The sequence below is a fragment of the Delphinus delphis genome, chromosome 5, assembly GCF_949987515.2.
Source record: "Delphinus delphis chromosome 5, mDelDel1.2, whole genome shotgun sequence".
Taxonomy (NCBI): Eukaryota; Metazoa; Chordata; class Mammalia; order Artiodactyla; family Delphinidae; genus Delphinus; species Delphinus delphis.
The window spans coordinates 48,621,037-48,693,125 of NC_082687.1; the positions used below are offsets into that span (position 1 = coordinate 48,621,037).

The 72,089-nt window shown below is 37.9% G+C and overlaps 1 protein-coding gene across 1 annotated transcript; it reads right to left on the reverse strand.

Moving 5' to 3' along the window:
- Positions 1-18,011: 18,011 nt before the first annotated feature.
- On the reverse strand, positions 18,012-21,146 carry CXCL8 (C-X-C motif chemokine ligand 8). The gene is made up of 4 exons (XM_060011713.1): positions 21,008-21,146; positions 19,920-20,055; positions 19,549-19,632; positions 18,012-19,105 (listed from the first exon to the last, which is right to left on the reverse strand). The coding sequence occupies exons 1-4, from the start codon at positions 21,069-21,071 to the stop codon at positions 19,084-19,086; spliced, it is 306 nt and encodes a 101-aa protein (XP_059867696.1). The 5' UTR covers positions 21,072-21,146; the 3' UTR covers positions 18,012-19,083.
- Between the last annotated feature and the right edge of the window lie 50,943 nt (positions 21,147-72,089).

A 72,089-nucleotide genomic window follows, 5' to 3' on the forward strand; every position in this document is an offset into this window, starting at 1 on the left:
TTAGCTCACACAGTCTTTTCAAAGAATAAAAGTCTTCAGTGCCATCTTATTGTTCTCAAAGGCAACAATCCTTAGCATGGCCTGAAAGATCCTACCTGGTGTTGGCCACCTGTCTCTCCATGTCATCAGGCACCAGTCCCCTACCTCCCACCCCCTTGCTCACTGCACTGCAACCAAACTCTGGCTTTCCTCAGTCCCAAGGATACATCTTCCTCCTCTTGTCCCCAGGTTTTGCACTTGCTGTATCCTCTGATGACTCTTTTCTCCCTTCTTTAACCTAATTAACTGTTACTCATCATTTGACCTCAGCTCAATCATCATTTCCTTAGGGAAGACTTCTCTGACTTTTCTGACTGAGCCAAATCCCCCCATGGTAGTAGGTTATGAAATAAATTTAGGTAGTTATGACCAGCATTTTTTTTAAAAAAGGAAGTAGAATACTATTAAAAATGTCAGAGTGGGTTGCCCATAGTAAGGATAAGTATTATCTAATAAGCTTTTGTTTCTGTGTGCACTCAGAAGAAGATGTATTCTGCTTATAATACTTTTACAGTTGCAATATTTTGCATGTTTTATTACTAGCTTACTGACTGACTCTCTTACTAAACTGTAAGTACCATAAGGGCAACGGACGGTGTCTGCTTGCATTTCATTGTATCCGTAGTCCTTGATCAAATGGATAGCCCTTATCTAAGCAATTAAAGCATATTTGTGGGAAGGAGGAAGGAAAGAAGACAGATGTGGGAATTTATACTGGGAGCAGGGTAAGCCTGTACCATCACACTTTATAGCACGGCCATAACTAACTCCGCCAATGCAGATTCTGTGGGATCGATCTCATAAGTGAAAACCACAAATCTTTCCATAATGTTTGTTTATTTTTGATGATGTTTAAATAAACAGTGAAACACCTTCACTTACAAGATGAACACCTTCATTTACAAGATTAATGGTAAGCTCAGGAAATCTGAAATTGCTGTAGTTGCATTGTTTCTTGAGAGAAGATTTAGAAACTCAAGTCTTTCTGAGAACTGCAGTGAAAATCTTCACTTTTTTAATTCTGGAAATTTATGGAAAATTTAGAGATGACATCAGACCTAATGAATGGGTGCCTTATTTCTGCCTGGGACTACTTTTTTCTTCCCCTTGGCAGCTCTTTTACTCACTCCTATAATCATTGTTTCCAACCTTTCCAACTCTGTCAGTTGTAATTTTCCTGTTTCAAGTGCTAAAAAATTCAACCAAACTAGGCTCCCGAGAAAAGGGAATTAATTGGCTATTTAACTGAATATTTCAGTTGAGAATTAGTTTCAAGTCTGGCTGAACCCAGGACTCAACCACTGTCAGTCACCTAGCCTGTTTTCTTGGCCCCATCCTCCTGGTGCTGGCTCCATTCTTGGGTTCCATGTAGTTGCAAGTTGGTGGCAGGTGATCTCAGTCCCTCTACCCTGCTAAGTTCATCCAGTGTATTTCTTAGCAGAATTTCCCTTTTTGTTCCATTAAGGTTCACATCTGTCCCTGAGCCTATCATTTTGTGCAGGGGAATGTGATAATCTGATTGACCAGACCTGAGTCACATGCCTAGAGCGGATTCAATTTTTGTAAAGTACATGGACTGAGAATGGGGAGGTGATGGTTTCTCAGAGGGAAATCAAGGTCTGGGAACCAGAAAGAAAGTGAACTAATAGCAACCATTAAGCACCCCACCTGCTGTGAACCCTCCCTCTCATTTTCAGCAAATGATCTTCATTTCTACCTCAAGAGACCATAAAGTTAACTGTTGTTCCCTCATCTCTATATCTAGCTATGCCAGCCCCTACCCTTACTTTAGTTCCTGTCAGAGCAGGGCTTTGGTGTCAGAGACACCATCCGTGTGGGTGATTATTAGCTTGGATCCTGTTCTTTCTTAACTTCTCTGGGACTTTACTTCATCAGTTATCTTATTTCTCCAGTTTATTTACTCTTTCCTTTTTCACACATAAACCTGTTCAAAGTTTTCCAGCTTTACTAAAACGTTTGCCTCTTGACCCTACAACTCCTTTAGGTTACCAGCTAATCTTGCTCCTTCCCTTATAACCAGGTTTCTCAACAGTTTTTTTCTCTATTAATTTCTCTTTCATTTGCTCCTAATTTTATGACAATATGGCTTCGATCTTTATTAAAATTTCTATGGCTAACATTACCAATAGCCTTAAAAGGGCCCCAAAATACCTCCTTTTAGTCCCTCTCATTTATTTTCTATTGACCTCTCAAAAGAAACAAGGCCCAACATATGTTTTTCAAATTTCCTCTCCTATATAATTCCACTACCACCGCCATTCAGGATTCCATCATCCCTCCCCAAATATTTCAACAGTTTTCTATGCGATTTTCTTGCAATCAGCCTCTCCTCCCTTGAGTACAGCTGACCACTGTCACCAGTTAAATTTAAAGAATTAAATGTGATCACCTTACTCTCTGTTTAAAACCTGTATTGAAACCCACAAGATTAAACAGTTTCTACCCTACCATTAGAGCAGGCTGTGAATCATGATCAGTGGTAAGATGTGGCAAAGTAATTTGTTACCAATAAAATATCTACAGTTTTCTCTCTTTTTTTTGCATTTTTATTTTTGACTTAAAAAATTGATCTCAAGATGATAACTTTATTTAAAAAAAAACCTCACTCATTTGCATCCTAACATACTACCTTAACTGTAAGAGAAGTAGAAGAATGTATAGGCAAAATACTAGGGCTTATAGGTAACTTTCCTTATATCCATGAGTGTGTGTCATACATATGAACATCATCTATCACTAAAAAAATGGCTGAAAACCACAGCTTAGCACACAAAGTCCCTCATAATCTGAACTTCTTCTCCTAGTTTTCTCTACTGTCCCTGTTAAGTCCATTATATTCTAGCCACACCAGATTCTTTTTACAGTTCATAAAATGTACTATATTCTCTCATGGCTCTGTTGATCTCTTCTATCATCAATGTACTCACATCACAAACTCCTACTTACCCCTTAAGATTCAGTTTAAATGTCACTTCCTCCATGATGCTTTCTCAGCCTCTCAGGAGGCATCTCTTTTCTGCTAGGAAGGGAGGAATCTGTGAGCCACAGGACAGGAGAAGTTAGAGAGGGAGTAGTACATTGTCAGTTTCCATATACTTGGCCTAACCAAATTGAAAACACAGCTTAGCAGTGGACCAGCTGATATGGGAAAGACTAGGAGCTGAACCCTCTTAGGAGGTTGACAAGCTGTAAACCTAGCCCGCTGCAGTGACCTGTTACTGGGATGTTGCTAAAGGCTTTAAACCCATAACACATAATTTAAGAAGACGGCTCAGGTGCACTTTGGGGGCTACCTGAAAAACCAATTTATGCTAATGAGTTATGCCCCTTAATTTGTCATCTTCTTTCCAGACTCTTCCAAAATGTAAGTGCAATGAATCAATACCAGGTGAATGGGTGGAAGCCCCAGTCATCTGTAAATTGCATAATCAGGATAACTATCTGTCACATTCATAGATAACATCAGTCCATGCCCTTTATGTGTGTTATTCAATGGCTTAGAAGCTTTGGAGCCTGGTTCTTTCTAGTTGAAAAATGAGTTTTCTCACTCTGTTGGTGTATACTATAGTGTACTTTCTATTCTTCCTGAAACCATGCCTAACTTTCTTATGAAGTTGGGAATTTCCTCAAGGGCTTCTAAGAATTCAACAGCAGAGATGTGACCCTATGTGTTATTGTGGCCATTATGGTAACCATCAGCATAAACAAAAACCACCACCACAACCTCCATTCTCAATCTATTCTCAAAAACACAAAAGATATATTAGGGGCATAGCCATATCTAATGTGAGATTAAATATATTTGGGGCTGGGAGTTCTAATAAGGATCTTTACTGCCTCTTTGTGATATGGTAAATGCAGAACTGACTCTTCTCTGTAACGAATTGATAATCCTACTACAGGAGTTTGCAGAGGAATGGTCCTGAAATTGTGCAGATATACATATATCTGTTTGCTTAAAAAAAATCCTATTTTTTTAAAACAATAGAAAACTCTAAAGTGGGAAATAAATAAAGGAACACGCAAAAATGAGAGTTTCTAGAGCAATTCTGGCATCCCGGGGCACAAAGATCTTTTCCTACTGTCTGGCTCACACCTCATCATTTTCCTCAGTTTTTCATAGTCATTTTGTTATCTTGATCATGCAACAAAACTGTCTTGACTTCAAAGAAAATATGCTGTTTGGTGTTTTCTTTAAAAACACAGATGATGGGCTTCCCTCGTGGCTCAGTGGTTGAGAGTCCTCCTGCCGATGCAGGGGACACGGGTTCGTGCCCCGGTCCGGGAAGATCCCACATGCTGCGGAGCGGCTAGGCCCGTGAGCCATGGCTGCTGAGCCTGCGCGTCCGGAGCCTGTGCTCTGCAACGGGAGAGGCCACAACAGTAAGAGACCCGTGTACAGCAAAAAAAAAAAAAGAGAAAGAATTAACGCTTTAAAAATTATGTAGTTCTTTCCTTAAATAGAATTCAGCAGGTAAAGCACCTAGCGTACTGCCTGGCATAAGGTGGACCTTAATAAATGATTAAGCTGCATGATTATGGCTATCTATCATGTGGAGTTTTTGACTTATGTTTTTGCTGTAATAATGATCATATGGAGTTCAGTTGCTGTATGAAGTGAGTCTGTGTAAAGCTCCAATCTCTATTGGTACCTGTTGTGTCCACCCATTTCTCAGACAACTGTAAATGAGTGGGAAATAATTTTGGGAACTCCTCACCAGAAATCTATCTCTTTGGTTTAACAGTGAAAGTTCAAAATGCCTCAGAAGGAACTTGTCGAGGTTAGGTCACAGGCGATACCTAGCCTTCACCTAGAGATAGATCTAACTTAGAAAGTAAGAGATTCAAGCAAGGTGTCTACAGATGTATGTAAGACTTTGTGAACTAAAGTGTTTCTAGAACATTATTTCCTAGGTGTATTTTTTTCTCTTCTTTTTATTTGATAACTTTTAAAAATGTGTCATTAGGTCTCAATTATATTAAGGAAAACCTAAAGCAAGGGGTTTGTCCATGTATGAATAGGGAGCTCCATGAACTGATAGAGCCAGTATGACAATAATGGTGGGAATCACCATGAGAAGGACCCAATAAGGGAAACTCAGGAAGATAAAGTCATGGACTTAGAATCAGATAACCACCTCTTCACATTTTCATTCCTAACCTCTGGCCAGAGAGGTCCTGTGTTTTATTCTAAGTGAGGCATTTTTTCCTTACATAATACTTTATCTTTGAAAGAGGAAAGCTTTCAAAGTGCTCTGGCCTGATGTTTAAATTTTTGGACTCATATATTTTAAACAGATGCAGATACTTCAAATGAAACAAATTTTATGCTGTGGCCTCTTACATACTTTACCAGACCAAATCTGATCTTCTACAAAGGTGTCAAGGTAATTCCATGGGGAAAATACAGTCTTTTCAATAAATGGTGCTGGAACAATTGAATATACACATGGAATAAAACAAATCTTGGTCTTTGCTTTACACCAGACACAAAAATTAACATAAAATGTATCATATACGTAAACATAAAAACTAAAATGATCAAATTTCTAGAAGAAAACACAGAAGAAAAAATTTTCAGACCTTGGGGTAGGCAAAGGGTTTTTAGACAAGATTGCAAAAGTACTAATAAGTACTTTTGAAAAAATTGCTCACTTTGACCCCATCAAAATTTGAATCTTCTGCTTTTCAAACACTTCCAAGAAAATGAAAAGTCAAGTCACAAAAAGGGAAAAAACATTTGTGATGCATGTATCTGATAAAATTTATAATTGAAATGTATAACAACTCACACAGCTCTATAATAAGACAAACCATTTAGTAATAAATAGGGACAATTTTTGAACACGTACTTCATAGAAGAAAATATGTAATTGGCCAATAAGTACGTGAAAAGGTGCTCAAGATCATTAGTGCCTAGATAGGTCAATATCTTTGGTAAAACTCATCAAAAACTATAGTTTAAAAGGATGCTTTTTACAGTGTGTAAGATAATCTGGATTTTCTGCTTTTTCATATCCTTATTCAAATGGAACATCAGTATGGCAACTCCCAGGATTTGTCCCAAACGGGAAATTGTGTCATCTTCACCTCAAAATTACAGGTCTTAAGTATGGGGAAGAAGCCAACACCCTTTTGGAGCCATAAATGTTGTTCAGACCATCTGTTGCTCTGATTGGAATCTCAGCAGATTTACAGACAGACTCTTGCACGGAGTATCTTTAGTTGATTCATTCATTCAGTCATCCGTAAACTGTGGGGCAATTTCCACCACTTTGCTTCATCATTTGCTGTTTCTGAGGCCCGGATGATATCAAGTCTATTTGAAATTTTCATTTCAACAAGGGAGGCTTAACAAATGCTATGAAAATTTCAAAGATGACTAATACAGAGCCCTCTCTTCTGAAAACCATAATCTGAATAAAATAATTTTTAAGGGTTCTTGAACTTGTCATGTTTTAAAGATAAATGACATGATATACAGGCAGGAAGCAAAAAACAGAAAAGAAAGACTAATTTTTCTAAAGTACTTCTTGACTGTGTATCATTATTAAAATAAAATTTTATAAATACAAAACATAGAAAAATGAAAACATGTCATCATTTATGATTTTTCCCCCTTAAATTTAAAATACTATTCAGAAGCAAAAGTTTTATTTGTTTTGGCTCAACATGTATTACTTAAAATTAAGTATATCCAAAAAGCAAAAGTAGTATGCTTTTAATGTTTCTCTAGTGATTTAAAACAAATTGTCAAGCACTGCTCTATTTCTAATCTTTTATTTTTCAATGATTTACTATAGTAGTTAACAAAATCAACTACATCCAATTTCTCGAGACTTTATGCAAAAATATATCAAACTGAAAAATACTTTTCAAGAAGTTTTTCTTTGGATTACAAGTACTTCAAATAATACAGATTAGATGTCATTTTTTATATCTGCAAAATCAGACTTCTTATGTTTGTTTAATAAAACTCTCATGATAAGTACAGATGTGCCTTTATTCAATCTCATTAAAGTCATGAGACATTGTATGGAATATAGGATTTCATAGATGGAGAAAAAGACTTTGTTTCCCACCTCAAAGTGCACACTTGGACACCCTTATACCTTTAAGAAAATACCCATTTTATAAAATACAACTTTATCACATAAGCCGAAAAAAATAAGCTAGCATGCACTGTACCATCAGCAATCTCAGCTGGCTGACTTCCTTTGTCATGTAAACGGTGAGACAGCCACTCAAAGTAAAAGTTTGAAAACAATTTTGAAAAATCTGGAAACAAGTAAAAGCAGTGTATTAAAGAAGAATGAATCCCAGGAAAGCATCATGCATGTCCTCAGAATGTTTCCATTCTGCTCCAAGTGATGGCTGGGGCAGGGCTAGTTTCTAGGCCCACATTGTGGATCCCATGAAGGATCACAGACTTGGTGACCTTTATGGCATTTCACCAGAAGTTGTGTCAACATCAAAATGTTTTGGCTTTTCTCTTTAGCTCTGCCATAGAAAACAATTTCCCCTGAGAACCTCTAGCTTAGAATCTAGGTTCACAAAAGACTTTTTCTAAATGAATCAAATCTTTTTCAGAGTGAAACCACAGAAGTAAATATGGTTTGAGGTTACTAAACCTCATAACAAGGAAGAAGGAAGTCTGGCGATTAAAAGCTCAAAGGGATTTTTAATGAAGGAAATGTTTAAATTCCCTTCTATTTCCCCATTAAGAAAAAAAATTCCACAACGATTCAGCCTTTTCACATTCAATTATAAAACCCTTTAAGCATGAAAGTAAAATATATGTACATATAACAATTACCTATTTACCCACTTCTGAAATTAAGCAGTATTAGCATTTCATTATATTTGCTTCAGGTCTTTTTTAATGTAAAAAATGATATATATATACTAAAGCCCCACTGGCCAATCCTTTTCCCCCTTTACTGCCAAATTCCTACGATAGTGGCATTCTCATTATTGTTCTGAACTGATGAAATAAAATTCATATTTTAAGGCAGGACAAGAAAAACTTAACATAAACTTTTTCTCTGCCCGTTTTGGCTTCCTCCCTCTCCTCTAGTGTGATTTGTGTATCTGCAGTGTGCATTAACAAGACCGCCCCAATGACAGAAACACCTGCTCAGTCATAAAGATCAATTTTTCTTCTTCTGGTGCCAGCTGTGTAACTCCTTAGAAGATAAGATTTCTTTCTCAATACTGCCAGGGGTCACAATGACCCACCACTTGCCCTTTATATGCAGATATCTTTGGTGAACTTTGGTGAACAGTCAATTTATCGTTTCCTTTAAAGATAGCGATTGGTGAACAGGCTGGTCAGACGGCCTGGGGAGATACTGGGTCGCACATAATGGAAGTTCGTAGCTTAAATACTTACTTATGACCTTATTAATGTTACTAGCTATATTATTAGTATCGTGCCTGTTTTTTAAGATTATTGTTTCTTGCATTACCAAATGTGTGACTAAGCCTCAGATAAAATTAATGATGATTAGGTGACTTGAAATGATTGATCAAATATATATGCTAAAACATCAATGATTATAATAGTGAAACTCTAGATATGGGAAGAAGAAACAAGAGGGAACCATTTCCTGGACCACATCAGACCGGTAAGACAGGCAGTCCAGAGGCTTTTGGTTACGGTTAAAAAGTCTTCGTCCAGGGCTTCCCTGGTGGCACAGTGGTTGAGAGTCCGCGTGCCGATGCGGGGGACACGGGCTCGTGCCCCGGTCCGGGAAGATCCCACATGCCGCGGAGCGGCTGGGCCCGTGAGCCGTGGCCGCTGAGCCTGCGCGTCCGGAGCCTGTGCTCCGCAACGGGAGAGGCCACAGCAGTGAGAGGCCCGTGTACCGCAAAAAAAAAAAAAAAAAAGTCTTCGTCCAGTAATAACACGTCGAGTGGCCTATCAGTGAAATCCTCGCCCGACCCGGGAATGAGCATTCCTAGCACCGTGGGGCAAATTGGTCACAAAATGCCTCCCAAACCTTGGTTGAAATTAAGATCAAAAGGGAGGGGATTGTAAAATAAAGAATGTTGCCCACCATCGAGTTCTACAAGAATCAAGTCACTGGCCACCGTGGTGGCTGACCTACAGTAACCCTGAAAGGGATTCATGGTGAAGATCAGTATGGGGCACTTTGTGTTCTAGGAAAACTGGCAGAACTGGCCCTCAAATAGTTAGATATTTTCAGGAGAAAATTTTATGAAACCAATTTCTTGCATCTTCCCATACTTAGAGAAACACTAAAACCATTAACTAAGATATCTGTTCCTCACAAACAGCACTGAAACAGCAGCAACCTTCTACCAAGTCGTGTGCTTGTTTGCACGTATACCTTCATCAAAATCAATACATACTGGCCACCCCTCTTACCTCTTCAGAACAGTCCTCAGAGTTTTCTGAAAGACTGTCTCCTGGATGAAAATCCTCAGGTTGGCTTGAATAAAATCTTCCGTTTCTTTCTTAGATTGACTACACATTAAATTTTCATCTACAGAAACTTTACTGAAATGCATGTTTCCAAATGATAGATACAATACCATTATTTGGGACCTTAACATTTACATGAATGGCATTGTACTGAACTACAATTTTTTTAATTCAAAAGTGTGTTTTTAAAGACTTCCCTGAGTTAATGCAAGCAAATGGAGTTGTTACATTTTAACTCTGTGTCATGGCATTGTTTATCAATTTAACTATTGAGGGACAGTAGTTGTTTCCACATTTTGCTATTACGAACAGTTTTTCATAAGCATTCTCATACATCATTTCTTATGTACATGGTTGAGAATTTCCCTAGGGAAGACAGAAATGATAATGGATATCTTCAACTTCACCCAAGTATTGCCAAAGTGCTTTTCAGGGTGATTCCATGCATTTATACTTTCTCCAGCCATGTCCGAGTTCCCATGTCCCTACGTCCTCACCAGAAGTCAGTGTTTCCAGATTTACAAATTGTGGACCACCTGATAGATATGAAATGCTATCTCATTGTAGTTTAAATTTGTTTTTCCTTGATAAGTAATGAAAATGATTATCTGTTTAGTTTCTTGTGCATTGCCTATTCCTATTCTTGTTCATTTTTCTATTGGATTGTTTGCCTTTATCTTATTGATATATAGCATTTGTAATATATTCCAGATAGCAATTGCAGAAGATTGAGACTTTTATTGGGACCATTTAGATGTGCCAATTTACTTCACTTCTTAGAAAAGTTTTACAACTTATTCCGCTTCTGTCTTGATTCTCAAGACTTAATCCTCAATATTATACACATTTGCTTACCTATTGTAATATATCTTGATCTCTATATATCTCTACCTATCTATTTATCTCATAGAGCATCATGATTCAGAGAACAAGGCAGGTTCTGGGCCAGACTGACATTTCCTAGCTTTGAATCCCAGCTCCGTAGCTTCCTAGCCATATGACAATGGGCACATCATATAACTTCTCTTTGCCTCAGCATTTTCATCTGTTAAATGTAGAAAATAATAGTACGTACCTCACAGAGTTATAATAAAGAGGAACACTTAGCGCAGCTCCTGGCACAGAGTAAGCACTCTATGTTAGCTATGATCAGTATTCTATAAAATACAATATTATTTAGAACTTTTAAAACAGTAGTTTTAATATAAATTATATTTAATAAGGATATCAAAAGTAAATGCCCATGGACTTCCCTGGTGGCGCAGTGGTTGAGAGTCCACCTGCCAATGCAGGGGACATGGGTTCTTCCCCCGGTCCGGGAAGATCCCACATGCCGCAGAGCGGCTGGGTCCGTGAACCATGGCCACTGAGCCTGCGCGTCCGGAGCCTGTGCTCTGCAACGGGAGAGGCCACAACAGTGAGAGGCCCGCGTACCGCAAAAAAAAAAGTAAATTCCCATAACCTCAAAGTATTTCCCTCAAATATTTAATTACTGTGCCGGCTTGAACATATGACCACAAAATATTTTATACTCTTGCCCCCAGGCGGTAGGTTTTAGTTTCCATCCCCTTAAATATGAGATGAACCCAGGACTCTGTTCTAACAAATAGGGTATGCAAAGGAAAATAATCACTTTTCAGTGGAGCAACCTGGCTGATACCACCTTAACCAGATGATCAAGGTTAACATCCTCAGAAATAAATAATGTTGATATCATGTGCCCCAATATTGTGCAATAAGCAGGGCACTTCTGTGACAGTTTTCCCTAAAGTTTGTAACCTCAGTCTATTTATGAGAAAACATCAAACAAACCCAAACTGAGAGACCCCCTACAAAATACCTGACCGATACCCATCAGAAGTGTCTAGGTCATCAAAAACTGAGAAACAATCACAGATTGAAGAGCCTACAGAGACATGACAACTAAATAAAGTATGGTATTGGGTTGGACCGTGGAACAGAAGAAGGGCAACAGTGGAAAAATATAGTATAGTTTAGTTCATAGTATTGTGCTAATGTTAATTTCTTAGTTTTGATAAATGTACCATGGTTACAAAAAATGTTACCATTAGAGGAAGCTGACTGAAGGGTAAATGGGAACACTGTACAATCTTTGCAACTCTTCCATAAATCTAAAGTTATTTTAAAATAATAGTCTAAAAAGTGAATACCCATAATATATTATTTTACTATCGCTATGATGAACCAAGACCGCTTATAATTAGACAAAAATATACAGATAGCACACAAGTGAGGAGGTTATATATGTTTATTTTCTTTAAGTTTGGGGGCCCATGTATTTGGACTTAAATTTACTGGGTATATGTTGCTGTGATCTTTAACACAACATGAATTATCTAGAAAGATGTACCCCTTGGAGGATATTTAACATTTCGTTAGGTTTATTCTAAGTGATAAGAGAGCAAATATAGACAAATGAAAATTGATTTTAAAAAATTTTTTCTATATTCTGCTTAAGTATTACCTGTGATCCAAAATGACTCACGCACATTAAAATTACTTAATTACTTTAATTCTCTTTTATTCCTGGCTTTTAAGGGGCTGAAACTTTTATGTCTCCAAAAATGTTTATAAGAATACATGTATTACTGTTACTTTGGGATTGTATTAGTCCAAACTGACAAAAAATTCAATTAGGAGAACAGAAAATCTAAGTTAACAACAAAGTACAATACAGTCAACATCAGTACTAGAATGTGTCAGAGAAAAAAAAAATTAAATCTACCTATAAAATTCAAATGGAATAATTTTATAGGATCACGTAATTAGCAATATTGTCTGAGATTCAGAGAAACCAAATTCAAAAGATTTTTAGTTATTTACAAACAAATAATTTAGTTACAAACCTGTGCTTAGATTTATATACTTTCAAGTATCAGTTTGGATAATGATGTTACATAAGGAAATATAAGAAATTTAGAAAATGTTACCACTTTAAATATTTGTACAAAATCCAAAATTTTTCACTAATTAAAATTTCATACTTGTAACCTGATTTTGAATAGTTGTAATTCACTATCACCAAAGGAATAAAAACATATATATTCAAATGTGGTCTTAGTTGAAAGCAGGAGAGAAAAAAATCAGCCACACTTTATTTTTCTTTAGTCTAAAAGTTCCAGTGATAAAAGATTCCCAAATGGAAAGGACTTTCAATTTGTAATCTTAAGCTTGTGGTTAATTTTTCTTAAAATTGCGGCAACTTGAGCAGGCTTCTTTCAGTCTCTCTTACCTGTAGCTAGAAATGTCTTCAAGCAAAAGGAAAAATCTTTTTAGTTTTGATATATAAAACTTTAAGCCTACTGATGACTACTTTTTTTGTCATGATGTTAGTTTTAACAAATTTGTTTCCTATCTCTAACTAAGCTTACACTAAACCGGCTACTGTTTCTAAGTCAGATTCTTTCCTACTTTTCCTCATCAGAACACTGCTATAGACAAGAAAAGACGTTATGCTGAAAAACAGGATCACGTAGAGTTTAAAATAGAGCTCACATTCGTAATAACATTTCTGGTTTGTTTTCCATAATTGTATTTAGGTGCATTTATTTTTCTTCACTAAATGTCATGTGTTTTAGAAAACAAAAATGTAATAACTGTATAGAATATTTAACTTCCACCTCAGAGTAAATCTTTTCTAATAGAAAATCATTTTATGATCCAGTTCTCTGAACACTAATTTCTTCAACTCAAGTAGTGCAGTCACACAGATCACATTTCTCAAAGCTCAGCTTTCTCAGAAGTCTTCATCTTACATCTAAGAACAAAATCAGTTAACATCTGCTCTGGGACTTCCCTGGCGGTCCAGTGGCTAAGACTCCACACTCCCAATGCAGGGGGCCCAAGTTTGATCCCTGGACAGGGAACTAGATCCCACATGCCGCAACTAAAGATCCCGCATGTCACAACTAACGCGGCAACGAAGATCCCGTGTATTGCAACTAAGACCCAATGCAGCCAAATAAATAAATAAATATTTAAGAAAAAAAATCTGCTCTGACAGAGGACCCAAAGGAGACTGGGGGGCTTCCCTGGTGGCGCAGTGGTTGAGAGTCCGCCTGCCGATGCAGGGGACACAGGTTCGTGCCCCGGTCCGGGAAGATCTCACATGCCGCGGAGCGGCTGGGCCCGTGAGCCATGGCCGCTGAGTCTGCACGTCCGGAGTCTGTGCTCCACAACGGGAGAGGCCACAACAGTGAGAAAGAGGACTTTTACCTCGGCTGTGAATTTACATGTTACAGTTTGTGAGCTGTAGTTTATCCCTCACTATGGCTCAAATAAAAAATTAAATAGCTCAAGTTTTAAAGGCCCAATTGACCAGCATAGTTTGTTGATTAAATTACGGTCAACTATATACTGGCTATCCAAGTGGAGTCTGTGCAATAATGAATACATATATATTGTATCTGGATCAACCCTTCAGGGAGAATAGAACAATCTATCAATTAAAAGAAAAGATACCTAATTAGCTAAGCTTAGCTTAATTGATCCATAAGACATTTTTTAAATTAAACTTTTAACAATATTTGCTATTTGTGATTGCCTTCATTGTTCTTGCCCTCCTCTGCTCTCTGATATCTGAGTATTTAAAAGTTATTACACAGCCATGATCCTGAGCCAACATCCAGGTGAGCAAACTGTGTCAGAAGAGGGAGAGAAAGAAATCATGAGGGAAACGATGCAGATCTTGTTTCACTAGGGTGGACATGCCAACATAAGGCCATAGAGATACAAATCTCATGCACATGCTGCAAATAACAAGGTTTCCCAGAAAACGCAAAAGAAGTAAAACTGTCCTCTCTACTTAGCCTACCTAGGGGAGCATCCTCTCTTTGATAGCTTTTAGCCAATCAACTTACTTTAGGCAGAAGAAAATACAAGACTCTCTATTTGGAAAACTGTCTGAGGTTTTTGCTCTTATAAACTTTGTCTTATAAGTTTATAAGAGACCTCTTAGACCTGAGGAGACCTCTGAGACCTGAGAAGAAACAAGTCACTTTAATAAAACATGTCTCTACGTGGGCTTCCTGTAAAGGGTCATGGTGAATACCTGTGGAAGCATAAAGAAGTAAATCTAGGCAGAGGTATCTACATTTAGAATGCTTTCCCATAAACGTTTTATTCAGAGGAACACTGAAAATATAAATGTGAAGGCATTTTGAAAAGCATGGGAAGAATGGCAGAAGATTAATTTAGGATGCAGACAGTGGAAACGATCACATCAAAACATGATTAAAACATGAGCTAAACCATGCCCTATGAAATAGAATCACTAGACACATTAAAAGCTTATCTTCAGCCCCAGCACCATGATCTTTTACAAAGCTATTAGAATATTCCTCTAGATAAAGTCTGAAGCAAACTTTGAGTGGAAATATCTATGAATGTTTCCCCATCTTACTTTTTCAGCATGCTATGATTGTAAGTCCATCTGTCATTTAACCAAATAATGTTTAAAAGTCTTGTAACAATGATATTTATCCAAATTGATTTTTATCTATGAGAATGCAAAGAGCATAGAAAGCCCTCTTTCTCTATTCATTAAGCGTTAGGTTCCTTGACCCTTAAGTAATCTTTTGGAGAATTTCTGATTGTCCCATCTGTAAATCTTGTGGGAAGTAATAAGCCTGCTATTTACTCTGTTACATGGAAAAATTCCCTGTTTGTTGTCTGTGATCCTTGCAAACTCAGCAGATGTTACCACACTTGAGACAATTGTTCTCTGACTATCTTTTTAAGTGGGTAATGGAGAAATCGTTATCTAAGCTTTCTTTTGTTATTGCAGAGTTAATACAATCTTAAGCAATTTTTTTTTAGCTATATTACTACCACAAGCAAAAATCAAAATAGTTTTTCTTCTGAAGAAGAAAATGGCAAAATAGATCTATTACAGTAAAAATAATTATCTATTGATACTTATTTACTAAAATCTTGAGAATAAAAGATTTTGCTTAGGTAACTTCAACCTATGAATCTATTTTCTGATGCTTATCTAGCAAAAAAAGGGCAATTATAAAAATTACTTGATTTGTATGTTGTATGTACAATGTATGTGTTATAGTATTTTACACTTAATTCAATTTTAACGTGAACATTTTATTGTCTCTCCATACTTTTTTATTGTGTGTACCTCTATATTTATATTCATGTTTCTACTTGGAAAAATTTGGTTTGTATTTTGTAATCCACACAAATGGATTAAATGTATAGGGTAATAAATTGCACGCTCAATTTTGTGTTTAAGTCTGTGTCTATACAAATAAAACTTGTGTCTATATACATATTTTACTAATATCATTGAAGCAAAATAAAACAAAATTGTCAATTCCGCAAATTTACTGGCTTTTCCTTCTCTCTCACTCTTGTTCTCACATCGTCTCTCTTTTACTCTTTTTCATTTTTCCTTTTTGGCTTGTTTACATGATGCCTAATCTTCAATTTGATCCACTTAATTGTCTTTTCAGTGGAATGCTTTGTTGTCTTATAGACAGTGCTAATATAGATGAGAGTGAGGAAAAGCGTCTGGCATATTTTAAAAGTGACAAAAATGGAATTAAGAGGTAGATTTTTTAAAGTATCATTATTAAGATTCACCAAATTGGTGCAGATGTCTTTACTTTGCCTTCAGGGTTGGACATTGGTCATATTAAGGATGTGCACTTAACACATTAAGAGGTTTTGTATAAGGTTGGGAGTTTCCTGATGATTCAACCCCCAAATGACATTAAAATTCCCCCAAGATCAGACTTTTGGGTTGCTTTGTATGGCTCCCCATTGCTTTATGGAAGGAAACCCAGGAAGAAGAATCGCTTATAATGCTCACCATTTAAAATGAAGGTAATCGGAATCCAGTAGAACTTTTCAATTCCAAATCTAAGCCCTTTAGAGCTTTCCACAGTCCATTTAGCATAGCTTCATCTGTTAGTACTTGTTCTGTTTCAAGCCAAACTCCTGTCACACTAATATTCTTTCACTTCTCAAATCACACAAATTACTTCTCCCTTGCCTTCTAGACCGCTCTTCCCCACATGTCCTTCTTCCCTTTGTGTGGCTAACTCGTACTCATCCTTCAGACTCTAGTTTATATTTTCTCAGGGAAGCCTAGGCTACCTAGATTAGATAACTCCTTGCTATCTGCTTCTGAAGAGGCCTGTATCTCTCCCATCATCATTTTTTAAAAAATTGTTTGTTTGTTATCTTTTTTATTCACTGTGTATGAGATCCACAAGATGATTACAAAAGCGGGTAGGACAAGAGAACCTGAATATGAAAAAAGAATATGGAAAAGAATATGGAAATGAAATTTAGGCAGAACTCTGACAAAGAAGAGGCCCCACAGCAGGACCAGAGAAGATCTATAAGCAGGGAGAAATTAACTCTAGAGGGAAGCAATGTTTCTAGGAACAGAAACTACAGGCGTTGAATTTTCAGTTGGTTCCTGTTTGTACATAACTCTCAAATCTTTTATTAATTCTATTATGCTGCACACCTTTGTGTTAACGTGCACTGGGAATTAGAAGAGAACGGACTTTGCTCCACACCGCTGATAAAGTTGACTCAGAGAGAAAACGGCAGTTGCAGGTACCCAGAGCGATTGTAAGGAGATAAATGGCATAGGAAAAGTAGGTTGCAATGCGAACGAACAAATGAGAAAATAAGAGCGCACTCTCTTCCTCACCCCAAATTGTGGAGCTCTAAAAGAAAACCATGGACTTAAAATACCCAACAGCAATAGTAAATGAGCTGGGATCTGCTTGTAAAAATCCAGTTGGACATCCTCTATGTCTTTCTTTCTATTTTTCTTTCCAATTTACTGACTCTTTATCTCTCTGATTTAAATTTCAGATAAAGTTCTTTGGGTTTATTTTCTAATCTCCAGTTTTCTTTTCAGCTGTGTCAAATCTGTTAGAAAACTCAGCCACCGAGTTTTTTGTTAGACTGTGTTTTTACTTTTAAGAGTTTTGTTTGATTTGTTTTCAAATATGCTCTGTCTTTAATCATATTTAAAATTTCTTTGTCTCAGATGTACAGTTTTCCTCAATTAGCTGAGAAGTGCCTTATAATGTGTACCTTCTTCCCGCTTTCACTGAGTGCCCAGATGTGTTAAGCTGTACAGACACCTAGGCTATCTGTTGAAAATCTGAAGTCACCCTTATTAGCAAAATGGTATACAGTAGGGAGTTGAGAATATTTTCATGATTCTATGGAAGAAACTACTGATTGTAATCCATCTCTGGAAAGGAGTTATGCTTTTCTACAAACAAAGGTTGGTAATTTTCCACATGATATATAAAATACTAAGGGAAAGCACTTATGTTTTCTAAATCAAAGTATGATTTTTAATATAAATGAATAATACAATAAACCTTTACCAAAGGAAAACAGACAAACCCCTGATGACTTTGACAATTAATTTTATTTTAAATGTCTTATAGATACATTCATATTTTCATACTATCAAAAACAGTAGAAAGAGTCTCTTTGGGAACACATAAAACCATCTTAAAGTAAAAAATAAAGTTGATGTTAAAATACACAATAATTTAAATAAAATTATAAGAATCTAATTGTTCAGAATAAATAAATAAGAAATAACAAAAAATTACTTTATTCATATTCCCTGGTGAATTTTTGCTGTTTTGAGAAAGATAGTCATAACTCAGGATTCAGGTGATTTAACACAGCACTGCATAATAAGGCTTGCAGTGACAAGACCAGACCAGGCATATTAAAAGTAGGGTTGCCAACACAATTAAAATTTCAGATAAATAATGATGTATTTATACTAAAATATTATTTATTGTTTATCTGAAAGAAAAATCAACTGGATGTGTTTTTTGTTTATTTTCTATTAATTCGCTAAATCTGGCCACTATGATCATAATATAACAGCCTTGATCAAAGTAGTTCTGTAATACATCACTTAGTATAAAAAATAAATATAAATTCACTACCATCATTATACTTATCAACAACGTTTCTTTTCCATTTCTCCAAATTCATGCGCAAACATTATTATATTTGAGGCTTAAATAAATATATAAATAATAAATAGGTGAATAAGTTACACTTCAAACTAATTTACATAACTGAATAAAATTTAAAGTGCTTCCACATGCCCTCACATCTCTGTGAGGTAGGTTAGTGGCTGAGATGTTTTCCTCCAGTTTGGGAGTGAAGAAGAAACTGAGGCTCAGTTGAACAAGGACTCGTGAATCCTGGCCAGCAGACTAGGGTTGCAAGATTTAACAAAAAACAAAAACGACTAACAGGATTTCCAGCTAAATTTGAATTTACCGTACACAATGAATAATTTCTAAAATATAAGTGTGTCCTACATGGAACAATGTATGTGGGACATTGAAAAAAATCTTCATTGTTTTACTTAATATTCAAATATAACTGGGCATCCTGTATTTTATCTGGCAACCCTACACCAGACCTACACAGTACATGAGGCATTGAAGTAGATTTGTTTGAAGTTTCTTTGGTATCTTTACTGAGGAATTCTTGGAAACCAAGGACAAATGGATTTTTGGTTGTTGTTGTTGTTTTCATGGATCTTTCTTCTCAGCTCTGAAAAGAAATAAAATAAAATAAAAAGTTTTAAAATTAGCAATGTTCTAAATAAGAAGGAATGTATGGTTCTTGAAAATATATTTAATATAGAAATTAAGAGAGTCTTAGATATTTATGTGTTAGAACTACTCTATACTTTCAGCTATAAATAGAGAGATCAGATAAGTTATGTAAACCAGAACACTTCTGAGATTGAGAGAGAGTCATACTAATGACACAGGACACAGGCATATACCCACACTTCCCTGGACAAGCTGAGATATATGATCTCCCAGTCATGAGTACAACAAACTCACTATTGCTGCTATTTTTTTTTAAATCAAAGAGGCAGATACTTAAAAGAAAATTTTCAGCAGCAGCAGGAAATTTATAGGTTGACTTCTGAACTGTACGTCCCAGGATAAATGAAGAATCTAAATTTAAAAAAAAAAACAACTTACCTCTTCAAAAATATCTGCACAACCTTCTGCACCCACTTTTCCTTGGGGTTTAAGCAGACCTCTTTTCCATTGACAAGCTTAACACTGAAATAAGAGCGATATGATTAAAATAGTATTTAATGGGTTTCCAACATCCCTTTGGCATTCAAGTCATGGTTCCTTAAGTACAGGCATAAAATGTAAGTCCAAACTAATTTTTAGCTATGAGTCATGGAGGGTACAATATTTAAATGCCATGGAAACAAAGAATTTTCCCTTTCTGTTTTGCTTACTATGTATTCCTAGTACCTAGAACTTTGCTGGATTCTTCCACCTTCCTCAATTCTAGGTTTACTAAAGTAAAGTATCTAATCACTTTTGAAATTACTTACATGATTTCTGAATTTTCACAGTGTGGTCCACTCTCAATCACTCGCAATTCTCTGATAAATTTGGGGTGGAAAGGTGTGGAGTGTATATTTATGCATTGGCATCGAAGTTCTGAGGTCATTCTTGATAGAACTGCAGCTGTGAAAAAAGAAAAAAGCAATTAAGAATTGATTTCATTAACAGGCATAGCTCAGCTAGCTTCGCCCTTGCTAATTCCAGTGTGATCATTTGGTGACTGTGTGTTTGGGAAACAACACATCTTTAGCAAACTTATTCGTGAAATTGATGGTTGGATATTCTCCTAGCCCCTGACCTCAGTTTTTCTCTTTGTTTTAAAAACAGTCGTTCCTGACAACATGGAATGACATAAACACTTGGAGTTGTCTTTGGGCAATGTTGACATCCTCATGGTACTTTTTCTCCTACTCGACATTGCATAATCTTCTGTGATACCACAATGTTATTCATGGTAGGCAAGATCCAACAACAGGAAAATTGCCTTCAGGAAGAACTAATAGAAATATATGTGAGTTGCACAGAGATTGTCCTATATTTTAGCAAAATCTTTGATGTTTAAAAGTATATATATATATATATATATATACATATATATCATATAAAATGTTTATATATACAATAAACATTCTAAACTGTATTTATTTCATAAGAGGGATCCCAATAAGGTTTATAATCTGTCTTTAAGCCAAAGAGCAATTGATGGTTGTTTGAAGCTCGTCAATTAAATAGTACATCGAGTAAAATTACCAGAGTTTTTACTCAGTATTAAAAGATAAAATGGGTATATGTGGCCTCCAATAAAACATACTCTAAATTACAGATTTATGTTAAATATATGTATACTACAGAGTATGAATGATAGGAATAGAACTCTATATAAATCAAACTTTACAATTTTCTAAATATTATATTTATATAACCTAAAAAATTAAAGACTTCAATTTAACATTAAATGACTGCAAAGATGGTTTTCTCTTGCTGAATAAAAGGATGTCTGTTACCGAGGCATTAAGGATAATCTTTCTATCTGAGGATCACATTTAGACACAGCAAACTTCAAGGATGTGCTTACCTTTACACAGAGCTGCAGAAAGCAGGAAGGCTGCCAAGAGAGCAATAGCCAGCTTGGAAGTCATGCTTACACAAGGCGCTGTCTTTCTGGTTTCTTCCTGGCTCTTGTCCTAGACGGTTGTGAGCTCTGCTGTCCCAGAGGACCTGTGTCAGATGGGGAGCTCCCGTGGCTTTTTATATTATAGTAAGAGTAGGGAACAAGTGCACCCTCATGCTTGCATCATGTCAGAGGAAATTCCACAATATGCAACCATCTGCCCGCCCTTTGAGAGCAGACCTGAGTCATCTGACTCCCCTAATGATTTGTTTCTTACTAAGTTTTCAGCGTGATTGAAATTTTATTTGATCTTTCAAATAATTTTATTGATTTTTTTGAAAACATGTTTCTTTTAAAATGTTTTAAAATATTTTTTTAAATATTCAAACTTCTCAGTTTGATACATTATTGTCAGTGGTAGTTCTTTTTATTTATAAATAACTTTATCATAGTCCTATCTTGCAGTAGTCAGAGTAAGGTCATTTGTTATTGTTCTTTTATGACACAGTCATTTCTTTAGGTAACTTATATATGCTGTAATGATAGAGAAGGTAATCTAGTCAACCACTTTTACGAGAAGTCCATTTCTAAGCACTTTGGAAAGTTTCCAGGAACCATTACCGCTTTCAGGGAGCATGTCACAACTTTTCAAAAGATTTGGTTTTCTAATGCATGCTTGACAGAGTGAAAGGGGATAGCTTTCAGTTCAGTATCGTAAATATTATCAAGTAACTTCTGAGTAATGTGGGAATCTATAGATGGATAAGACTAAGTACTTGTTTTTAAAGAGTTTGGTCTGTCAGAATAAGAAAGCAATATAAGGACCAGGCTATGTTACAGAACAGACGAGTGGTATCAAGATATTTATTCCAACAAGGACACAAGGGCAGAATCTTCCATAAGCATTTTGAGCAGGGTATTGAAGTGCAGAGGACTCTAATAAAGGAGGGTGAAGGGAAACAGCATGTTCTAGATAGAGATGCTGTTCAAAGACACTCAAGTGGTAAAAGGGGAAGAATTGTTTATGTTCCAGGATGTGGTTCCCTGGGCTTGGTTGGAGTGGGATGAGGTGGTGTGTAATGGAAAAGTAAGCAGTATATACTTGGTGGAAAGAGCATCTGGGTTTAAACCCTTGTTCAACCACTAATTTTTGTGTGGCTTTTAAGCTTTCTGAATTCCAGTTTCCATATCTATAAAATGGTTTTAATAACATCCACCTGTCTCATAAAGTTCATATACATAAACTTCCTGGCTTAACTTTTAAGCTGGTGAATTTCTATCTACCCCAAGAGCCATGGCTTGTATTTCTCATTTTTGTCAGATGGTTGACTTCCAAACTGCAAAGATATTCCACCAAAAATTATTTCTTAAAAATCTCATTTGCCTTAGAGGATTCTTGATAAAAGATTGGTTTCTGAAATACGAAGTTGAGCCAGATTTCAGCATGTAATGCAATAATATAATAAAATAGAAACAACATCAGTGTAAATTATGATTTGCTAGAATTTAAAGCTCCAGATCAAACTCTGGTTGCATTAGGGTTCGTTACCATTTTGGATAGAAAATCTAGAGTACAGAGTCTTAAAATCTATGGAATTCTAGAATGCTTGAGAAAGCACCTAGTTTAAATACTGATATAGGATTTAAATTAAATTCTTGACAAAAACATTATTGAAAATTAGGCCAAGAGTAATGATGTTTCAGAATGTGAACACTTGTGGTTTGGGGAGAGAACGTCCTTTGCTGAAAGATTTGTATAGTGACCCCAACTAACTTCTTAAATATAACTTCAATTTACTTGATATCAGGGACTGTGTGTGTGTTTTTTAATCCTCACAACAATGGGATAAGTAATAATGCCCTCATTTTACAGTTGAGGAAACTCAATAACGTCTCCAAGTTCATATATCTAAGTAATGATGGAGCTGAGAGCTTTAGTCCTGGTCTAAAAGCACATTTACAAAGGGGAGATGAAAAGACTTTTCTTCAGGACACTGGAACACAAAACCACCTTTGTATGACTCAATGAAGTTTCTTTCTCTGTCCCTCGTGGGTCCTCAGAGATGAGTCTGGACTTCCTTGGAAAGGGAAGGGAACTTACAGTAGACTCTTACGTCAACTTCTGTAGCAAAGTAAATGTTTATTATGTACAATGCAGTTCTTACTCTTTTAAAATCTATTTTAGGAACTTGATTGTTCACTTATTTATTTAATATATGTTGATTATCTGCTAATGCCAGGTCTTGGAGTAGGAGATGTGAATACTCTTTAAATCAGATATAGTCTCTGACTTCGAGGAGTTTGCAGTCTAATGTAGAATATGGACAATTAGTTACACAAGTAAGTACAATACAGTGGATGAGTATTATAATATGTATAATTATAGGAAGCTTACGGAGCAAACAAATGGGACCTCTGATGCAGTTTTGATGAATGGGGTTGTCTGAAGAAACAAGTTTAAGACTGTGACGTAGTGCCTTAGTCTTGGTGATGAGTAGGACTAAGACCAGTGGAGAGGAGAGAAGGCGGTACTGCTTTGCTAGTGTGGGGGAAAGCAAGTACAAGGTGGTAAGATGTAAGAGAATATGGCCCAACTGGGTTCCTGAAATTGTTGAGCATTGTATGGAAAATATGAGTGGAGTGAAGAGATAAAAGTAGGGACCAGATATGTAAGCAAGACCTGAGTCTTTAAGAAAATTCTCAGTCTCTTTGCTCTAGTAATGCTGGTTTGTTCAGCAAAGACATATTTTCATATGGAAAGACCCTGAGATGACTGGTTCAGGGCATCATCACTAGGACCCAATTATACTAGTGGTACCACTAAGACACTCAGAGTTCTGAGGAATTGCAAACATTCCTCTACTTTTAACTCAGGGTTGCCTTAGTAATTTTGCAACTTACCTAAGCACCTTTTTTCCCTATCCCATCTCCTTATCTCTTCCCTTCCTCTTCTCTGCATCCTGACATCATCCTTAGAGGTTGAGCTAATGAGTTCCATTTAACCTAGATGCTCACAATTTTTTCAGAATGGAGCATTCATTTATAAAGCAAAAGGACATCTTTGCAAATGTTGTTGATCTCTCCCAGTGTAACCTTGATGAAATTTGTCCTTAGACTCTCTTCATCAGAGGTAAGGTTGGACAAAGACAAAGAGACTAGAGGGGGCAGTAATTCTGGCTTTGTCCCACTTCTGTAAAGGTAACCCTATGAGTCATTGCATAGTAAGTAAAAGGGCTAAATTGGGTTAAGTAAAAAACAAACAAATGGCTAATTAGCCTGTTTGAGGAAATGCTGCTTCAAAATAGAGCAGATTGGAGTGAAAAGTTTAAATGAAGAGCAAAGCTGCACATAAATACAAGTGATATTTTGTCACCCTGTAGGAATGAATGGGACTATTGACCAGTAATCTGTTTATTTAAGTTCCAACCAGCACTTAACAAAGAGCATCCAGAGATCTTCACTATAGTCATGGGACCAAGTCCATCATCCAAGAAAGGGAAGAACTGAAGAAAGAGTCAAAACAAAGACAGGTATTTACTTTTTCCACCTTGCCAAGTAACTCTTCTTCTTCCATGAAACTCCTCACAAGAAAACCGAATGTCTTTCTAGTGCGTTAAACAATTTATGTCCCATCCCCACCTCTCCACCCCACTCCCACTTCAAATAGGTATTGTAGAATTAGGAACTTTTTGTAAATGTAAACAAAGTTGTATTCACATAATAAAGCAGAATGTGGTGGGGAAAACATGGACTTTGAAGTGAGATGAACTTGGGTTTGAATCTTTCCCCTGCTGATTAACCAAGAGACCTAGAGCAAGTCAACGCTATGCTGGCATTGCATCTGCTACTGCTAAAATTTAAGCCACCTTTCCCAAAACCAGTAGCAAAGTCTCAACTTGCACCTGGAATTTTTTCTCCCTTTGAGGAAATTAGTCTCAGCTCAACAATCCTTGAGGTTAAGAGAACCATAGACAAATGCTAAACACATATCACTGAATTTGACCTACAATATTGTTAATACTAAGATCATAAACATAAAATACCTACCCCCTGAAATTTTAGTCAATAAAACTAAGAGTTAGTTGAAAGATTTAAAACACGTTCTTGCCTTTTACAGATAAAAAACATTTCTCTGTACTTCGTTAATATGATAATTTAATCTCCTCCAGGGCTACAGAACATTTCAGTTCCATCTCCAAATTCAAATGTCTCCAGTTAACGATTCATAAAAATACTAAGAAAAGTTGGTCCATACTGCTAAAAGTGTTCTACCTTTTAAAGAAAAGACATTTTTCAAAGTCTTGACGAGTTAGAGAACAGAAACAGCTAAATGCTTTGGTTTTGAGCAATGTCAAGTCAGAGTAACTTAAATTTAAGGGTATGCATGGCTGTTGGACTCGGTCAACCCTGCCTTCAAACCTACCCCTCCACCACTTATTAACCAAACAACCATGGGAAGTTATTTTAACCTCATTGTCTCAGTTTCCTCATCTGTAAAATGAAGATAACTCTGATTCCACAGGATCACAGTGAGAGTTAAGTGAAGAAATACATGGAAAATGTCAAGAGTGGTGCCTGGCACATACGAAGTATTCAATAAATGTCAGTTTTTTCCCTCTAATATGTCTCTTAAGTTACACTTCACCTTGCCTGGAGTGGGAGAATTATATATATATATATTTTTTAATTTACCAATCAATAAGTAAAGATGTATTGACACAACACATCTCTTAAAGCTGTTTTTTTTCTTCTAATTATAGAGCTTTCTTTTTATGCCTAAAAATTTAATTCATGTTTATGTGTTTAAAAAAACACTGTTGATATACACAGGGGATTGAGTATTGTTTCCAATTCTATCTCCCAAATCAATGAAGATTTTGAGATGGAGTTTAAAGGATGGGATTGGAGGAAGAGGCTTGTTGTGGAAACAGACATTTATTATGGACTTGGGAGATCTAAGATCAGCCTGTCTTCAATATGAAAAAAATAATAATTAAGTGTAACTGTTTACTTGTAGTCATTTCTTTGTTATATTTTTGGAAAAAAAGTTTTAGAGATTGTTTACTCCAGTGTTTATAATAAAATATATATCTTCAAAATAACAATTATATGTTATTTGCCACTAGGATTCTTTCATGTGAAGTAAAGATCATAGGAAATGAAATCACATGGCAAAAAGAGAAGTTGCTATATTATAAATGACTGGACTTATGCGTGCATTTAATTTTGTCTTGAGGTAACCAAGACCCACACAAGCAGTTGAGTCAAGGGACAGGAAGTAAGAAAAAGGTTTTAAAAATGGTGAATCAAGGTTGTACAATTTTATAAAGTTATTCTTCCTCTTTTCTTAAAAGTTTATTACTTTGATCTTTTCTTATAGACAAGTGATATTCTTAAAAGCTGAGTTGAGATGAAACTCTTAGCAATTTGAAGAAAGTGGAAAAACAGATCTTATGTTGTAGTTTCACCATTCTCCTTTCATAAAACTTTGATTGTTTTGAAGTTTTTGTTTCAAAATGTGAGCTTCACCTTAATTAGTTCTTTTCCCCAGTTTGGCCTTAGGGATTATTGAAGTATTTAAGACACAATCTGATTGGAATCCAAAGTTCATGCCAGTAAATCACAGCAAGATCCTTTCTGACCCACCTCCTAGAGAAATAGAAATAAAAACAAAAATAAGCAAATGGGACCTAATGAAACTTCAAAGCTTCTGCACAGCAAAGGAAACCATAAACAAGACGAAAAGACAACCCTCAGAATGGGAGAAAATATTTGCAAATGAAGCAATTGACAAAGGATTAATCTCCAAAATAGACAAGCAGCTCATGCAGCTCAATATCAAAAAAACAAACAACCCAATCCAAAAATGGGCAGAAGACCTAAATAGACATTTCTCCAAAGAAGATATACAGATTGCCAACAAACACATGAAAGAATGCTCAACATCATTAATCATTAGAGAAATGCAAATCAAAACTACAGTGAGGTATCACCTCACACCAGTCAGAATGGCCATCATCAAAAACTCTACAAAGAACAAATGCTGGAGAGGGTGTGGAGAAAAGGGAACTCTCTTGCACTGTTGGTGGGAATGTAAATTGATACAGCCACTATGGAGAACAGTAAAGAGGTTCCTTAAAAAACTAAAAATAGAATTACCATACGACCCAGCAATCCCACTACTGGGAATATACCCTGAGAAAACCATAATTCAAAAAGAGTCATTTACCACAATGTTCATTGCAGCTCTATTTACAATAGCCAGGACATGGAAGCAACCTAAGTGTCCATCGACAGATGAATGGATAAAGAAGATGTGGCATATATATACAATGGAATATTACTCAGCCTAAAAAGAAACAAAATTGAGTTATTTGTAGTGAGGTGGATGGACGTAGAGTCTGTCCTACAGAGTGAAGTAAGTCAGAAAGAGAAAAACAAATACCGTACGCTAATGCATATATATGGAACCTAAAAAAAAAAAAAAGTGTTCTGAAGAACCTAGGGGCAGGACAGGAATAAAGACGTAGACAGAAAGAATGGACTTGAGGACACGGGGAGGGGGAAAGGTAAGCTGGGACGAAGTGAGAGAGTGGCATGGACATATATACACTACCAAATGTAAAATAGATAGCTAGTGGGAAGCAGCTGCATAGCACAGGGAGATCAGCTCAGTGCTTTGTGACCACCTAGAGGGGTGGGATAGGGAGGGTGGGAGGGAGACACAAGAGGGAGGGGCTATGGGGATATATGTATACATATAGCTGATTCACTTTTTTATACAGCAGAAACTAACACACCATTGTAAAGGAATTATACTCCAATGAAAAAAAAAGTCCATGTCAGATTCTGTTAAAATGAGCTCAACCCATATGTGCAGTTGTTGATGTAAGTCTTACCTGACTGGAAATTCCTCAAGGTCAGAGACCATGTTTGCCTTCTTTACACCGTGTGCCAGCTTCTAGCCCAGTGTCTGAGACAAACAGGTGCTCGATAAACATTTCTCAAATGAAAGTAAAACTTCCCCAGTTCTCAGAAGTTTTCCCACCAAAAGCATTATCAGCAAAAAGAAGTAAAAATGTTTGTCTTTGTCTATTTTTGTTCTCCCTCAGGGACAATTGTTTTATTTTCATGAACCCAGAAGGATCCAGTATGGAAACTACAGTTTTATGGAAACTATGGAAACTACAGCTCGCATTTAGCGATGGATAGATAAAATAGTAACCAGTTCAGTCAGGCAGCAATTTCCTCGTTTGGTGAATAAACCAAACCAAGCAGCTTTCTAGGCTGCTCCCAGGCTGGGGTAAGAGGTACAACATAGCAGGCAGGGAGAGGGGTGGAGAGCAGTGTGTTGGGACTATCGGTGACTAGCATCCACTGATGGAGGAGGTCTCTGCTGCCTCCTTCTTCCCATCAGCTGTGTTTCACAGACCACGGAGAGCCCAGAAGACCACACAGACAGTCTCTCCAGAGGCCAGCGAGTGAACTTGAATGGTGACCCACAGAGTTAGTCTAATTAACCTTAAACGTGCTAAGACTAAACAGATTCACTTCCCTTGTGAATAAAAATAAGACTAACTTTTCTTTAATCATACGTACAACAGTTATTGCCATCCAATGGAGAAAGTGACCAACTTTTCCTGTGCATTGTTCCTACCACATAATCAGTCCCTAATAACCCGCAGTGGTTCTTAACCTTTTTCATTTTAACCACTTAATCCTTTGAAAATATAATGAAAGTTCTGTGCCCTCTCCTTACCCCTAAATCCACCTAAGCCTAAATGTACAAAGTTGTGCATCGAGTTTCAGAAATTCACTGACCTCTGTTAAAAACTCTTAAGGAGTAAAATCAATAAAGGGTATATTGGAAGTAGAACACTTGAGAAGAATGAGTGCATTCTGAGTTTACTGTCTTTAAGTCAACTGAAAGAGAAATGATATTTTCTGCCTGCTGCCTGTGGTCCCTGCATACGTCCAGGACAGAGGCTTCAGGAAAAAATTCTTGACGTTCTCAAAAGAGAAGGTGGAGATGGATAAGGACAAGAGTGAGAAAGTGGAAGAGAATCTTCAGATTCAATGAGTTCAAGATATGAATGACCTTTAGTTTTCTTGTTGCCCGTAAGAGGAAAGCCCAAATCCATCCAAAAAGATGAAAAGTGAGTACTGCTTTCAACTGATGCCATCTCCTTAGCTAGTCTGCTAAAAGGCAGTGCCAGTGGCATAAGGCGACTAAGATAGAGGGTGAAAGTTTATTCCTTTCATAATTCCCTTCAGCTCGCCAAATAGATATATAATTCAAGAAAAATCTATATGATGTTTTCACATAAAAAGAAAACAAAATCAGAAAATAATTCAGCTTGTGTATGGGTTTAGAGATGTGAGCCAGTCTCTCAGAATTCCCCAAATTTATGCAAAATAAGGGTATAAAACTTCTTTATCCATCTCTCCTTAATCTGGTGCTCTGTATTATTTGATTTCCAGATTTGAGATGCTTTTGCCTCGAGGCAGTTTATCTTCTCATCTAACATAATTTACTATTTGCCACATCTAGGGTGTTCTTTTTCTTGATTATATCATTGTTACTCATCAAAATTAAATCCTTCTTCGTGATCCCTAAACCAGGAAGGAGGAAATCACCACCCACAGAATCCAGTGGAGTTTTAAACAAAGGAAAATCTGTCCACTCCAGACCTGTTGGATGAACTTTTCATGTACTTCCCTTTCCCCAACTGGTGGGGGGGGGGGTGTGAATCTGGAAAACACCACTGGCATTGTCCTCTACAAAGTTGGAGATAAAAGCAAAATGGGCAGCAGAGAGTAGAAATAGCTAAAAATAACACACCCAGCCAGAAAAGCAGGACCTTGAAAACACACACTAAAGAGACCCAAAGAAAAATGAAACAGGTATTGGAGAGCCAAGGTTAATGGGGAGAATTAAAATGGCACATTTCTCTTCTGAGCTTGACTTACTTAGGCATCAGCAATGAGTGAAGAGATACCTCCCTCAAGAATAATTGTACTAACAGGACCTTATAACTTAGTACATCGTATGTTTTATTTTTTGTAATAGTCACAGTGACCCTATATTTTTGTATTATTTATTCCCATTTAACAGATGAGGAAACAGACTCAAAGAGATTAAGCAATTTGCAGATGGTCAGCCAGCAAGTAGGAGAGAGAATTAGGATTTGAATCTAAACAAGAAGTCCAGAGATTCTATGCCACCTCAAGGAAGTTTCTCTCCTGTGTCTGTGAGTCTCACACACTTGGTTTTGAGCACATTTCCCTTCTTTCCCGCACCCTCTCCTGCCTGAGAGGATTTAGAAGCCTGGAGAAGAGGAATTTGATTCAGTGAGGGAGAGGGGGACACCTTAATCCAATAGAAGAACTACTTCCTCCTCCTGTCAAAGCCTAGGGCTTTCATTTGTAAAATCAGGGAATTTGCCTATATGGTCCCTACTGTCTGATGCTTTATTCTGAGAAGCACAGTGTATGTGTAATAGGTGGAGAACTGTCCCTGGGAAACCCGACCACTTGTGCCAGGAGAGGACACTCGCCCAAACCTGAGATTTCACAAAACTTCAAGAGAATGTGCACTTGCCCTTAAATGTAGTTAACTAAAAAGTGTCACTTGCATGGTTCTCATCAAGGAGAAGAGCCTTAATTTTGATGGGTTTAATGAAGAAAGAGTCTAGAATTGGAGGTCACGGGAATGGTATGTTTACCATCAGACTCTTATTCCCCCCACCTTCCAAGAATGAGAGGAAGTGCTTCCTGTGCACTCCTTTCTTCTGACACCATTTCCTCTTACTTGGTTTCTTCATGACTCTTAGATCATTTGCAGCTGCTGACCCTTTACTGTGAAACAAGGAATACGGTTGGAGTTGGAAAATTTTTTTGAAAGAACTAAAGCCCATCTGATTTGTTGGAAAGCAAAAACATCAAATTTAATGACTATTACTTGAAAATATATGGAAAGAGAATTCATTTTCCCATTATTCATCCATTTAACAAATATTTACAGAATACCTTCTACATTTCAAACACTTTTCTAGTTGCTGGGGAAATGTTAGTGGATAACGTGAATAGAAATGGCTACCCTTAGTTTTAGTTGTATAAATGTTATGAGGAAAAGAGTAGGGCAGGGTGATCAGGCTGTCAGGTGGGTGAGGGGATGAGCAGATTACAGCACCTGGGAGTCCAGGGAAGCCTCCCTGAGAGGTTGAGTTTGAACTAAGAACTGAAAGGCACAGGAATTGGCTAAATGGCTATGAGGGAGGATATTCCAGGCAAAGGGCCAGCTAGAGGTAACAGTTTGAGTTGGGAGCTTGGTTGTATACTTGAGGAATAGTAAAGGAGGCCAGCGTGGCTGGTGCAGGGAAAGGAAATAATGAATAGGAAAGGAGGACAAAGAGTAAGGGGCTATATCAGATGGGCTTTGTAGGTCATTATGAGGATTTCAGCTTTCATTCTGCATGGAGATCCATTGGAGGGTCTGCAGTAAATCAGTGACATGATCTGACTCTCTAGCTGCTGGGTGGAGATGGGGCAGGGTGCGGGCACTGCAGGGGAACAGTTTGTAGGGAAGGCAGATGACCAGTTAGAGGTTACTGTGGAAAGCCACAGTGATAATTGTTTATACCAGGCCAGAGTGGTAATAGCAGGGGTGGTAACTAGTGGTCAGATCCTGGATATTTTAAAGGCAACACAAAATCCTGAGAGATTGGGTATGAGATGTGAGAAAAAGAAAAGTCGTTGATGATGAAGATTTCAAATGTAAGCTGTTGGAAGGATGGAGTCTCCACAAGCTTAGACACTTGAGGCAGCATCTAAACTACTGTTGCCAAATTATTTAGGTATGGTGCAATTCTTGCTTAATAGGAGTCTTCCAACTGCATCCTGAATAGAGTTCCTTGATTACAACCATATCTGCCTGAAGTGGTGGCTATAGCTGGTAGTGCAAAGAAGACTGAGGCAGGAAGGAAGTGGAAGTGAGGGATAGATTAAAATGTATTGTGTTCCAGTCACTGTACTAGGTTCCTTTTTAAAAAAATAAAAATTATATATGTTTAAAGTGTACAGCATGATGATTTGATATACACACACATAGTAAAGTGATGACTAAGCCAAGCTAATGAACATATCATGGCTACCATTTTTTTGTGTGATGAGCACATTTGAAATCTACTCTCTTAGCAAATTTCCAGTATTCCATACAGTGTTATGAACTATAGTCACCATGCTGTACATTAGATCTCTAGACTCATCCATACTACATAACTGCAACTTTGTACCCTTTAACCAACATCTCCTCATTTCCCCCACCCTCCCAACCCTGGTAACTACTGTTCTATTCTCTGCTTCTATGTATTTAACTTTTTTGATTCCACACATAAGTGAGATTATGCAGGTTGGGTATTTTTTGTTTTTTTTTTTTCTTTCTGTGTCTGACTTATTTCACATAGCATAATGTCCTCCACATCCATCCATGTTGTTGCAAATGGCAAGATCTCCTTCTTTCCTAAGTCTGAATTATATGTGTGTGTATATATATATATATAGAAATTTCTTCCAGGTTTATTGAGATATAATAGATATATAACATTGTATGAGTTTAAGGTGTACAATGTATTGATTTGATCCACTCATCCATTGATGAATGCTTGGATCGTTTCCATATTTTGGCTGTTGTGAGTAATGCTACAATGAATATGGGAGTGCAGATATCTCGTCAAGGTACTGATTTCAGTTTCTTAGGATATATGTCCAGAAGTAGGATTCTTGGATCATATGGTAATTCTATTTTTAGTTTTACAAGCAACTTCCATACTATTTTTCATAGTGGTTACACCAATTTATATTCTCACCAGCAGTATACAAGTGTTCCCCTTTCTCCACATCCTGGCCAACACTTATTATCTTTTATGGTTTTTCTTTTCTTTTCTTTTTTTTTTGTAATAGCCGTACCAACAGGTGTAGGCAGTGTTTCATTGTGGTTTGCCTTTCCCAGATGATCAGTGATGTTGAGCACCTTTTTATATATCTGTTGGCCACTTGTATGTCTTCTTTGGAAAAAATGTCTATTCAAGTCCTTTGCCCATTTTTTTAATCAAGTTGGGTTTTTGGATTTTGTTGCTGTTGTTTTGCTATTGAGTTGTATGAGTTTTTTATATTTTGGATATTAGCCCCATATCACTTATATGGTTTGAAAATATTTTCTCCCAAACTCTGGGTTGACGTTTCAGTTTGTTGATGGTTTCCTTTGCTGTGCAAGGGCAATTTAGTTTGATGTAGTCCCACTTGTTTATTTTCCCTTTTGTTGTCTGCACTTTTGGTGTCATATCCAAAAAATCATTGCCACAGACAATGTCCTGGATTATTTTTCCTATGCTTTCTTCTAGGAGTTTTATGGTTTTAGGTACTACATTTGTGTCTTTAATTCATTTTGAATTGATTTTTGTGTATGGTGTAAGATAAGTTTCATTCTTTTGCATGTGGATATCCAGTTTTCCTTATACCATTACCTGAAAAGACAATTCTTTCCCCATTGTGTGTTCTTGGTGCTTTTGTTGAAAATTAGGTGACTGTATATACTTGGGTTTATTTCTGGGCTCTCTATTCTGTTCCATTGATCTATGTGTCTATTTTTATGCCAGTACCATATTGTTTTGATTACTAGGGCTTTGTAATATAATTTGAGATCAGAAATTGTGGTATCTCCAACTCAATTCTTTGTTTTCAAGATTGCTTTGGCTATTCAGGGTCTTTTGCAGTTCTATATGAATTTTAGAATTTGTTCCCATTTCTGTGAAAAATGTCATTGGAATTTTGATAGGGATTGAATTGAATCGGTATTTAGCTTTGAGTATATTAGGGGTTTTTTTATAAGTTAATGTATTTAATTCTTACCACAAATTTATGTTTTTGGTGCTATTTTCATTTGACAAGTGAGAAAACTGAGGCTAAGAGAGTAAAAATTGTGTACACACAGCAAACAAGCAGCTGGACTCAAATCTGAATTCATATCTGAACCCCAGTCTCTCTGATCCCAAAGCCTGGGCCCTTTCCCCTCTACAGAAAGAAGGTCAGGCTGGGTGTGGATCAAGCAGCCTAGAGTTTATATCTTGATGGTCTAAGTTCTGAAAACTATAATGAAAAAGACCATTTTAAGCCTAGAAAGTAAGGGTTATGAGAACATCAGGAAAAGCTACTGATAGGTCTGAAGCTGCTTAGAAGACTGAAAACTGCCCCATCACTACCACATCCATAAATCTATTCAATAACATCTGTGGTTTATAAATAGAGTTTATCAACAGGGTGTGGGTGAGGGATGGAAGTATATTTGTCCAGAGTCTTGCATTCACAAAAACTCTTAAAGCTGGTATTTAATGTTATCACTGAATAAGGTCACACCCTCAGTCACAGAGATATATTGGCAGAATTGAAAACATTAGATATTTAGTGTTCAGCTTTGAACTGTTTATCCCATCCTGGACACAGAGCCTGAATGCACTATGAAATGCTTATATTTTTAGTAACATGACTATTGCAATATATTTGTGCAATCTTAAGAGTATAATTTATTAAATATAAACTGTTGGTTTATTTTTAAAAGTCTTTTAATCCGTTTTGATATGCCTTTTCCTTTTTCTTCTTCCTCTTCTCCTCCCCTTCTCTTCTCCAGTATATTCATATTCTAATAAAAGAGAGAAAAAGAGGGAGTGGCTCAGGTTCACCTTGACCTTTCAGGGGATTCATGAAAGAACACTACAGCACAGCAAAGCATTACCTACCTTCACAAATATACCACGTTGAGGAAAAAGGATTCTGAAAAAATAAGATATTTTATCTTTCCTGTGTTAAATAAGTGTTCCCGATGCAGGTCTTGAGCTGTGCATGAATTTCACCCTGGGTGCTTTCAGAATCCTGCAGCCTGGTCAGTTAGTGTGTAGTAAGCTACTACTGGTTGCTCTTAATCATATCTAGGTGGCACTGTAGAAAGGTTTGTAGATGGAAAAAGCAAACACAAAGAATCCTAGAGCTGTTCAGTCTGTCCCAATACAAGCCCCACCTTGTGGTCAGAAAGCAGCAACCCCATCCTCTTGTCTACAAAAGAATTGCCAAAAGGTGGGGTTCGGAGAGTTTCAGGAAATGCAGCCAGCATTTTAGGCAAGCATGTCATCCTCTTTTCCTTGGCTTTTCTCATTTTCTGGAACTGTTACCAGTTCACTTGTTCATTTCCAGCGTGTGTGTATGGGAGTGTGTTTGCTGTTGCATTTAAAAACCTGAGCTTGTCATTTGCTACATGTACCTCCTCTCAGTTTCATCTTCATCAGAATTTCCAAAACCTCTGGGAAATTTGGCTTCCCAGTTGCTTATTCTTCGATTTACAGTGTTAGGGTCAAGTGAGTTTGCTCTGAATTGCTTCAGTTTGGAATCACCTTGAGAATTAACATGTAGCCTCAGCAACAGTGGCTGGGCAGAGAGTTTGTGGCTGTAGGTTGTGTGCATGTGTGCTGGGGAAAGGGGACAGTCCATCTGTCTGTCTGTTTGTTCAGGGTGGGGAGGGATGAAAAGAGGAAAGAGAGGAAAGGATGAATAAGAAGAAGATGAGCAAAGGTTTTAGGACACCTCAGTTTTTCTCTCCAAAAAGCACGCATTACCTTAACTTCGAAGACTATTAAAATGGTCACATCAAAACAGCTCTGGGGGCTTCCCTGGTGGCGCAGTGGTTGAGAGTCTGCCTGCCGATGCGGGGGACGCGGGTTCGTGCCCCGGTCCGGGAAGATCCCACATGCCGTGGAGCGGCTGGGCCTGTGAGCCATGGCCGCTGAGCCTGCGCGTCTGGAGCCTGTGCTCCGCAATGGGAGAGGCCACAACAGGGAGAGGCCCGCGTACCGCAAAAAAAAAAAAAAAAAAAAAGACAGCTCTGGGATATGTACTAATGCAGTGTACAGTAGTACCGCCTTTTTCAAAAAATTGTGGTAAAATAGGCATAACGTAAAATGTACCATCCTAACCATGGTTAAGTAAGTGCACAGTTCAGTGAGAGTAAGTACATTCTCATTGTGCAGCCATCCACACCGTCCATCTTCTGAACTCTTAGTACTGACTTCTGAATAAAATTATCTTAGTTCAAACTAAGGTTCTGACATTTACTAGAATCATATGCCTGAGGCCTCAGTTTATCTCACCTATACATTTTTTTTTCTTCAATGCAAACTCATAGGGCTCTTGTGAGGCTTAAATAATAATGCTTGTAAAGTGCTTAACATAGTGATAAATGATCCATTACTGTTAGTATGATCTCACGGAATTCTAGCCACTTGTTACTTCTCCATGAATGGCGTGAAGACTTTCTACCATCATCTCGTGATGCTAGATCCCTGGCAAACACACCTTGTTGCTACATAGATTTTTTGTTATGATGATGATGATTTTTAGAGCTGTGTATCATTTCCCACAGCAAGGAAATTGGCTGGGCGGGGCGGGGGGGGGGGGGGCCGGGAAGAGTACCTGCCCAGGAAATCAAAAATAGCCTTTTGAATAACTCTGTTCCAACACGTTCAAATTATCTACTTATCTCAACAACTAGAGCAACAAATGCTCCGAATCCGTGAGGCAGGGCCTGGGTTGGGGGAGGGCTTGGGTAGGGTCTGGGCAGCCAGTCCTCGGCACAGCTTTGGTAGGGCAGCCTCCATCCAAGAAGTCAGACTCAAAGACAATGACTTCTCTGGGCCCATATCCCCTTCTTGTGACTTTTGTAGCTCCGGCTAACCCAGTGGACAGCCAGGGAGGGCACAGCCTACTTACTTCCCTAGCTTGGTGCCTACCTCGTGTCTTGCCCTTGTCCCTCCTAACCCCCAGTGCCCCACAGAATATCTGAGTTCAGTGCCATAGCCTGTCAGGGCTGCTTTATAGGCAATTTTATGACAGATTAAATTTAAAAGACTCTTGTAGGAATTATAATTTATCCCTGTTTATGGAACCATTCTGACTTCCCATACATTATCCCATTCATTCCTCAGATATGACCCTTCCTCCCTTCCTCTCTCCCTCCCTTCCTTCCTTCTTCCTCAACATTTATAATTCCTGATTATAAATATGATTCACAGTCAGTATTAGAAAATTTGGGAAATAAAGAAAATATAAAGAAGAAGCCCAAAATTATCCGCAATCTCACCACCCAGAGATAAAGACTTTTATATATACATTCCAATGTTGTCTGTTTTTATGAGCATATATTTCAAAATTTGTATTGTACTGTGCAGACAATTGTCTGTTCCATTTATTTCACCTTCCACTCTCTTGTTGGCATTTACTATCAGTCAGTACACCTCACGCTTTTTAGCACTTATAATCTATTATAACATGTGGTTTTTTCAAACATCTCTTCTATTTGGGGTTTCTCCCCTTCCCCAGCTCCAGCCACTGCACTGGGCTGAGCCCTCCTGTCTTTGGTCTGGATCAGCACAGAAATCTCCTCACTGGTCTAACCTCAATCTTCATGCCTTCACCATCCATTCATTCCTGCCAAGTGAACTTTCTACAATGCAAATCTAACCATGTCTTTCCTGGTTTTAATCTTCAATGATCTTCAAGATAAAATCCACACTCCTCTGCTTGAGAAAAGTCCTTCTCCACTGAGCGCTTCTGGATCTGTCTGTCTCCTCTCCTCTGGCTTCGGTCCTTCCATTCTTGGCTCTTGGAGCCCAGTGCATGTTGTCTGGAACATATTTCTCCACTCCCCCCACCCACCCTTTTGCTCAGCAAACCCACTGATCCTTTACAAGATCTAGGCAAGGTCTCAGCAAATGTACTGATCCTTTAGAAAGATCCTCTCCAACTTGCCCTCAACCTGCCCCGTCTGGGTTTGGGGCTCCTGATTTGCTCTCCCTTGATTATGTGAGCCTACCCCTAGCCTAGTGGGAACAGCAGAATCACCTGGAAGTCTCGTGAAAACACAAATCTTGTAACTCTACTCCTAGAGTTTCTGTCTCAGGAGGTCTGCGGGGCTGAGATTTCGCATTTCTACAAGTTCCCAGATGTTGCCTATCCAGGGAACAGACTTTAATCCCCACAGCTATAGCCTCATATACCATATCGTAAGTGATTTCTTTTGTTTCTCCCTTCTGATCAGTGACTTCTGTGTAACAGGGTCTGAAATAAACCCCAAGATCCTAGCCTGTGGTGAACACATTAAAAACACCTCCTGAATAGAGGAACCCTTCCAGGAGTCCTGACTCAGCCGCAGAGTGGTAACCGTGACCATCCACAGTTCCTCAGCAGACGCCACTGTGATGAATTCCTGAGGCATGACTCAGAAGAAATTCCTGTGCAATGCCTTTTGCAGACATGTTGCAGGAGTCATGAGTATAAGCCCTTTGACTGCATGTGGAACTTCCTGAGGATTTTGGAAATCTCCCTTTAAATCCCCTTTCCTCAATGAATTTTCTCTCACAAGATGCCTCAAAAGTAAGAATAATAAGGCATTGTTTTCCTGTGGATAGATCATCAGTTGCGTAAATGTCTCTAACTTTGTGGTTAAGGGTCACGAAAAGATATAGAGGAAGCTACATGAAGTTTATCTTAAAATTTTGGTAAAAATCTTTTCCATGTGCAGGTTATTTGTATTTCTGGTAGAGGGTAGGGAGCAAGAAAGGCAAAACTCTATGTCAAGGAAAATATAACGTCATGGAAAGTAAATTCCCTTCGGATGTGACTTAATAAAGCTTTCCTGGGACAGATTCTGTTTTATGCATTCCCCTACTAACCAAACAGACGACATGTCAAATATAAATCTAAATTTACCAAATTCAGGTAAACAACTCTTCATTCAACTTCTCATAAACACATAAAGCTAGGAACCAAAGTGCTGCTTCCCTAAATTTTTCTGGTGTCATTTTTACATGTTAAACTTGTAGGTGTTAAGACAGTCTTTTAAAATGAGCTAATAATTTGTATATTAGTAATTTCTATAAAACAGTGCAAATAGTTTCTATAGTAGCAACAGATAAAATGATTCATGCTGGCTCCATCTTTTCGACGACCCTCTGAAAGAAATTTCAATTTCTTTAGGCAAGCTTGATTTAGACAGGCTTAGAAGCTAGCTTTCTTTCCCAGTACTGAAAAGAGGAAGCAAGGCACTAGGAGTATCCAGCTCCCTCGGTGCCTATTTTCCCCCAATTTTTTTGCAATTATTGTTCAGTCTTTATCAGGCCACCCAATTCTGTTTTTTTCTTTCTTTCTTTCTTCATTAACACCATACTAAGCAGGGCACAAATTACTTAGTATGTGAACACATATAGGAAGCTGAACTGGAAAATGACAATTCAGTTACATAACTCACGGATGAGCAACAATTAACTAGATGACTTATAGATGATACTTAATCAACAGCAAAAATAAAGGTAGCCAACAATGCAGACACATTTCAACTAATTTCTACCTATAAACAATATAAAGGATGGGCATTGGGCTTCCCTGGTGGCGCAGTGGTTGAGAGTCCGCCTGCCGATGCAGGGCACACGGGTTCGTGCCCCGGTCCGGGAAGATCCCACATGCCGCGGAGCGGCTGGGCCCGTGAGCCATGGCCGCTGAGCCTGTGCGTCCGGAGCCTGTGCTCCGCAATGGGAGAGGCCACAACAGTGAGAGGCCCGCGTACTGCAAAAAAATAAAAAAAGGATGAGCATGAAAGGACCTTTTCCCCTCCCTCCTAAAATAGGAGAACAAGATTTGCTTTGAACAATTCAGGTGGCTCTTTCTTGAGTTCTATCCTCTTACTAGGCATATATAGTAATTCAATAACCGGTAAATAAAAACTCAGGAGTTCTAGTCTCTCACTCCAGCAGAAAGTGGACAGTCCTAGGTCTCAGCCCAAAGAAAAACTATCACCAACATTATTCAACCCTGAGCTGGAATTCAGAGACTCTAAAAGCTATACATGGAGACACACGCATACATAAAATATTTGTAATGACAGCGGACCAAACTTACAGAATGGTAGAATGATGATTCATCTGACTCATTTAAAATTTTAAAATGATTTTCAGTATAAACTGACAAAGCCATTTAATTGAAGTTTTTGATAATTCGACCTTATATATTAATTTGCCAAAATATACAAGTAATAGAAAATGTAGAGAATTTATCTAGCATATAATTATGGCGGTGCTTTCCTCCACCTTTCACTATGTTCTTAAAAGGGATTCTGTGATTAATTTTGTTCATTAATGTGTTTCTTTCATTCATCAATTGCATTAATATTTATTGAAAGCCCTTAAATGCTAAGCATGGTGTTAGGTACAAATGAATTTTTATTAAAAATTATTAATGCTTTCCACTAAATTTTTAATTAAAAAGTCTAAACACTGAATCTAAAAATTGGTGATATCAATTGTTTTTTTCTTTTTTTTTTTTTGCGATGCGCGGGTCTCTCACTGTTGTGGCCTCTCCCGTTGCAGAGCACAGGCTCCAGATGCGCAGGCTCAGCGGCCATGGCTCACGGGCCCAGCCGCTCCGCGGCACGTGGGATCCTCCTGGACCGGGGCACGAACCCGCGTCCCCCGCATCGGCAGGCAGACTCTCAACCACTGCGCCACCAGGGAAGCCCATCAATATTATTTTAAACACAAAATTTACATTCAGAAAATTCAACCTCAAAACTAAATATTTTGTACTACACAATATTAGTTCAGCCTGGAAATTATAACAGATTATAATATATTTCCCTTATTGTGTAAACAAAAGAAAATGTAGTATCATCATTATAAAAAAACTCTGACTAATGTCCAAAGGCGGGAGGGGAGCGGGGGGAGTAGAGTATGCTCATACTATGCTTCAATTTAGCTTTATTTATTTCCCAAATGACCATATACTAGCATCTTCTTTTTTATGGTGCTTAGCACAGAAAAATACAAACCTATAAATATTGGGTTACAAATAGGAGAGCTAGACACACAATAGGCACACTTGACAGTGCTAAGAACTCTGAAGGGTTACGACCACCATGAATCTTCTTCATGAATTTAATTTTTCCCTGATCCTCCCCTGGGGATGGGTGTTGGGATGTCCAGCAGGTTGTAATTCGTGTATGGAAGAGAAAGCATAGGCCATTCTAACACTTGCTTCCCTCCTGGCCATGACTCAAGAGTTTTTGATGGACTATACAGGCAACTGGAGATGACAAATGGTAACATGAACACAGGAAATGTTGTCAGTGTTAGGCCTCATGCTTTCATACCACCAAGCACCAGATTGGAGCATCCTGGTCCTCAGGGTTACACAGCATTGTACAAGATTGTACAAGAAGCCACAGATCAAAGTGGGCATCTCCCTGGAGCATCAGTTTCAATGGGTGCAAATTAAAACATTACTTTTATAATGTATTAAAATAATCAAGGGAAAAATTGCTAAGTAGGAAGTGTTGTTTGCATCTTTAAGTTAAAACAAATGCTTTCAAAGGAATTTCTCACTCGTATGGGTCATCAGGCTCCCACATCTGGTCCCAAATCCCTAGGCTCCCTCTGCAGTCTCCTGTGTCATTAGAGCTACTCTGCTCACAGTAGTGAGAAGTGCTGGTGTACTGCAGTTTCCCTCTGACTCCTACTACACCCCTACGTTCTACTGTGCTTAACAATTTGTTGTAGTTACTTACGTGTGTTTGTTTTCTGTCTCCTACTAGATTGGCACTCTGTGAGAACAGAGACTGTGTCTACCTCTTCCACTGTGCCCAGCATGTGGCTTAGTGCACTGCAAACAGAGTAAGACTCATTAATTCCAGTACAAATGTTATTTCGGGAATATTCAAGTGGAGAGTTGATTATAAGTAAAATCGTGGAGAAGTCTGCTCTCAAGGTTCCCAAGCCACCCCAATTCTATGCTCTACTTCAAGGGCCCAGGATCTTTGTTTTCTCTTCTTTCCCCCTTTTCAAAGCCTCCCTTTTAATTTGCTTTTTACAATATAACAAAAGTGATTAATAAAACTTGAAGTGTTCTCCGTATTAGAAAAATGTGTGTTTGAACAAAGAGCAGATCCTTAAACTAAAGAGAATTGCAAGCATCAGTCAGTGGGTGAAGGGAAATTATTTTTGTTGTGGGACGTTCCTACTTCTCCTAACACACAGATGATTACAAATTCCAATGACTTATAAGGCCAGACTTGAAGTAATCATATGGTGGATCACATGAATCAGATTGAACTCATTTTTTTTCTGAAAAAAGTGATTTTCAAAGTCCAAAATGAGCAGTCATTACCAGATGACATTACACAGGGTAGAAACCATTGGGATTAATTGCATGGATTTAAATCTATAACAGGTAAAGCTCTATTCTCTGAAATATAAAGAAAATCACTTGATCCTGATAGATTTCACTTTCCTCATCTACTAAATGAAAATCTTAGGCAGTTAGAGCAAAGATTACTAAACTGTGCATTTTCTATGTGACAGGAACTTTCTTCTGGGCTTTCCAAGCAGTAAGTCCTTTAATCTTACAACACCCCTAAGAGGTCGGTACTACTACTGTTCTCAATTTGCAGATGGGGACTCTGAGGCAGAAGAGGTTATGCAGCTTCTCCAAGGTCCCACTGGGACTAAGTAGCAGAGCAAGAGTCAAACTGATATCAAATTCCAGAGCCTGCCTTCTTAACCCCATACCATGAGCTACGACGCTCTTCCAACACTAAGAATCTACAAGTCTCTTGCATTCACCCCTGATGCACATCTGACAGAACAGTGAAGCATCATAATAAAGAAACTGCACAATCTGCAACACCTGCATAATGAAGAAATCATGAAGGTGATGATGTGTGCCTTGTGTGTCCAAGTTTCTCACTATTACAATAATTATTTGAGAAAGCCTTATCTAAACCTCTCTGTTTTCAGGCTATTTTAAAGTTCTATGGTATTTGGATTCTGGAATACTGAGAACACTAATAAATAATCATTAACGTGGAATGCTTTTTCTCCCATTTGCTGATCCTAGCAGAATGGATAAATTTATCTCATGTAATCCCATTGTACACAAGAGATAGCAAGGGGCCAGGGTCAAACCTAGGATTTGAGAGCTATAAGTGTTCATCTAGTCCAAATTCTACATTGCAGATAATATTTTCTATTTTTCACTTATTGTGTACCCAGAGCCTAAAATGCAGCTACAATTCAGGGAGTCAGAAATATTTGGCCATGTTTTTTCACGGGCAAGGGATTTCTACCTACAAAGTAGGACAAAACCTCTAAACATTAAAAGAGACTACATTATTTATGGCACCAGAACTAATCTATATGTCACGACTTCTATCTGACTTGGATTTGGGGTTTCATCTAATGGACTGACCTAAACAAAACATTTCCCTTTATTTCCCTTTCACTCAGAGATTTGGGTGATTTTTTTTCACAACAATACATTTATAGGACTCAGCTATTAAAATCTTGTTGCATGCTCACCAGACCAGACGAACTTCAGATAATGAAGTCTATCCTGACATAGCAAAGGCTGATAATTAAACACATTAAACGCTTTTGTACAATTTCTCCTTCCCTGCACTTTCCAGGCAGTTTACACTGGCTAGGAGGTCAGGGGGTTGGTTTCTGAGCTCTTGCTCAGCTGCTTGTCTGCTCTGTGACCCTGGGAAAGCCACTCCATCTCTTTTGGCCATGGTTCTTCATCTACTAAACTAAGGGGCTAGCCTCATCTTCATCATTCCTTTCTGCAGTTGTCCTTGTGGTGAGTTTACACATAGAACCTCAACAGGGTTGCTATCATTTGATGGAGCTGTCAGGAAAAGTAAATGTCATATATTTTAAAGTTACTCAATCCAATCAGTCACAAAAAGTTGAAGTTTCCCAAAGTATAGCTATAACCACACCATGATATAGTGTGCTTTTGTCATCTTTCTCCTTTAAAAAACTGTAACATTTTGTATATTTCAGAAAAGAATTCACATATCTGATGTGTGTGCTCGTTTTAAATCATAGTGTCTTTAACATATATGAGCTGTTATATAACCAAGCTTGAATATGCTATTCTAAAGGATAACCAAGCATTACAAGGAAAGTTTACAGTAATCTGTACCTATGTCTAGTCTAAATTGTTATTTATTTGAACTACCCTAGTAGGTCAGCTAGTCTTTAGTTTGCTGGTGTGTTATTTTGACATCTCGTCCCTTGGCTTGGGATAATTTGAGCATCTTTAGGGAAATAAATAAATCATTTCAAAGGAATTGTTAAAGAGAGAAAGATTAGAAACTATCTAGTAAATATTACCCGTATTAATTTCCAGATTAGATGTATTTTAATAAGGAATCATCATTAGCACCTTGAATTTTGAGCAATTGTTAAGAATACGATTAATGAACCTGGAGAGAATTTTCACACATCATACATTGATGCTTCTGAAATGTTTTCAGAATAGATTCACATTAGTACACACCATACTGTTTGACTGCCATCCTTGAAGGAGAAAATGATCAACATTTCTCAAACAGTAACCAGTTGTGGAGAGCATTTATTGGAAAAGGAGGTCATGCCAAAAATATTTCACGGGAAACTTGAAATATTTCTGTTTAGCAATACCTTTTTACCTAGCTTCCTGAACTCAGGTTAACTCGATCCCACTATCAGTAGCTTGTGTTTATCTTTTGCAGTGACTGAGTCTGGAAATTTCTCGCTACCCAGATCTTCCTTAAAACTTTGAATCATGTACTCACAATGACATTTAAAAATTGAGCAACAATGTACCCTAGGTTGGAATGATTTTCTTTCCCAAGCTGTGAAATATGTGAATATTAAGCATAACCCCTCACCTTATGAACCCACACAGCTGATTTCTCAGCAGAAACTCGGCAAGCCGGAAGGGAGTGCCAGGACATATTTAAAGTGATGAAGGGGAAAAACCTACAACCAAGATTACTCTACCCAGCAAGGATCTCATGCAGATTCAACAGAGAAACTAAAAACTTCACAAACAAGCAAAACTAAGAGAATTCAGCACCACCAAACCAGCTTTACAACAAATGCTAAAGAAACTTCTCTAGGCAGGAAACACAAGAGAAGGAAAACACCTACAATAACAAACAAAAAACAATTAAGAAAATGGTAATAGGAATATACATATCAATAATTATCTTAAATGTAAGTGGATTAAATGCTCCAAAAAAAGGACATAGACTGGCTGAATAGATACAAAAAAAGACCCATATAGATTCTGTCTAAAAGAGACCCACTTCAGACCACCCACTTCAGACCTAGGGACACATGTAGACTGAAAGTGAGGGGATAGATAAAGATATTCTATGCAAATGGAAATGAAAAGAAAGGTGGGGTAGCAATTTTCATATAAGACAAAATAGACTTTAAAACAAAGACTATTACAAGACACAAAGAAAGACACTACATAATGATCAAGGGATCAATCCAAGAAGAAAATATAACAACTGTGAATATTTATGCACCCAACATAGGAGCACCTCAATACATAAGGCAAATGCTAACAGCCATAGAAGGGGAAATTTACAGTAACACAATAATATTAGGGGACTTTAACACCCCAATATCACCAATGGACAGGTCATCCAAAATGAAAATAAATAAGGAAACACAAACTTCAAATGATACATTAAGCAAGGTGGACTTAATTGATATTTATAGGATATTCCACCCAGAAACAACAGAATACACTTTCTTTTCAAGTGGTCATCGAACATTTTCCAGAATAGATGATATCTTGGGCCACAAATCAAGCCTTGGTAAATTTCAGAAAATTGAAATTGTATCAAGTATCTTTTCCAGCAACAATGCTATGAGACTAAATATCAATTACAGTAAAAAAAACTAAAAAATACAAACACATGGAGGCTAAAGAATACACTACTAAATAACCAAGAGATCACTGAAGAAATCAAAGAGGAAATCAAAAAATACCTAGAAACAAATTACAATGAAAACACGACAAGCCAAAACCTATGGGATGCAGCAAAAACAGTTCTAAGCAGGAAGTTTATAGCAACACAATCCTACGTCAAGAAACAAGAAACATTTTAAATAAACAACCTAACCTTACACCTAAAGCAATTAGAAAAAGAAGAAGAACAACAAAAATAACCCTAAAGTTAGCAGAAGGAAAGAAATCAAAAGATAAGATCAGAAATAAATGAAAAATAAATGAAGGAAATGATAGCAATGATCAATAAAACTAAAACCTGTTTCTTTGAGAAGATAAACAAAATTTTCATAAACCATTAGCCAGACTCATCAAGAAAAAAGGGAGAAGACTCAAATCAATAGAATTAGAAATGAAAAAGGAGAAGTAACAACTGACACAGCAGAAATACAAAGGATCATGAGAGATTACTACAAGCAACTCTATGCCAATAAAATGGACAACCTGGAAGAAATGGACAAATTCTTACAAATTCACAACCTGCTGAGACTGAACCAGGAAGAAATAGAAAATATGAACAGACCAATCACAAGCACTGAAATTGAGACTGAGATTCAAAATCTTCCAACAAACAAAAGCCCAGGACCAGATGGCTTCACAGGTGAATTCTATCAAACATTTAGAAAAGAGCTAACACCTATCTTTCCCAAACTCTTCCAAAATGTAGCAGAGGGAGGAACACTCCCAAACTCATTCTACGAGGCCACCATCACCCTGATACCAAAACCAGACAAAGATGTCACAAAGCAAGAAAACTACAGGCCAATATCACTAATGAACATAGACGCAAAAATCCTAAACAAAATACTAGCAAACAGAATCCAACAGCTCATTAAAAGAATTATACACCATTATCAAGTAAGGTTTATCCCAGGCATGCAAAGATTCTTCAATATACACAAATCAATCAATGTGATACACCATATTAACCAATTGAAGGAGAAAAACCATATGATCATCTCAATAGATGCAGAAAAAGCTTTTGACAAAATTCAACACCCATTTATGATAAAAACCCTTCCAGAAAGTAGACATAGAGGGAACTTACCTCAACATAATAAAGGCCATATATAACAAACCCACAGCCAACATCATTCTCAATGGTGAAAAACTGAAACCATTTCCACTAAGATCAGGAAAAGACAAGGTTGTCCACTCTCACCACTATTATTCAACACAGTTTTGGAAGATTTAGCCACAGCAATCAGAGAAGAAAACGAAATAAAAGGAATCCAAATCAGAAAAGAAGAAGTAAAACTGTCACTGTTTGCAGATGACATGATACTATCCATAGAGAATCCTAAAGATGCTACCAGAAAACTACTAGAGCTAATCAATGAATCTGGTAAAAGATCAGGATGCAAAGTTAATGCACAGAAATCTCGCATTCCTATACACTAATGATGAAAAATCTGAAAGAGAAATTAAGGAAACACTCCCATTTACCATTGCAACAAAAGAATAAAATATCTAGGAATAAATCTACCTAAGGAGACAAAAGACCTGTATGCAGAATATGATAAGACACTCATGAAAGAAATTAAAGATGATACAAAGAGATGGAGAGATATACCATGTTCTTGGATTGGAAGAATCAACATTGTGAAAATGACTCTACTACCCAAAGCAATCTACAGATTCAAAGAAATCCTTATCAAACTACCAATGGCATTTTTCACAGAACTAGAACAAAAATTTTCACAATTTGTATGGAAACACAAAAGACCCCAAATAGCTAAAGCAATCTTGAGAAAGAAAAATGGAGCTGGATTAATCAGGCTCCCAGACTATACTACAAAGCTACAGTAATCAAGAGAGTATGGTACTTGCACAGAAACAGAAATATAGATCAATGGAATAGGATAGAAAGCCCAGAGATAAACCCACACACATATGGTCACCTTATCTTTGATAAAGGAGGCAAGAATATACAATGGAGAAAAGACAGCCTCTTCAGTTAAGTGGTGCTGGGAAAACCGGATAGCTACATGTAAAAGAATGAAATTAGAGCACTCCCTAACACCATACACAAAAATAAACTCAAAATGGATTAAAGACCTATTGGAAGGCCAGACACTATCAAAATCTTAGAGGAAAACATAGGCAGAACACTCTATGACATAAATCACAGCAAGATCCTTTTTGACCCACCTCCTAGAGAAATGGAAATAAAAATAAAAGTAAACAAACAGGACCTAATGAAACGTAAAAGCTTTTGCACAGCAAAGGCAACCATAATCAAGACAAAACGACAACCCTCAGAATGAAAGAAAATATTTGCATAGGAAGCAACTGACAAAGGATTAATCTCCAAAACATGCAAGCATCTCATGTAGCTCAATATCAGAAAAACAAACAACCTGATCCAAAAGTGGACAGAAGACATAAACAGACATTTCTCCAAAGAAGATATACAGATTGCCAACAAACACAGGAAAGTATGCTCAACATCACTAATCATCAGAGAAATGCAGATCAAAACTACAATGAGGTAACACCTCACACCAGTCAGAATGGCCATCATCAAAAAATCTCCAAAGAACAAATGGTGGAGAGGGTGTAGAGAAAATTGAACCCTCTTGCACTGTTGGTGGGAATGTAAATTGATACAGCCACTATGGAGAACAGTATGGAGGTTGCTTAAAAAACTAAAAATAGAATTACCATATGACCCAACATTCCCACTACTGGGCATATGCCCTGAGAAAACCATAATTCAAAAAGTGTCATGTACCATGATGTTCACTGCAGCTCTATTTACTATAGCCAGGACAAGGAAGCAACCTAAGTGTCCATTGACAGATTAATGGATAAAGAAGATGTGGCACATATATACAATGGAATATTACTCAGCCATATAAAGAAATTAAATTAAGTTATTTGCCGTGAGATGGATTCACCTAGAGTCTGTCCTACAGAGTGAAGTAAGTCAGAAAGAGAAAAACAAATATTGTATGCTAACGCATATATATGGAATAAAAAAGAGAAAAATGGTTCTGAAGAACCTATGGGCAGAACAGGAATAAAAATGCAGACATAGAGAATGGGCTTGAGGACATGGGGAGGGGGAAGGGTAAGCTGGGACAAAGTGAGAGAGTGGCATGGACATATGTACAGTACCAAATGTAAAATAGATAGCTAGTGGGAAGCAGTCACATAGCACAGGGAGATCAGCTCAGTGCTTTGTGACCACCTAGAGGAGTGGGATAGGGAGGGTTAGAGGGAGACGCAAGAGGGAAGACATATGGGGATATATGTACATGTATAGCTTATTCACTTTGTTATAAATCAGAAAGTAACAGACCATTGAAAAGCATTTATAGTCCAATAAAGATGTTAAAAATAAATGAAGAATAATCCCTCACCTTAGTCCTCATTCTCATGTTTTATGAAATAATTATACCATTCAGTTCCTCAGTTACTATTCATCAATAGAAAAGGACCCTCCTTTTATGGTTCTCAGTTATCTCTTTGCTGGTTTTTGGTAAATATCTGAGCTAAAAGTAGTTCATACCATTATATTTACCCCTCTTCTGTGTTCTGGTGTTTAGGCTTGGGTCTAACTTATAAAATATAAATATATACATGAATTTATCTTCATGTAGCCCAATTTATCTTCTACAGAGCGCAGAATGTATGAGCAGACAATCCTGGCTTCCAACCCTGAGTCTGACACACTTGCTAGTGGTATTACCTTCAGCAAGTCATTAAATGACAGAGTTTCTGGTTCCAGTGTGCAAATTTGGGATAATTATAAGTACCTTGAAGGATTACCCAATATGATATATGTATGTAGAATAATCAACACAAAATAGGCACCCAATATATAGCTCAATTATTATCACCGTCATTTGTTGAGAGAATTACTTATAGTTGTTCACTTTGAAGACCTAAATCAAAGGAAATCTTAAATCAGCTTCCAGTGAGTCAAGAGTAGCAATGACAAACCTTCTCCTTACTTGCAAGTATGAATATTTGTAACTTGCCAGGAAGTTGTTAAGGAAGACAGTCTAACATGGAGGACAACATCCTCTTACCTCACATGTTATTGACACTGCCATGAGACAGCATTTCTTATGACGATTTAGAAAGCTTGTTCCTCATAAGAGAACATAAATGCCATTTAGATGTGCCAACTGTTCTACCCAGGATTCTGACCTGGAATGTATAGAAGGTCATGACTCTACTCTTTGACATCACGAATCTAACCTTATAGATTAGCAATACATGGCTACAATTTTCTTAGCTCCTTTTTTCCCCTTTTTCTTTTCTTTCTTATTTTTTTTTAAATTTTGACACTTACTTTAGCATCCTAAGCATTTTTATGCATGCCACCTTATTTCACCTAACTACTCTGTGAGATAGGCATTATTACTCCCCATCAGTGATGTCAGCTTCTCATTGGCTGTGAGCTATCAGAGGAAGAATGTGGGTGTATAACCACTCCATACAAGAGCATTTCTCTTGGCAAGGGGGCAGCTATAAGTCATTTTTAGCCAGCATTTCTAGCAGCTAAAGGATAGATTCACTAGCCCAGGAGGAAGAGGATAAGGGTGGGCACCAGCAGGATCTACTATATCCTTCTTTTGCAGGAGGTAGTGGGGAAATGAGAATCAGAGCATTTAAGTGACTTTACCATGCTCCTTTTTCTGGTAGTGAAAAGCCAGTTTCTAAATCAGACTGCCTAATTCCAAGTCAAGTTCTCTTTCTATCATACCACAGCTGAAGGATACTAGGAGGGCAGTTTTGAATTTACAGAAACATCTTATAAAGTAGCAGGTTGGAAGAATTGCTTCATTAAGTATATTACTCACTATAAAAAGTCATAATTCCTTTAAGTTTCTTGACATTTAGCCCTTCTTAATATTAGCTGCTGTCCCCTTCACCTTTGTTTTATGGGAACTGGAGAACAAATCCATGGTCTTTCTATCCATGAAATCCACAATTGCATGCAACTCAATTTCAAGTCTTCTCAGAAATTCACTCCAAACTCGAGTTCTATCCTTTGCATCTGACCCCGTAGAATGTTTGTTTCCCTTTTATCCCCTTGGAATAATGGTCAAGTTTGGGACTTGACCACAAAAAACCTGGTATTAAACAGGTCTGTTCCTGTATGCGACATGTCCTGTAGCCCTAGTCTGGCTGACATCTACGGTCAGCCCTTAAACTTTGACCACTACAAAGCATCACAGTGGTGGAATGGTCAGCACTTCAATTCAGGAAATTGAGGATACTACTTTGTCCAGGGCATTTCACAGGCATAGGCTTGGAAGGAGATCCTTGCTGTAAGACAGTTTCACATTTAAGGCAAAATTGGAGAAATGTTGAGATACAGAAAACACGGAAGCCAAGAGAAGAAAAGTTTATTCTAACTGAGAGGATTGGGAAAGGCTTCTTGGAAGAGAATGCAATTAAACTAGATTTTGAAAATTGAGGAAAATTTCAACAAGTAGGATCATTTGAAAGAAAACATGATTAAGGGACACAATTTGAAGGTCAAACATTATCCCCCAAAAGCAAAGGTCAGAACTCTAATCAGGAAATAAAGCAAGTAGATAAATACCTGAAACCAAGACCTGACAGCACTAAGTTTAGAAACAAAATGAGGTGAGGGTCAGATTTAGCACCCAGAGGATAAACAAATCTAAACCCCAAACCAAAACCTGGAGTCACAAGTAAAGACAGACATATATCAAGCCCAGAAAGATGAACCTAAAGATACTATGGAAAGTTTGACAGAGTCTCTCATTCAAAAGCGAGCTGCCCAAAGACTTAGGCAAGGCCACACGGGAGGTAGAAGTGGGTCATTAGGTAGCTTTTGCCTTGTCTGATCAAGGTCACTCTGAAGCTTCAAATCACAACCAATCACCACAACTACTTTTGTGGGTAACAGCTCATGAAGACATTTCGTCCAAGAATCACTTTGGAGGAACAAAAGGTCTTCCTTGCTGCACTCCTAAGAGAAGCATAGATCCACTTAGCTCAGGAATGGTTCTGGGAAGGGCAAAAGGAAAGGGCCGTCCTCCTTGAATATCTTAGGTCTAATAACACAGGTTAGCAAGGGCCTTTAACATCTTAGGACATTTTTCTTTCTCTCCCTTTCCTTCCTTCTTTCCTTCCTTCCTTCCTCCCTCCCTCCCTCCCTTGCGTTCTTTCTTTCTTTCTTTTACTTTTTCTTTTTCTTTCTTTCTTTCTTTCTTTCTTTCTTTCTTTCTTTCTTTCTTTCTTTCTTTCTCTCTTTCTTTCTTCTTAACTGTTATACTTAGCATCTCTCATCTGTCTAGTGGCCTAAGTTTTATTACATTGTAACTAATCTACTTTCAACTACCTGAATGAATGTCCTAATTTGAAGTAGTAAAGAAAGAAGAAGAGGAGATAGGGGAAGAAAGAGTAAGGAGATACTTAGAGTCAAAATCAAAAGGCATTCTTTCAGGGAGCTTAACAGTCGTGGTGCTCAGACATAATGTAGCCGAACAGTCATGATTAAGAGCTCTCAAGAAGTGAAACAGGAGGGAGATGAGTGGCAGGAAATAACATTTCCAAGTGCACACTTGAACTAGGCACAGTGCCAAATATTTTGAATGATTTTTATCTCCATTTAATTCTCTACACATTGCAAGTTGGTAAGTTTCTAAAAGTAAAATCATTCAGAATAAAACATGTTTCCTTTAGCTGCATGCATCCAAACTGAAGTGTATCTCAGCTTGCGTTATGGACCAATTTTGGATCACTTAGCAGGTCTTCACTGACCTTTCTTAGTTCCAGATAATGATTAAGGATCACTGCCCTTACCAGATTAAAAAATCATAATAATACGTTTTATCTTTATGCAGTTGAATAGCAGATACAGCCTTATTTATGGATGATGAAGGAATGGTGAAAACGTATTATTTGTTTCTTTTTCTATTCGGTAATTACCCATAACTGGCATCACAGCTCTAAGGAAACCATTGGCATAACAAAATGTGACCATACATAGTTTCTGGGGATGAATGAAAATCATTACTAACGCCAGGGTTTCTTCAGCTTTGAGGGACCTTGTTATATCTCAGTTGAGGCCACTGTCAGTTCTAATTTTGTTTATATCTATACAGATATAATTGAAGATTTAAATATTTTTTAAATATATTATAAGACTTCTTACTTGCTACAATGAGAATTAAGACCTAAACAGTTCTTGGCCTTTATCTAACCACTATGTGGAACATTGTTATTTAATTCAACGAAGATTTGGTATTTGAATTTCAAGATATTGTTGAAATGGCTGGAGTTTCACAAAATCATTTTTAATACATTTGGCACAGAGATTCAAGATAGCACTAAATAAAATTTTTTTAGATAATCAGATTCTGAACACCAGTTAACACATTAACTGTCCTATCAGACCATTTTCTATTAATTGACCATCTTTTCTGACGTCTCTTGTTTCCTTTGAGCAAAATCTACCTTAAAGTAATATTTCTTGGGTGTCTGCTGTGTGCTCAGTCCCAGGAAGTTATTTATTACACCAGAGAAAAAGGGTGATGAAGAGAAATTCACCCAGTGGAGCACACCACAGGACTCTCATAACTGTCTTTGCTTCCAGCACTTAATGCTGATCCTGTCCATTTTTATCACTGCTATTCATCAACTATCTTTTCTGATAAATTAACTGTTTAAAAACTGATTATTAGCAATTAATATACACTAGGGACTGTGAAGCTTCTGGGAAAAAATGGTGAGTGAAATAAATATGGTTCCTGCTCTCATAGAGTATACAGTCCAGCAGACTGAACAGTCCCCCTAGTTGAAGATTCTGAATTTCAAAGTATGCGGCTCTACAGTTTCCAGAGGAATTATTCACATTCCTCTATCCCTTGGTCTAACGTGGTGATGTTAAAAATAGTCTATATGGGCATCTCTTCAGCTAACAATGGGATTGAGATTTGTCATGCAGGTAGAATGAAGCAGAATTCATTCATATAGCAAATGTTTATTGAATACGAAGTATACACTAGATAGGGTTCAGATTTTTTGGCAGCAATAAACATAGTCTCAGCTCTCAGAGAATTTTACATTCTGAGAGGATGGATGTTTCACAAAGGTTGTTAAATTATCATGTGCTACAGCACAGATCCTATGAATAGGGTACACTCTCTGCCCCACTCCCACACAGATCTTACACATGCTTGTGGAACCCTATTTAGTGATTGAGACCTTGAAGAACACAGTGTCCTGTGCAAACTGAATCCATGAGTCACAAGAATACTCAAAATATTTGTATTCAATCTTTGTATTCACCTCCAAGGCAAAGCCTTATGGCCATTTCTGACGAACAGTCTAGTCTACAGAAAATCTGAAGATGACACAGGTGAGAGCATTCCTCAGTAGTCTAGGCTCACCTGCTCAGAGGTGTTGTGTGTGGGCATCACAAGACAAGAGCAGAGAGCTGGTACACTTGGCTATGCCTCCCGAATCCTTTCCTGTCATCTGGTTATATGATTAAAAGAAAATCATTTGGCCTTGCTTATCTCCAACTAAGAAATGAAGGACTTGGGACAGAAGAGATAGAAAATCTTAATATTGCATTTACTTATTCACATCATTCCAAACTTTGATTGGAGGTATGGCTGAAGACACTACTGGGGACAAATAATATCTCCAGCCTTTGGTCATTACATTTTTTGGTGCAGATAACTAATACAGCTTCTCCCTTAGGATAAATGGTTCTTGGAATTTGGAGAAAACACTTATATGGGAGGCCTCACAGCCCACAGCTCACATGGAAGGTATCATCACAGCAGATACATTTGGGCCACTCTCTTTCCAGTGGTTGGAAAGAGCCATTTCCAATTTGTTGGGTTAATGTGCAAATTAAGAGAGATGCACTTAAAGCACCTGACAGAGTATCACAGAGATTAAGTATGAAGAATCCATTATTTTATTCCATTTTCCTTTCATCATCCCTCCCTCCTTCTAGCTGTCCCTTAACGATGAAAAGACTTATTCCTAAAAATTCAGTTATGAAGCAAATTCTGTGTATCACATCTGATTTCTCACTATTACATTTTGTTAAAGTATAAATATATTTATGGGGAAGAGAATCTACCTTAAGCTTTTATGAAATCCCTCTAAGATATATTTTATTTCCTCACATTTTAAAAGTTTCATTGTCCTCAGAGATATAAAGTCATGCATTTTATTAGCAGATAAAGTATATTTATGAAATTATAAGTATGATTAAATTTTACTTTGGGAGGTCCCAAATAGATTCTTTAAAAAAAAAAAAAAAAAGCATTGACTGGGTTCTTGTTTTGTGCCAGATGCTATGCTGGGTATTATGTCGTGTTGTACAAATATTGTTTTTATTTAATTCATGCCCAAATGCTGTGAGGAGAGTATTAACTTACCTACAGCATTTTACCTAGAAGCTCACTTCCTCCTCCTCAGCTTACATTTGTCCCTTGGCTTCCAGGACACTGCAATTTCCTGACCTTCCTCTACTTTCCTCATCATTTTTGGATCTCTCCCCTTCTCTACTTACACCACTTCTGGTGACTTGAAATGTCTTTAATACCTGACAACTTCCATGGTTCTATGTGCAGCCTGATCCCCACTGCTAACTCCAGACTTGACTATTCAACCGACTTCTTAATATCTCACCTGGGCAGTGATAGAAATCTCAGAATTAACTTGTCTAAAATCATATATGGTCCTCCCCCAAGTTTTTCCCATTTCTGTAGCTGGAAGCTCCATCTTTCCAGTTTCACAGTCTGAAAACTGTGGTGATATCCATGGTTCCTCTGTTGTTCCCATGCCCTCTTCATTTCCATTCAGTCTGTTTCAGCCACTCTGATTTCTTCCCTTTGATCTCACCAGAGAGGGCCCTGCCTCAAAGCCTTTTTGCTAGCTCTTCCTTCTGCTGGAACAGTCTTCTCTCAGATATCTGTATGATTCCCTCCCTTTCCCTTCTTGGAATCTTTGCTTCTCGGTGAAGACTTCCTTGACCAACCTATTTACAATTCTAACTCTTCACCATCCTCAGCTCCCCATCTCTACCCCAACAGACATGCCCTCACACTCGCCCTGATTTCTTGTTCTCTTTTATACTTATAAGCATTTGACACAGTACGTATTTCACTTTTTCATTGCTTTATTACTTGACTCTACACAATGTCCCCTCCTCCTACACACACAATAGAATATAAACATGGGTGAGGATTTTTTTAAGTGTTGTTCACAGCTGTGTCCAGCACCTAGAACAGTACCTGACACATTGTGGGCATTCAATATATATTTGTTGAAGAAATCCCCATTTCACAACCGAAGAAACTGTGGCTCAACGAGATTAAAAGCCTTGACCTAGATCACACGGTGTGAATGACAGAGCTGGAATTAAAAACCAAGTTCTGTCTGCTTCTTAGTGCTCCCCAACTATGAACTATCAGCCTTTGATATTCATTCATTCACTCTGCTTGGTGCCAAGTAACTCCATACTTGAATACTATCCAATTGTCCACCTGACATCTCACTTGGGAACCAAGAGAAATCTCAGACATAACTTGTCCAAAATTAAAAAATGGTCATTTTCTTGGCAGACCAACAGCTCTGAGAACAAGGAACTGCTAATGGCCTTCTCTTAGAAATGTTAGGATCTCTGATACGGGAAAAGGAAGGACAGGACCAGAGCTCTTTTCTCACAGGACTGGGTGATTTAATCCTTCCCTTGCCCTCCCTTATCAAGCTCAAGACTCATGCCACATACCCTGCTTTTCCAAGATGCTATTTATGCACATTCTTAATGCTTTAAGGAAGTAGTAGACATATGCAAATTAAATTCCAGGAAGAAAAGGTTTATAACTAGTAAATTTCATTGAATTAGAGGTTTCATCAGTGCTTGGAAAATCTTCTTTATGTGATTAAGACATAGGGGACAATTGTGAAAGTTGGAGAACTGATAAAGTACTGAAATGCATATGTGTATCAATTTTTTAATTATGCAGAATAATTTTTAAGAGCTGCACACATATTTAGTTCACACTAATTAAACTAACAACTCAGAGAGACAGAATAGAATTATAGATAAGAACATATGGCTTGGAGGCAGAATGCCTGAGATTTGAACCCCAGTTCTACTAACTACTATATGTGATCTTGGGCAAGTTACTTAACCTCTCTGTATTTAGTTGCTAATCCATAAAGTTGAGGTAAAAGAGTACCTACCTAACAGTGTGGTGAGAATATGGTGTGTTAACACAGGTGCTACGAAAGTGTTGTCATTATTATTACTACGGGTCTTGATCTCCACATGTAACAGTGTGGCTGGAAACCTGTCTCCATGAAGTAATGGAAGAGCTGATTAAAACGCAGAGACAGTGCTTAGAAACACAGGTCTGAAGTCAGATAACACTGGGTTGAAGACACATTTCCAAAGACGATCATCAGTGTGGACTTGGAACACACCTCACCCTTTCCACATCTTATGCAGTCTAAAATGTGATGCCAGTATTCCCTACTTCAAAGTATGGTAAAGAATTAAGTTAGTAAGGAGTTAAGTAAAGTCCTCAAATAGAATTTAGTGCACAATTAATGCTAAATCATTAGAAGCATTCATTCTTACTACAAATAAATGAAACTAAATTACCAGACGGAAATTTTAAAATTTAGTCCAAAGAATAATCTGATATACGTAGTCTTACATATTATTTCCCTTCAGAAGGAAAGAAAGAAAGAAAGAAGAAAGAAAGAAAAGGTTCTTTTACTAAAAACACTTTAAACTTTCAATTTTTTACAACTCTGCTGTGTCATCTGAGACTAAGCAAAGGATACTTGTCAAGACACTGATCACAGCTGGAATTCAAGAGTTGTTGATAGCTTGGGCAGCCTTGTTCCTCAAACCTAGTCAACATTCATTTCCCTTTTCATAATTACACAAACCCCGTTCAGCATCCTGGCAAGAAAACAGAATGTTCTTATATTTGTTGGTGGTGTCATGTTATTCGCCTAAACATGAGGATGCACATTTTGGACTAACTTATGCAATGGTATAAATCAGAAAGGTCAGACCTTCGTCAGAGTGGACCTAATCCCTAGAAATCTTGCCTAATCTTTCTATTTTTTTTTCCCCTCTTTTGCTGTCTGCTGTCAACCCAGAATTGGAGGTAGACTTTCCTGGGCTGGAAACCCACCTCTGTGTTTCTCTGTCTCCTTTTTCTTTTCTATAAAATGGAGAAATAGTGGCACTTCAGACTCAGAGGGGAGCTGGGAAAATTGAGATCAATGTAAAGCCTTATGCTAACATCAGAACATACAACAAATACCATTATGTGGTAGTTATTATTATGAAAGTTGTCAGAGATCCTATTAATCTTCTTAAGTGAATAATTGTGTGAATTTTTGCTAAACCATAATCTAAATAAAGGTAGTATTTTGAATTAACCCCTTACTCCTGCACTGTAATTTTCTACTGTAGTTTCGCACTTTCAGAAAGGATGATGGTAAATGTCCATCAGAAGAATGTTTAAAAAAAAAAGGATGTGATCCTTGTATATTTTTGTAGTTTCAAAAAGGCTCCTTTGACTAAAAAGTTCTATCATTTCTCCATTCAGGAAAATTGCATTTTAGTGAAGCACTTATCTAGGAGATTCCATGATAGAATTATTTATTGTGTACGAGCAGCCACTTAGCCTAGTTAAAGCACAAGTATAAAGTCCAATTGTTCAGAATTAGAATCCCAACCCTCTGCTCATTGTCTGTGGGACTCTAGGTAACCCTCTGAATCCTAGTTATTTTAGCTATAAAATAAACTAATAATCTCTCCTTACAAGAGTGGTATGAAAGGTAAGTAACTAGAACCACATTAAAAAACCCCAGCACATTACCTAGCCCCATGCAGATTCTCAATGTGTATTTGGATTTTCACCTTCTTTGTAATATTTGCTCTACTATAGTCTCAAAGTTCAATAATGTAGACATTGGTATGCATATTTATAATCACTCATAGGAGTATAACAATTTATAGTTTGCAAATTGTTTGCATTTAGATCATTGGAAACTGAGGCTCTGAGCTCTTGATTGCCTTTTGCAAAGCTGCTAAGGCACAGCTGAAGAGGTGGGCCCAGTGCTCCAGGCCCAGTTTCAGCAGACTGCCTGCTCTCCATTCCCTCCCTCAGGGCCTATCACATAGCCAATACCAGGGTGATCCATTCTTTACCTAGCAATTTTCATAAAGGGAAAGTGTCATAGTCTGTGGATGATTACCTTGCTTAGAAAATTTCAATAGAAATGCTTAAGACAAGAGTTTTAAATTGCAGGAGGAAGTCATACGTGCTCTCCTACCACAGTCCTTACTTCCTCAGCCTGGGTTTTCCTCACAGTTCTGGTGACTCACCCCTTTTGCTGCAGACACGTGGCCTGTCTGAGCGCTGTGGAGCATCATGGGAAATGAGCTCTCGTGGGGTCTATCAAAGCAACTAACCAAGCTTCAGCTAAAATATAAATTCTCACGAGAGTGAGGAATTAGATCTGTTTTGTTTACAGGGGAATTGTAATTGTCTGTGTTAATAATGTCAATATTAGTACCTGAAACATAGTAGTGCTCAATATACATTGTTTTAATGAGGGAATTCTATTTCACATGAATGGGATTCCGATTATGACTTCACATGAAATCCCAGATAGCCACGATCTGGTGTTGAGTCTGGACTGCTGCTAAATTTAGAATAGTTGACCAGAAGTTGCCCATGTCATGGTGTCTCCCCATCTGGACTGTAAACTATTCTAGGGCAAGGGCTGAGTCTTGCCTCTTGAGGAAACAATACCTAGCATGACATATATTGAACACATGTATAACCTCACTTTGAGAAATTATTTTTGTCTAAATTACCAAGTTGCTTTTACAGACACGATAGGAGAATTCAAACAATTTGGTCTATACAAAGGGGCATAGGTAACATTTCCTTTAAAAATTTAGAATGCCATTGTCCGAATCTGCAATCCAGTCAGCAGAATTTTGGTTAAAAAAAAAAAGAAAAGAAAAAAAAGATTGGAATCAAAAGCAAAGGAGGTGGAGGATTTGAGGGCTTTTTCAGGCAGGTCAGGGAGAGGCTTCTCCACAGAAAGCCCACCTCCTAGTGGCCACATTGCTGGAGTCTCTTTCCTGCTCTCCTAACTCCTTTATTTAGATTTCATGAGGTAATTCATTTCATCAAAGAGGAATTTTTTACAGAAATATTTAGAGAAAACTCTGAGTTAATATAACTCCTCAGCAAGGAAAAAAAATAGTAATTAATGTAAAAAAAATTTCCCAATTGGTTTGGGTAAACTTCCGCTTTGGCTTTTTGTAGCCGTTCCTCCAATGACTGCCTTTCTAGCCTGCCTTCTAAGTAGCCCACCCACCTTGTGCTACAATTGTTGTGACTACAACCTTAGAACCAGAGAACAGGATAGCCAACACTAGGCAAACATTCAGACAGCTGGAATGTTATAAATTGGGAATGTCATGGAAGACACACGCGTTCAAACCTTTGTAGAGCAACTTTAAGGCCAGCCATTTCCAGTTAAAATTATCTCATTGTGCAGTGTAACAACTAAAGATCATAATCATAACACAAATAGTGTTTTTCTTGCAATCTATTCTCCAGTTAAATGTGAGCTCCAGTAGAGCAGGGTCTTTGTGGGTACATCCAACTCCTAGGTCTGTGGCTAACATATAGTGAGCTGTAGCTGTACGTGGGGGGGAGTCAATAACCATTGGTTGGATTGAATGCACTTTGCTGTGGCCCTTGTAATAATGATAACATAGTAGACATCATGGTACAAACAACAGTGCCCAGAAGGGGAAATCAGGGACTTGACTACCCCAAGTAACTTTGAATGAGTAACCTCTTCAAACCTCTCTTTGCTCATCAGAAAATTGAGAGAGTTGGGGTAGATTATTTTTTTAGATCCCTTCCACTTGTAAATGCTATCTCTCTCCACCTTCACTTAGGATAACTTAACACACCTTACTCCAGGGCACGCCGACTTTTTTTGGTCATTGCATGAAACAGTATTTTCAGTAGAAATGGGGTGGGGGCAATAGAAGTGGACCTGGAGCTGGTCACTGAGAATACCTACCTGGAATCTACACACAGTAGTTTGGGCACACAGAATGCTTCACCAGTCCAGGACATTTGGGAAGGGATGTCCATGAGCAATGAATTCTTGATCTTTTAACACTTCATTTCTAGACCCTCGGTTGTTGTCAAAAGAACCACCTTCACCCATTAATCCATGAAGACAAACTCCTGGGACAAGCATCCTCTGCCACAAGAGATGCCTGGATGGGTAAAACTAGAAAACTGAAAGCTAAGGGAAAAAAATGGAACCACCCAGTAGAGAAGAGTGCAGGTGGAGGCCAGAGTTCCCAAGGGGCAGGATGTTCATACAGTATGACAGGTGGAACTAAGTGACACTTGGAAACACGCTGACTAACAATGGGCTCCGATAGGACCCAGGGACTAGAATTCTCCTGTTGTAGAATACTTACTTTTTTTAGATATTTGTTTTATTTTAATGTAACTTTCTTTTGATGTATTAATGCCACTGCATTTTCACTTTAAGGAGTCAGGTGTTCAGATTCTATTAGTCATGAGGAGAGAGTTTTCTTGAGTTGGATCTTGAATAAAGTGATGTGGTTTCATCCTCGAGTGCCAGGCACCTATGGTTCCAGGTTTAGATGATAATTACTATCCTTTTACTGAACCCTAGCCACTCGTGAGATGGGAAGGGGTGGTTGAGAAAGAAAAGAACATCAGTGAAACCTCCTGGTATTCTCACCCTGCCCCAGAGCCTCTCTCATTCCCAGCCCTACCTGTAGGGCCTTGGCCCTTTTTGTGACATAAACACTCCTTGGCCCTAGCTTGGAGGAAAATTGGAAGAACTAGACTCTAAAGTAAGCTAATATCATCCATAGTCTAGGGCAAAGAAAACCAGAAAATGTTTGGCATGTAGAAATTGCCTTCGAGAAATTTTTTTCCATGTAGTATTTGCATAAATTTGTTACGGACCTGTCTTTTCAATAAAAGGGGGAAAAGAGCAAGACCTTGAGTCTGCTGGCATCCTGTTGCCCTTTGCAGCCAAGGTCAGATTCTGTCATCTCTTGCTTCATTTCTGCTTCCCTTAGTGGACTCAAGCCTGCCAGATCTGAGGCTACAGATGATTATAATCAAAATTATATGTGCTATGAGTGAACAGGCTGAATTGTGCAACATGTCATTTGGCTAATATTTCAGTGTCTTGATTCATAAGCCTGACACTACAGAACATGAAGCAGCATATACTGAGTCAGTGCATGTGAGAAAGAAATGATAGTTAAAGGTTAAGCATAGCAGGCACTCTTAGGACCACCATCTGACTCCACAGCCTTATTCTAAGATGTAGATTTCTCTCTTTTAATTCAATTACACTTGTTCCTATAAATTTAATGTAAACTTCAGACCTTTGGAAACATACCCCAAGACACATGATGAACAGTACCTCGTATGCAATCTCGTATGCAATCTCCTCGTATGCAAATTTCTCTTACACACATTTCTCTTACTGTAGCAACGTCACAATTGTTGACCTTCAGTTCACCTAGTTGAACTGATGCACCTAGTTAAAGTCAGTTGAGGAACCTCATAGCCCTTCCTCCTATCCCAAAGCCCCTTTGTCCTCTTACACCCCTTTCTCAGGTTCCCTCCCTGCTGAGCTCATTATCAGTCCTTCATCTCCAGTTGTTCCCCGGATGAATCACAGAGGAGGGAAGAAGACCGAGAGCTATGCTACATGCAGGATAATCTAATCTTTTGCACCACTCAGATTAACAATCTTCTAGGCTGTGTCCCTTTGTCATCTAGCCTGTATGAACTCAGTCCCAAGAGGAAAAAGAATTTTAAAGGCTCATTCTGTTACTGATGAGTTTTGTTTCAAATGCGTTGATTCTGAGGCACTTAAAGGCATGCAGGAGAGAAAGCTGTCCAGGCAGATTAAAACACAGGCCTCAAAGCTCAGAAGGAGGTGGATAGTTCAGCTGTCCATGGCTTTATAGCGAGATCAGAATCAACACCAGCACAGAGTCTGGACCACCAGAATTCCAGAGCTCCGTGTTCAAAATCAGACAATTTGGGGAGGCTTTTGCAAAATTTCTTGGTTAGTGGCTGAAAAGCACATTAACACACACAGAATTCTGTGACCCTGACACTTGGCTGACCCTTCAAGGGTACTCCCCTGCAGTCACCTCCTCTGTTTCAATATGGTTTTCTTTATTCCCTCTTTTTCTTTAAAAGAGATAATATATGCATCACATTTACTTATTTATTTAGGCTGCACTGGGCCTTAGTTGTGGCACACGGGATCTTTGCATTGTGACATGCGGGCTCCTTAGTTGCGGCATGCATGCGTGATCTAGTTCCCTGACCAGGGATCGAACCTGGGCCCCCTGCATTGGGAGTGTGGAGTCTTACCCACTGGACCACCAGGGAAGTCCCCCTCTATTTTTTAAAAACATGAGATTAAGTGAATAAGAATACAAAGCTATAGTTTAAAACATTATTATAAAGTGAACACATGAGTAACCACCACCCAAATCAGGAAATAATACATTCCCAGCACCCCTAGAACAGCCTTCCCAATTCCAACCTTTTCCTCTTCCTCTCAGGTAACCACTTCCTGGTTCTTTTCAGTAATCTTTGCCTTGTCTTTCATTATGCATGCATTCCTATACAATACAGCTCCTTTTGCCTGGTTTTGTACTTCATATAAATAGAATCATACTCTTTGCGTTTTTGTGCCTTGATTTTTTTGCTCCACAAGGTGTTTGTGTGCTTCATTTGTGATATTCCATGCAGTTCCAGTTGGTTTATTTTCTTTGCCATTAGTGGTAAGAGCAGAGACTCTAGAGCGAGATTGCCCAGGTTTAAATCCCAGCTCTGTCGCTTTAAGATATGTGAACTTGTGCAAATTATTTCATCTCTCTGTACCTTTATCTAAATTTACCTAGAGTTGATTTCGGAGTATGGTGTGGGTTAGGGGTCTGTCATAGGTGGACCTCCCTAGGAGACAGCTTCTGAGATGCTAATTTGCACACCTGTGGTTTATTTGATAATGCTTTTAGGAACAATACCCAGCAGAGAGTGAGGAAAGTGGGGTTGGACAAGGAAAACTTGAACTTGAACTCAATAGTAGAACAGATGTAACAGAGGCCTCAGCAGATTCCATGTGGAGTTGTGGAACTGGTATAGCCCTTCTAGGATGCCTCATATTGATAGAGCTTTACAACCACATCAACCAGTCTTTGGAGCTAGACTACCCTTAGGGAGAGGGTACGGCTTTGAACATGGTATCTTCTTTAGGCCAAAGGAAATTCCTGAGGTGGGATTTGCTCTGAGCTGTGAGCTAGCAATACTCCTGGCAGCTGGGGAATTAGTGCTACCATCCTGAAGGGGAGATCTGGGCAGGCATTACAGCATCCAATACAGGGTCCAATTTAATTTTTGCCCATACAGATATTCAATTGTCCCAGCAGTTTTCTCCACTGATATGCAATACTACCTCTTTCATATTAAGTATTCATGCAGAAGTCTATTTTTGAGGTTCTTTTTTTTTTTTCAATTCTGTCCCCTTGGTCAATTATCTAATTGTGACAGATCAATATCAACATATGTATGGATAATTGACCAATGGAAGAGAAACAAGAGAAGATTTGCTCTATTAGATATCAAGAGTTTCTATGCTATGATTGGCCCTTTGACTATCTCTCAAATATGCATATTTGAGAACATGAAATATCCTCACCTGTCTTGTTCACCCGAGATGCCTAGTTTACCACTCATCCTTCAAGGCTAAACTGAAACATAAGTTCTCCTCAGAAGTTTTCATTAGCCTCAGGTCCTTTCATTGTGACTCTTCATTGCCTCAAGAGTTGTCTCATAAGCTGTGTAGGTTCAAGTCCTGACTCAAGTCGTATTGATGTGTGATCTTAGACTAGCTGTTTAATCTCTATATGTTTCAGTTTCCTCAAAATATTCTGTGAGCATTCAATTTAAGTATTTATTATATCACTATTTAGCTTTTATAATAGAGCTTGAGTTGTTCTTAGTTTCCATTCTAGATGATGAGGTTCTTCAGTGCTGGGATCATGGACCATTCATCTTTGTACTCCCATCTCCTAGCACATAGTTTCACCATATGGAAATGACAGAAATTCAAGACAGTATGGTTCATGATCTAGAATCCAAGTAGTACATTGTCTCACCAGAAAGAATGATCAAAGACATTCATACATAAGTCCCTTTCTTCTGGCAATAAAGCCCCAACACTGAAGAATTTAGTCTAAAACCATAAAACTAACAATTCTTTCCTTAATCAAAGCCCCATATCCCACCTACTCTTTTCCCCAAGTGAAGGACACCCCTCTCACCATCATCACTGCCTTACCCAGAATCCCAGATTGCCCTGCAGACTAAGGCAAATTGATAAACTCAAGAAGAAGAAGAAGGAGAATGAGAAGGAGGAGAAGGAAGGAGAAGAAAATGGGTAAGGGGAAGAGGAAGAAAAAAAGAAGGGAAAGGAAGGAGGGAGGAAGAAGAAGAAGTAGTAGTAGAAGAAGAAGAAGAAGAAGAAGTAGTAGTAGTAGTAGTAGAAGAAGAAGAAGAAGAAGAAGAAGAAGAAGAAGAAGAAGAAGAAGAAGAAGAAGAAGAAGAAGAAGAAGAAGAAGAAGAAGAAGAAGAAGAAGAAGGAGGAGGAGGAGGAGGAGGAGGGGGAGGAGGAGGAGGAGGAGGAGGAGGAGGAGGAGAAGGAGAAGGAGAAGGAGAAGGAGAAGGAAAAGAAGGAGAAGGAGAAGGGAGAGAAGAAGGAGAAGAAGAAGGAGGAGGACAGAGAGAAGCGGGGGGCAGCGAGAAGGGGAACAGAAGGAGGAAAGAACAACAAGAGGAGAAATAAGAAGAAAAGAAAATGTAAAATATGTTTATATACTCTTTCCCATAAAACAACTTTTTAAAATGCTAAGTAGGATATCAATTAATATTCCAGTCTGATAGTCCTTTGGACTATTTTCTAAGTAGCTGAGCTACCACGAGGAGAAAGAATAAACAATTCCCAGAGTGAGGTTAACTATCTAAAGGGTATACCACTTAGGACAGTGAATGAGTATGCCAAAGGCAAACATCCTGCTTTTACCCTGGAAGTTCAGGAAATAAATTTTTGACATTTTAAAAATAGCTACCTGATCCCTGTTTTCAGGTATTGTACATTCAGAAACATTGAAGTTCATTTTTTTAAAAACATGTCTGGATTTGTTTTGCTTTTGAATTTTTGTTTTAACAAACAGGAAGCTCAAAAATTGGACTGTTTCAATAATGGATATGTGTAAACTATACTGGTCTGTCACAGGACAGAGTAAACATTTGGTGAATGACTCTAGTCATTTAATCACCAAATGACACCAAATGGCAGGGTTATTTCAGATTTAACCCAATAATAGACCTTGTTAAGAAATAGGACCCTCAGCTGCTGTGCACCTCCCTTGTTGAGGTTGGATTCTTGGAGTGTCAAGCATCATTTTCTCTCTTCTACTCTGTCATATTCTTAATGAAGAAGTTGCTTGTATCAGTTATTATGATGTTATCATGTAAGAATGGGCTCAATAGAAATCAAATTTACTAGTGTAAAAATGGAACCAACAAATTCCTTCTTATTTCCAGAAATTTCTTTGGGAAAGTAGTTGTGAAATTAAGTTGGATTTATAGTCTTGTTCCTTGCCAAGGCTATGGGAAGAGGACACAAAGGGTGAGCTGACAGGGCTGTCCTTAAGGCAGGTCATGGGGCTCAGAAATGAGTAGAGTCCAAGAAACTCAAGAGCCAAGGAGCTGTTTGGGTCTATTCACAAAGTCAAAAAGAATTATTCCCTTTGTTATAAGGCTTATGTTGTGAGCCCCATGAATTAGGAGGTTTTCCTTTCCCAGAACTACCTTTGTCTTCATTCAGAGTACCATTACATGGAGATCACGGTAAAGCTGAGTGAAGCAGAAGTGCGTCTCCTCCTTTGGGGCTTAACCTCCCGTGGAGCTGTTATTTAGGTGATCTTATGACAGGGCTCAGAACCTGAGGAATGTTAGTAGGTCAGTAGGGCATTAGGAAAGTAAGCTATACTGGCTGCAGTCATGCAAGAACAGGCCTGGGGAGTTCGCTGTTGTTTTCCTCCAGGCACAAGTGAGAGAGTGCATTGTTAGCCCTGCCATGTGCAACTGGATGCCACAGTGAGTTTTAATGGCAAAGCTCTAACTAGATAAGGTATTGCACTAATGAAGTGAGTAACTGAGAAGGCTAAAAATACCTGAGGATTTCAGAGTGTGCTCTATTTATTACTCTCCCTCAGCACACAACTAACTGAATAGTAGATAGTCAGGGCCAAGGTTCATATCAGCATGGTGATGGACTTTCCAAGTGTGGTGGGATACTTTATGGGATTATTAGTCTATATTTTATGCTCCCTGTGCTTTTTGTACTCTCTTGGCTCAGGGAAGCTCCAACTTTATTTGTTCTAAAGCAGAAGAAGTCTAAAAACTAACATTTTCTTCTTTTGGAAAAGCCTAAAGAAGCCTAATTAAGAAGGTTATTCCAGCAATCCTGCTGGGGGATGAGAAAGAAGAGGGTGTCTTTGAGGAGAAAGAGACCTGAGAAGGGGAGAGAAGGTACATTATCCTAGACTAGAAAAGACAGTAAGATTTGAGTTTCCACTAGAAGGAGAACACTGAACTTCCCTCAGATCCCCAGAGAGGTGACAGGACTCTGGGGAAATGGTCGATTTTATACCTAGGAAAGTTAGACCTGGGATCTGGAGTTTCCAACTTGGCGAAGACTTCTGTGCTCTGAGCATGCTCCTCTGCACTTCAACAAACCATGTGGGCTTGTAAAATTGGTCTCTCATGATTTCAAGACCAGAGGAACATTCTCCAAATGTTTTCTTTTTCATATGTCTCCTGGGATCTTAGAAGTATCTGGGAGGTGGGGTGGTAGAAACCAAGGAATCCCATTAATGATTTAGTGAAATTAAATCTCTCATGACTCTGGAGGAATATGAAGTAAGCTCAAATTTAATATATTTTTTTAATGAATGTGAATTTTCCCATATACTTAGTTTGTAGTGTAAGATTCATATTCTTTACACAGGCTTGAAAATAAAAAAGTGTTTGAGTGATAGTGGATAAGAGATGACTCTTATTATGGGCAGGTTGGGAACCCAGAATTCAAATGTATGCTACTAATTTTGCTATGGGTCCTAATCTTAAATGCAGTAGACATAGAATTGAGCTAATGACCACTTCTTATCTCATAAAGCTTTGCCTGTTATTCTAGGTATATTTTTACAACTCAAAAATTGCAAGATATAGAAAATTATCTGCATGAGAATGTGTCAGAAAGTGGTCGCACTCCAGGTACATATGTGAAAACAGAGAGTTCTGTACAGTCCAAAGATTTTCAAGCCTTAACAAATGATTTGTTTATGTAAAATAATGTTTATTTAAACAAATTTTATCATCAAATGATGAACATACTCCTTAGTAATATGTGAATATAATATTTGATCTGTAGGATTCCGAGAGTGTAAAAATGTCCTTCAAAAGACAGAGCATTACATGAGATGTTTAAGTACCACAAAGTTAGTGGAAACTGGAAATTTGTCATTTTTTCTTGTATTTTAAACATTAGACAAAATTTGTCAGGAGTGGTACTTCAAATTTTGAATCCAGAAACACCACCACCACATCCACCAACATGGAAAATTTCTATCTCTAAGCCAGACCTCTTTCTATATTCCCTACACATTTATCCAATTGCTTCTTTGCAATCACCATTTGCATATCTAAAGAGCGTCTCAAAAAGGCATATCCAAAATGAAACTTCCATTCTCTCTCCTACACAAAGCCCTGATTCTCCTTAAGTGTTCCTCTGTCGGTAAACAGCTGGTCCATTCTCCAAGTTGCTCAAGTTAAAACTTGATTTTAGTCATCTCTGCTTCCCTTATCCTACACCTACATTCAAACCATCAACAACTCCTGTCTGCTCTCTATTTAACATATATCTAAAATTCATCTACTTCTTAATTCTTCTTCTGCTGTCACTGAAGTCCAGACCACCATCATCTCTCACCTGAAGTATGGCTATATCCTCCTATTGGTCTAGTTGGTTTATCTATCTCTTCCCTTCTACACTTACACTCTATTTTCAGTTGAAAAATGTTCATTCTGAATGAATAAAAGAAACAAAAGTCTTTTGTTAAAGTACAAGCCTCAACATATTACTGCTGGGCTCAGTATCTCCAGTGGCTTCCCATCTCACTAAGATGGAAGTCAGAAGTCCCTCAGTGGCTTTCAAGTCCCTATGCTATCTCCTCCTCCCACTCTTTGACTTCGTTCTCTGTCATTTCTGTGCTTTGCCCTGGTGTTCTGCCTTCTTGCCCTGGCCTCCCTGCAGCTGCTGGAACATTCTAAGTGCCCCCCACCCAGATTCTTCCTCTGCTTTGCATGATCTTTCTTGTTTTCTTCTGTTCTCCATGCAAACGTCCCTCTTCAGAGAAGTCTTCTAACTACACTATAAAACACAGAAATTCCTTAGCACTCTCTATTCCTCTTACTTACCCGTGGTATCTGATTTACTAATTTGCTCACTCTGTCAACAATTTTTTTCTTTTCAAATTAAGCAGTGAAACCATCAGGATTAAATAAACATTTTTACAAAGAAACAGCCAATAAAGCTGTCAGAGAAGTGTCATACTTCCTTATGTTCTCCATTTCTCTCCTTTTATCATCTATAAGTCAGCCTGGTCTGTTTTTACTTATCCTGACATTGATTTTTATCCTAGTGTCCACTCCCAGACTCCTGGGCTTTCATTTCTGTGCACTTCTTGTATGGAGTGGCTTATAAACTACTTACTTCTCTCAAATGCAAATTTACTCCTTATAAATAGGTACAAGCTTCTGTCTGCTCCATCATGTCTTCTGGTGTATCTATACCTGAACATTTATGTATAACACATATTATTTAATTATAAATTGCTTTCCCTCTGTTTCTGCCTTATATTATGGAGAGAATACCATATCAAGTTCCACTGAATTATAACTGCAAAGAGATTATATTGCTTCCGAATTTCATTTTTAAATAGCAGGGAGTAGTATAAAGTATCTAATAATAAAGAGGAGTTTGGATCCGTGTGGTTGTAGACAACCATTCTCACATAACTCCCTCAGTTAATGGATGAGGAAATAGAAGCAGAGACATCCAAAGACCATGGTGTTGGGGACAGAGGCAGGGCTGGCACAGGACAGGTACAGAGTGATTTTCATTCACTCCTCTTTTTCTATAGCAGATTGCCTTAATGTGATTCAAATTCTAAAATCACCAATAGAAATGTTTGTTAAATTATCTTTCTGTCCTAAGAATTTTTCTTTTACAGGGAAATTTTATTCCTAATTGGATTATGTGAAGTTATGTCAATGAAATTTTAATCCTAATTGGATTGCCTGAAATCACTTCAATTCTCCATCTTTTTACAGAAGTCTATAATTTAAAAGACTTGACCTTTTATAAAAAATAAAGTATACCAGCTCATAAATATAACCTTTCAAAGGGTCATCACACACAGTCATCTCATGCTGTTGGTTTTAAGTGTTCAGTTTCTACTGATTGTTCAGTGAAGTCTCCCCGCCGACACTCTTGTATTTCAGTATCAAATATACACAAGATGCTTATATTGTGAGAATGTCTTTAATTCCCATGGAAGAGCTCAGTACTTCAGACATGAAATCAAACATTGCATGGAGACACCTGCAAAGTAGCAGCTTTCACATTTAACATGTAAATATGACAACGTCCACAAGACGGAAGTAGCAAACTCAGCTCCAGATTGTGGACTAAAATGTATTTTGCTTGTTAAAATGGTACTGGTTGAGGCCCTACATGATGCACAGTACACTGCAAACAGCTTTGAAAGAGCTGGAAACAAGAATTTGTATTAAAGTTACTTGGCTGTATGCCTAGCCTCATTGCAGCACTCATACGATTATTAAGCAAATATTTGTGAGCACCTTCTATGTATGAGGTGCTGAAGATATGAAGATAAAAATGATAGGCTTTGACCCTGCTTTCATGGGACTGTCTGCTCTTGAAGAAGAGAAAACCATGTCTTTCATCTCTGTTCCTCCGTATGATGGCTTAATATGATGCTTTGCACAACACGTGTTCACAGAATTGAACAAAAGACAATAACAAGTATAATTAAGAAGAAAATAACAAATGTGCTGTTGACAGCAAGATCCAGCAGGCCTAGCCTAGTCTCTAAGGTCCTTAGATCTTTTCTTGTTGCTTTCTGTTTCTCATAATTTTTTAAAATAATATCCTGAATAGGGGATGAGTCCACCTCCTTCTCTGGAAGACATCGAAAAAGTCAGGGAAATGTTCTAACTTTAAGCTGTTTACACTCTGGCTTGAACCAAGTCAAAACATTATTAGGTAAACAAAACTGTGATACACTAAAACACTCTAGACTCCCTTTCGTACTGTTTACTACTGGAAAAAAATTGGGTTAACAGTGTGTTTCTTTTCTTCTTGTCTTCCCAAGGATTAATAATGACAAGAGCCCACAAATAAACCAGTCTAAAATGTCAGGATGTATCTTGCAATCATTTCTGCTTTCTCCTCCTGAACGTTATCCTCCCACCACCTTAATTTCATTCATCAGCATTTCCTCTTCACCTGCTGCCCGTGATCACTCCCAGGAGATGAGCTCGGAAGTCTATCCATCCTTGTCTCCCTTAGGGGTCCTCTGAGTTGGCTTCAAGGAGAGTTCAGAGGTTAGAAACACCCCTCACCTCTCTAGCCCCTTACTCTGCAGTGCTTTGGGTCCAGCCAGCCCACATCTGACACCTTCCCATGGCCCTTCCAATCCTAATATTCACTCGTGAAGACAGTCTGTGTCCAAATGCTGTTGACTTCTTTGTCTAACAAAAAGTCATTCAAGGGGCTTCCCTGGTGGCGCCGTGGTTGAGAATCTGTCTGCCAATGTAGGAGACATAGGTTCGAGCCCTGGTCTGGGAAGATCCCACATGCC

What these genes read in the sequence shown, in the direction of transcription:
- CXCL8 (XM_060011713.1), bottom strand. Translation starts at nt 21,071, where the DNA reads ATGACTTCCAAGCTGGCTATTGCTCTCTTGGCAGCCTTCCTGCTTTCT. An exon ending in TGTGAAAATTCAGAAATCAT is followed by an intron (nt 19,633 to 19,919) that starts GTAAGTAATTTC and finishes CTCTTATTTCAG; the next exon opens with TGTTAAGCTTGTCAATGGAA. An exon ending in GTGCAGATATTTTTGAAGAG is followed by an intron (nt 19,106 to 19,548) that starts GTAAGTTGTTTT and finishes ATTTCTTTTCAG; the next exon opens with AGCTGAGAAGAAAGATCCAT.